Source organism: Fistularia commersonii, chromosome 33 (genome assembly GCF_037954325.1).
Source record: "Fistularia commersonii isolate RoL2024-O1a breed Wild chromosome 33, RoL_Fcom_v1.0, whole genome shotgun sequence".
NCBI lineage: Eukaryota > Metazoa > Chordata > Actinopteri > Syngnathiformes > Fistulariidae > Fistularia > Fistularia commersonii.
In genome coordinates, this window is record NC_141316.1 from 11,222,804 (window position 1) to 11,291,758 (window position 68,955).

Here is a 68,955-nt window from a genome sequence, read left to right on the forward strand (position 1 = left end):
CCTCTCCACCTTTGGACCCGCACCCAAGGGAGTCCTGAACCTCCTCTCCACCTTTGGACCCGCACCCAAAGGAGTCCTGGACATCCTCTCCACCTTTGGACCCGCACCCAAAGGAGTCCTGGACCTCCTCTCCACCTTTGGACCCGCACCCAAAGGAGTCCTGAACCTCCTCTCCACCTTTGGACCTGCACCCAAAGGAGTCCTACTTGTCTCTCACTCGCCCAAAAAAACCTAAAGCAACACATTTCTAGCACAAGAATATTTTCGGAACATCAGTGAGATGTTTGGTGTTTGTTGGAGAAAGAAGGGTTTCACACGTTCACTCGTCTCCTGGCTGAGAGGGAACGGATGGAGGAGCCCTGGCGTGTGTATGTGTGTGTGTGTGTGTGTGTGTGTGTGTGTGTGTGAGATCTTGCACATGTGATGTGTGGTCCTGTCCCGTGTTTTGACGGTTGTCTGCCTGCAGGTGTGCTGGGTGTGACTCAGTGTGGCTTGTGTCCAAACAGGAAGTAGGTTTGTGAAGGAGAGCCAGTGTGTGTTGCCGTCTGCACCTCCAATAAAACCGACTCTCACACTCCTTCTGCCTCCCGCTGTCTTCATTCTGCCGCTGTAGAATATTCTGTGAAGACTTGTGAAAGAGATGGCGCCACCATCAGGCCAAGCCTGCAGACATGTGATGCATCTGTTATAGCTTCAGATTCCTCAGGTCCGTTCGTGCTGGTTGTAGTTCCACTCCCGGCCACCAGGGGGCACTGCGAGGCCTGGAGGGCACGGAACCATCCGGGTCGTGAGCTGGTCGTCTGGAGAAGCTCTCGGCCTGCAGCGGTTCGCGTGTCGATGATGAAGACGTGTATCTTCTGGTGGAGGTGAGTGTCAGGAAGACCACGGGGCAGCTAGACACACTCCGGGACACACTGCGGGACACACTCCGCCTCCCTGCAGGGTCGGCTGGGGTTGACGTGTCAGCCAATCAGAGGGCAGGGGGCGGAGCCTCCAGGTGAGTCCTCCGGTCTCTTGATTTGATCCTCTTTGGTCAAACTTCTACTCAGGCCTGCAACGTTTGTCTCACTTCGAGAAGGACCTTCTCTTACTGGTTGATTGGAACCTACCTCTGTGTGTGTGTGTGTGTGTCTGTGAATATATCTGTATATGTGTGTGTTTGTATATGTGTGTGAATATGTCTGTGTATGTGTGCGTGAAAGAGTTTGTGTGTGTGTGTGTGTCTGTGAATATATCTGTATATATGTGTGTTTGTATATGTGTGTGAATACATCTGTGTATGTATGCATGGAAGAGTTTGTGTGTGTGTTTGTATATGTGTGTGAATATGTCTGTATATGTATGCATGGAAGAGTTTGTGTGTGTGTGTGTGTATGTGTGTGCATGTGTGTGTTTGTATATGTGTGAAAATGTCTGTATGTATGCATGGAAGAGTTTGTGTGTGTGTGTGTGTGTGTGTGTGTGTGTGTGTGTGTGCGTGTGTCTGTGAATATATCTGTATATGTGTGTGAATATGTCTGTATATATGTGTGTGTGTGTGTGTGTGTGTGTGTGTGTGTGTGTGTGTGTGCGCCCTGGAGTTAGTTTTCAGTTGTGCAGGAACATGATCTTGCAGGCGAGCAGAAAGCCGGCCTTCTGCCTCCAGCGGCTGGATGACACAAGGAGAGAGAGAGAGGCTTGGAGGGTTTCCTCTCCAGGACCTTGGACCTCCTGCACTGGAGGCTTCAGCTCCAGGACCTCAACCTGGAGGAGGTTACAGTCTGTACACAAAGCTCAACATGTCTCCAACTCTGCCTGGATGCCTGGAACACCTGGAGAAGATTCCGGATGCTTTGAACTCGTTTGTCTGGGCTTTTCATCGTTTTTCATCGGCCCCCATTTCACTGTCAGGCGAAGCTCGGAGACACCTTCTCATGGGACGGCGTGTCTTCATGACCGAATCCCTTCTTCAGGTCTTCTGTGGTAAAAACCAGACCCGTGAATCTGCTGCGCCGCGACACCTATGGAGGGAAAAGGGTTCGCGAGGCGACGCACTGCCGACCCCGCTGTCCGTGAGAGGCGACACATCCTTTGTAGAACGGAAGGCCGATCCAACAAGGACATGGGAGATGTTCTTTCAAGTCAGGAGGACCAAACATGCCAGAGGTGGACATGACCTGGGAGGGGCTGCGAGTCAAAGCCTGGACCTCATCAGAGAACCAGAGGCAAAGAGCCAGGCTGGAGGACGGACTCCCCAACACACACACACACACACACACACACACACACACACACACACACACAAACACACTCACCCTGCTCACAGACCAAGACTTTATCCTTCTCAGGTTCTGCCTCTGTTCCTCCACATGTGTAGATGCTGCTGTGGTTCTTCGTCCATTGATGGCTCTGTCTGTTTACCTTCACCTTCTTCTGCTCTCTGGACCTCCATGTTGCTGTGACTTAAAATGGTCTGAGCAGCAATAAATCTTCTTCCTAGGTTCTCTTTAGGTTCTCCGTTGTCCTCGCCTTGGTCCACAGGCCGTCAGCAGGTTGAGTGTCTGCAGGTGTGTCTTTTTTCCTTTGAAAAGTGTATTCTTCTCAATCTAAACCCCATGGTCAGACGCTGCAGACGCTGCAGACGCTGCAGACACTGAGGGAACAGGTGGAGCTTCAGGGTCTCGCTGGAAGACGTCTCTGCAGGAGGAGCTCAGGAGTCCCAGCAGGAGGCCTGGATTCCGAGAACACGGGCCTTCACACCTGAGCCACGCTGGACTCAATGGGTGGCTGGTTCATCACACACACACACACACACACACACACACACACACACACACACACACACACACACACACACACACACACACACACACACACACCATCACTGCGGCTTCTAGAGTCACACACATGGGCCATTTTGCTGTGGTACATTCACGTCCTGCCGTGTCATGGGAACTTTCATTGTCTATTTGTTTGCAGGGTCAGGACATGGAATCATATGCTGTGTGTGTGTGTGTGTGTGTGTGTGTGTGTGTGTGTGTGTGTGTGTGTGTGTGTGTGTGTGTGTGTGCGGGGCCTGGCTAATTCCTGGGCTGGTGTGTGTCCTCCTCCTCCTCCTGCAGTGTGAAGGTGAAGGTGTAGATTGAAGATGAGGAAAAAGATGTCGTGGGAGCAGGAAGCCAAACACACACACACAGACACGGCTTGGAATAAAAAGGCGTAATGAGGAAACAAGTCTGGGATGGGGAGAGGATCGACCTCTGAGGATGAAGACCAGGAGGTTTCCCTGCGAGAGCTTTGACCACACCGGAAGCAGCCGGAGAGCGGCAGGTGGCCGGAGAGGCTCTGAGCTCTGGCTCCACGGCCGTGAGGAGATCTTGCCGTCCTGACCTCTGACCTCTGACATGATGACGGAGGCCCGTCTTGTCTCCAGTCCTCCTCAGGGACACCGCCTCCCGGCTGAAGGTCAGAAGAATATGACGGTGACGGCGTGATACACCTGCCGACAGGGTTCAGATCAGCAGTTCGACCCGTTCCACCTTCAAGCGCAAGACAACCCAGGCGGTCCGAAACGTCGGGGCCGTTGAGGACTGCTGGATACAGGAAGAAGCATCTCAACAACCGAGGATCTGCAGGTTCAGGTGTCTGGGCGGTGGAGTTGGGCCGTCTCCGAGGTGCCCCCGCTGGTCTTCTAAAGGTCGGCAGGGACCGTCTGCAGCCCCCGAGCCTCGGGCGGGGAGGCGGTGGGACCGTGGTCGAGACCGGGAACCGCCGGAGGGTTCTCACTCTGAGGATCTGTCTAGAAGAGAAAGGCGTCGTGTTTTTGGGTGTCCTGGTCCGAAGTGAGTTCTAAAGCCTCTCCCAGCAGGACCCTCACCGGGGGCTCCTCCCGGTCTCATCCGCGGCGCCTCGACGCCCGCTTGTGTAACTATCAGAAGTATGACACACACGTCTGAATGCACCAGCATGAAAACAGTGGCGTGCAGCTCGGGTAACCATGGCGACGTTCCGCACTGAAAAATGAATCCACCTTTGTGTCGCTAAAATGCCGAAGTTACGCGGGCCGGGTCGGGGCGGGTCGGGGACAGGACGGGTAACTCCCGGCGTGGCGTTGACACAGAGGAGCGCGTTTAGCAAGAGACAGTCCTTCAAAATCAACATTTACCGGTTTTCTACGGCGTTTGCGGGCGAAGCTGCGCCAGAATCTAACCGGCACCCCGGTCTGCTAAATATAAAACGGGCGTAAGGCGGAGAGGCGGACGGCAGGAGACCCGCCAGGAAGCTGCAGGTCCACGTCTTCTGTTTAATGTCTGCTGGACCGGCCCGCCGTGTCGACCGCTCAGGTCTTTGCATCGGCTGCACGTCCTCCATTACCGGAGTCAAGTGTGTGTGTGCAGCACACATAAGGACGGATACAAGGAGCGAACTCACTGGGGCTCCGTGTGCGACCGAGGGAGTGTGCGCGGTGTGTGTCCGTCTGCACCGGAGTAAAGAGGAAATGGCGTATATCCGCCATTGTTGCCCCCCCCCTCCACCTCCACCCACCCCACAAAGAGGCTCAACAGTGACGTAGAGCTCCCGCTGCGAAAACACCAACACACACACACACACACACGCACACTCCAACTCGCACACGCATACTCGCACACACACACACGCACGGAAACGGCAGTGAGCGCGCAGGGAAGCCTCGGTCCCGGCGGCGGGGCGTGAAGCGGCTCGCCGGCACTAGTTTAGTGTTTGACAAGTGATCGTATTCCTCCGCTCGGCGGTGAGTGTCGGCCGCGCGCCAGGACCCGGATGGACTGTCATGGCCGCCGTCGCTGTGGTTCCACCGAGCGGAGAGGAAGCCGAGCGTCCCCGCTGACTGTTCCCGCCCGCCCGCGCCCTCCACCCGCCATGCCGGCCGTCGGCGGGCCGCCGGCCCAACTTCCGTCGAGTTCATAGTAAGAAACTAACCGTTTTCCCGAACTTTGACCGTGTTCGCGGGGGCGGGGGCTCTTCTCCGCGGACGGAACGCAAACTGGCCATTAAAACTCCGGGGACTCCGACCGCCGACCCCGGGCGGCGCGCCGCTCGGCCGCCGGGCGGCGCGGCCGCCGGGCGGCGGAGCTCCGGAGCTCCGGGGCTGCGGGGCTCCGGGGCTGCGGGTCCCGGCCGCGGACGCGTGTGTCCCCCCCGCACCGCCGCCATGGACGCCGCTTCCCGGCGCCCCAAACTTAGGGAGCAACTCCCCCGGAAAAGTGTCGGCGGAGGACCGGGGGGGGGGGTGGGGGCGGAGGTCCGCGGGCTCAGCGCCGGAACCCCGGAGCCCCGGAACCCGGCTCGGCTCGCCGGCGCCGGGGGGGCTGCCGGGGGCACCGGGCAACTTTTGCCGCCCCCTCCTGCCCGTCGCCCGGGGTCTCACCTGTCTGCAGACCCGGTGCTCCTCACCGTTCCCGTTCTCCAGAGCTGAGGAGGGGCCGCTCTTCTCCTCAGGTTCTGCAGGTCGGTCCAGGGACTCCTCAGCCCAGACTTTGGGTCGGGTCGGGTCGTCCCGGAGCCCGGAACCCGTGTTTCCTCCAGCAGGGGGTCCGGCCGGGACGGCCGAGCCCGGGTCCCGGAGCGGGTCGGCTCCGTAGGAGCGCCGCCTGATGAATGGGTCAGAGGATTGTCAGGGTTTCTTCTCACTGATCCTTCTGCTCCTCCTCGGTGGTGAGCTTCACGTCTGTGGATGGATGTCACCGTTCTTTGCTTAATTTCTAGAATTTTCCGTCCCGTCTTCTCCGGCGGATCCACGGCTCGGTGTCGTGTGACGAACCGCATCGGCGGTCCGGCTTTTTAAGTAGTCAAGAATGGATTGAGGAAAGTTACAGAAGTTCTCTGAAAGTCAGCGGGTTCACCTGAAGTTTCCTGGAGAACAGAATTCATGGAGGTCTTTTGGTTGTTTCTCGGATGCGATGCTAAGCGGCGACATGGGTGACGATGCTCCAGATGCGCACGCTCTTGGACACCTGTACCGTGGCAGATATCATAACATTACCCGGTATGTTCTTCACGCTGGCCGTCCTACCGGAGGCCCGACATTTGAACGCCTGCCGCTGAGCTGAGACGGTGAGGCCTGCAGCCACCGCTCTGCAGAAAATCCAACACGGGAGAAAATCAATCTGTTCTTCAGATTTTGGCTTCATGTGTCCACGATGTCTTCAGGGTTTCGGTTCCTTGTCCACGCGGCCCTCAGTGTGTCTGGAGGTCCACTGCAGGAACGTTTATCTACACCAAGGCGCAAGTACTTTCCATGTTGCTGTGGGGAATTCTTGTTTCTGGAGACATGTCATATTTCTTAGCTAATGACTGGGTGGAAGAGTGCCAAAGTCAGATGTTTATAAATCTTCCAAAGCCACTATGCGTGTGACAGTGTCGGCAGAAGGACCACCGGACCTTCTGAGCGCCATCCCAGAAGACGATGGCTTCAGATCCACATCTCTGCGCTAGGACGGGCTTCGTGTTTGCGACAGCGGCGTGCGCATGGACAGGTTTACCGAGAATCCAGGAACGTGTAGATGATCGGAGATCATCCGGCCGGAGGTCAGTGAAAGGAAAGGATGCGAATGAATCCGAGTATGGGATTTAGACTCGGACCTCCTCGGTACCAGTCCAGGCTGAACCCGTGACGCGGACGTGGGCTTGATGCCTCGGCCTCACCGGCAGCAGGTCCGAGGAGCCTCGTCCCACCGCGGTTTGAGGTCCAAGTGAGGAAGGTCCAGGACTAGTCAGCTCCCACTGGAGATGTCCTGCTGGATCGGGCCAGGTGAGGGGCGCCTCCCGCTCGGCCCGGCAGGTCCGGCGGCACCAGGCGTGCACACTCACTCCAGGTTTCATCGACGGGAGCGCACGTTCATGATTTAGGTATCTTTACTTTGCATTTCACACCATTCCAACTATTCCAACCTCCTCCTGTGGTTTGCTGGAATTTTAAAAGATCTGCCACAATGAGTGAACTGACAGAAAAGGTCGGATAGAGGGAAAACAATAACAATGTACAATATTTGTAAATGTGAGCCGTGCAAATAGTGGTTCGACGTCACCATTTCCCAACAATCTAAATGAATCTGTAACGTGACCTATAACGAACAGGTAGTTAGTAAAGGAAATGTGATTTCTTCAAACCCGCTAACCGTCACCCTGCAGGTTATTGTGAACCCCGTTAATTCTCACTGAGGCTTCGGATTGTTTCCTGCTTATTTGTGTGTGTTTGTCCAAGATCTTGGGAATCCATAGGATTGAAAGGGGACTCCTTTCCCGGTGGTGTCTTTCCTGGGCTTATCCAAACTCAGTCAAATTTAATGGATAATTAAAACCAACCACCATAGGTTGTGTATTGTTTAGCAGACCTGTCGGGTCAGGGTCTGCTGGATCCCAGGGTTTGGATGATGATGATGATGACGATGATGATGACGATGATAGCTCTTTTAAATGCAGTTATTCTGGCTATTTAGTTCCTTTTGAATTTTGTTCCTGTCACTTTGTTACTGTTGTTAATTACTTAAATCAAGATCTTTTTAGCCACGCGGAGCAAACACGGTAAATGATGACATTAATTATTGAAATATTATGGTAAAATGTAGTCATTCTGCATTCAATTTAACCTGCTTGTAAAACTAGTCTTTTTATTGACATCTGGCCTCCAGGCTGTTGTTATCTCGCGTGTATTTACTGCGGGGGTTCAGTTAGCCAGGTCTCATGAACGTTATGTGAGGCAGTTTTGAAACAGTCCTCTGTATTTGATCGGAGCCTCCCTTCTGTTGAACGAAGCTCAAAGGTAAAGCGGCTCAGACAAGCATCAGTAAAAACAAGGGTTTTAAGACAAAAGTCTGTTCAGCCGAACCTTCCGCAAAAGAGCTTCACGGAGGGAAGACGAGGCCCGAGACGCAGCGGGGAGTCGAGATAGAAGCCACCTGGAGGATCACTCTAGAAACAGGAGCATCTTCAGCCAACCTGCTGGGATGAGACCTGGCAGAACTGGAAGCCACTCGATGTGCAGAGAAGCCCAGGGTTTCTCCCAGGACTCTGAAGACCACCGGCAGATACTATGAAGTTATGATGCCTAAAGGAGGCTCTCACATCTCTCCAGTGGAAGCTGCTTTGTAACTTCCATTCAGGATGCTCTTTGTCATGGTGTCAATCATTTTGGATGTTCCTAGAATTAAAATGTGTGTCTAGACTGGGTGTGGATGCGTCTGGAAGCCCCAGAACAGCCTGTGGGTCGCACGTGTGACCTTTAGTTTCAGCAGCGCCGCTGAGCTGCTGCTGCTGCTGCTGCCGTTCAAACACTGAGATGTGTGTGTCCAGAGAAAACAAATCACGGCCCCGTCTCAGAAGAACCCGTGTCAGGGTCAGACAGGGGACTTGGGATGAGGTTTGACGGCACACGGCTGCGGGTTCAAGGACGCGTCAGAAGAAAGTGGGAACGTGGATCTCCTGAGCCTCCCCTTCTTGTAGCTGCTCTTTGATGAATGTGATGGTGGCAGCTGGAGATGGCTGACTTCTGGAAGGGAGTTCTCCTCTCAGCTCCTCCCCTTCCGAAGTGAACAGCGCTCTTGGAGTCCGGATGCCAGGATGGCCAGTCTTCACACGCTAATATCTCTTTCTCACAGACCATAATAAACATCCAAAATACTACTGCATGGACGACAGCAGGTCAGCTGAGAGGGAAGGAGGAGAAGGAGTTGTGTGAGGTGATGGTAGATCAGGTTTAATTCATTCTCTTTCATTCATTCATTGTTGTTTTCACTGTTCATTGCAGTGCAGGAAAGGTCAGCGCTGACCTCCAGTGGTGGCCTCACAAAGGGACAGAAGGTGCAGCTGCCTTCAGGCTCATCTGGTTCACCTGGGCAGCGGCCGGCAGGCGTGGCCGCAGGTTATCGTCCCGTCCCAGATTCGTAGGGGACGTTTCGCTTCCAGTGCAGGAAAAGGCCCTGAGTCCAGGCCCGCAGAACATGTGACGCTGCGGCCAGTCAGAGAGGTGGACTTCCTTGAACCAAGTGTCTGCCGTGGCAGCAGCATTTGTAGCGTCAGGGATGCCTTCGAACATCATTCCGGTTTTCATTTATTCAACACGGTTGACGTGAAATTGGCCATTACGAAGATCCCGGGAGAAGATGGTTACAACAGCAACCAGAAGAAGGCAAAGCCCTGCTAACTCGAGCCGGCCAGACAACCGGAGAGATGCTCTGGCAGGTGGAGATCCAGTCTAGACCCGAGTCCTGGTGCAGACGGCAGGCACGCGTTTGGCATTTGGAAGGTGCTTCCTCCTCGTCCTTTCCGTCCTCTTCATGAAGACTGCCGAAATACAGCCACGTGTCTCTTAATTGTCTTTTGCTAATTGAAACATTGCAGCTGTTACACCCGTTGATCCAGTCCACCCGTTGTCATGGTGATAAATGTGAGCCTTTGTGTAAAAGCTTAGAGTTTTTGTGGCGTATAATGTAATAACTTTGGGCCAGGAGGGAGGACGCGGCCCAGTCAAGCGCCGCGTGGAGTAGCGAGGCGCGCTGCGTTCAGCGTTTGGCTCCGCCTCTCCTCGGACGGATGACAAGCGGCACTCGGGTCTCGTTGTGAGCGGGCCAGTTTTCAAGCCGTACCGGCGTCAGATGGGTTCGAGTCAGTGGAACTCGAACGTGTTGGTTCATGAGTGTTTGACGTGCCTGTCGGAGCTCACAGCTCCCAGCGAACCGTCTCACGCATGCTGACGGACTCGTGCTCGTCCCCTGGAAGAAAGCTTAAGCAGCAAGGGTGGAATGCATTCATTTAATTTCCAATTGTAATTAACAAGTTGTGTAAAATCAAACAAGTACCAATATAAACACAGCAGGTGAACAGAATTGCAAGCACATCAGAAAGGCTTTTCAAATTCAAGGGATCTTTTGTGGTTTGGCGCTGAAATTCCTCTCACATTCATTACCCGAGTGTAACTTCATGTGACCAGCCGCTGACCAGCCGCTGACCAGCCGCTGACCAGCCGCTGACCAGCCGCTGACCAGCCGCTGAGAGTCTTGCGTGGGGCTCCTGTGAACCGAAGGTGTAGGTGGACCAGGTGTGGTGGTGGACCTGTCGGGTGAACCGTCCTGGCCTGAGACGGTGGCCTTCAGCTTGTGCAGTGCTTCTCAATCATTTTCTGTTAGACCCCCTAGCAAGAAGAAAACACCCCCCCGCCCGCCGCGACTATAAATAATATCATTGGTCTCTAAAATTGATATAAGTACACCTCTGCATAAAATTACATCCTTATTAACATTAAAGAAAACAAAAAAGAAAATATAGTTCAACTAACAACAAAGAATAACTCTATTGACATTGTTTTTGGTCTGTAACAGAAAAGGTTTTAAGTGAAGTTTCCTGGTCTCCCAGTGTCGTCCCAGTGAAGCCGAGCGCTACATGAGCTTCGTCATATTTCCTGGTCTTTGCTTCCGGGTGACTTTCTTTTGTCTCATTATCTTCGTCTCTCTCCGCCCTTCTTTTCATCCCTGTTAAAAAATGTTCATGTTGTCTGTTGACGGTTTGTTTACTGGACTTCATATTGGATCAAAACCCTGCACCATAGAGCTAATCCTCCTCTGACAGTGAGAGCTCCACTGCCAGCTACTGCAGTGGATGTGCAATTACACTTTATTCTAGTTGGGCAAAAAAAAAAAAGCTTGTTCCCCAGGATTTCATGCATAAGACATTTTGCCCCAAAACTACTTGTTTGTGGTTTTGTACGACATTATTCACGTTTCACTGTCGAAGGCAGGGGTGGCCAACCGGTCAGAGACCAGCAGTTTCAATTTGTTATCGCAAAGAGCCACGTTCTCCGAAAGGGGCCGCGCACCTTCCCCCCCCCCGCCCAGGTTTACTGGAAGTATCACAGGTCGACACGACGGTGACATAAACCGGCTCCTCCACAAGCCGGTCATCTAAAGCAGTGTTTCCCCACCGCTGTGCCGTGACAGATGGCTTTCACCTGATTCTCAGTGCAAATAATGTGTCTTGGTCCGCCTGTCTGTCTGTGGGCGGCGAGCAGCCACTGCATGCAGGACAGTTAATTGCTCTTCCACCAGATGGCAACAGGTAGCAAATGTATATTTGGTGGTGTGTCGTGTGATTTTTATGTAAAATGAGCGCTGTGGCTCAAACAAGGTTGGCATCAGTCAACACTGTGAGCACACAGTCTCACAAACACAATCTCTCAGGTCAGCTGAGTCTACAAACAAAAAATCTGATCATTCACCATAGCTTTTTTTTTTTTTTTTAATATAACTTTTTTTAGGACTTGTTTACTGATAAAATACTTTTTATCAGATTTCTAATGTCCTTGAAAAGCTTTTCTGAACTCTTTTTTTGTAAACAAGCAACCATGTTTTTGCTAAAATTTACATTCAGATATTCGTTTTTGCCATTTTTAAAATATTGACCATAGAGTGTCAGCCTTTTGTTATTCATTGGTTTATTAAACTCTGGCTGTACCTGTATTTTTTTTCCTAATAAATTAGGGGCGCCAACCATCAGTCTTAATGTAGCTCTCTTCTGACGTGGCGACGTATTCCTCATATTTTTCCAAGTGGAGCTCTTCCGTTCTGTTTTTCAACATGTATTACAATCATTTGTGGTTTCTCGGCTCTTTCCCCAAAAGGTAAAGTGTGTGAAAATGACACGCTTTTTCTTTTACTTCCTTTTGACGACCTCCCGGTGCTTCGTCATTTTTTTAAATAACTCCTTTTGTGCTGTAATTTTCATTTAGTGAACCGGAGTGGCGGCAAGGATTTTAAGGCTTGAATGCAGAATGCTGTGCCATCGCGTTCCCGCTCAGTTGGAAATGTCCGGTGTTCATCTTCCTATCTCCCTTTTGCTGTGCATTTCTTCGCTGTCATTTTGAGCGTAAACTTGACACGATACCTAACAATGAGATTTTCCTGCATGTGTGTGAGATGGAAATACCGGAGGAATCATCAATGCGAAATTTTGCATGTACGCAAGAGCTGGCCTGTTGTCCAGGCCTGGTCTAAGGTCTGAATCCTCTGGCCCCCTGACTTGTATCTTTGGGTGACAGGAGATGAGCTACTGTCAGTGTAACTGTGGTTTATGACGGTGGTTTTCAGCACTGCGCTCCCATCGCTCCTGCACATCCATCCGTGCCTCCACTGCAAGCACTGCAATTTGTCAAGTTATACCTTGCAAGTCTAGATTTGACTGGAAGCAGCAGAGGGACAGGAAGTCGCAGCTTGGCGTCCAGGGTAAACTTTGTAGACGTCTTTGTGGTGCTGGTGCTAATTAGGGATGGAGGTCAATGCTAGCAGTCAGTGTCAAGCGACGGAAAAACAGCAGCATGTCAATTAACGTTGTATCTGATGCCAGAGGTACTGAAAATGGCTGAAAATGGAAACCCAGAGTTCCCCTGAAGGACGCTGGTATGGGATGGTATTGTACCTGGACCCTGGATGGTCAGGACCTCCCAGGGATGGTCACTCATGAGCACCCGGTTATCATTTACCGGGAAAGGAAGGAGAGAAAAGCAGACCGAGCGGCAGCAAAACTCCAAGGACATTTTTCTAAACCCGAAGTCAACCCTGACAAGGTCTCTCATCTCAGAATCTTCTCTCAAAGGTGTGAGTTCCCCACTCTTGGCGGGTCTAAGGGCTTCCACCTTTGGACGGATCCGGGATGTTTCACTCTTGTTTCCTGCTTCAAACATGATTTCTCCCCATCTCATCCCACTTCTTCATTCTCTTGTTGTTTCTATTTAAATTGCAGAACCACCCCTCCATGGATGAGTGCCATGATGACTTCTTCCTTTCTCTAATGTATACGTGCAGGATGACATGGGTAAAGTGGAAACCGCTAAAGGGTTGCACACCCTGAGTTGATTGTGGGAAGGCGTCTCCGGCGGGCACGTAGCACCGTGTAAGATCTTCCCAGGATACCTTTGCTCGCCGTGTGTCGATCACAGTTCCATGTGAACGTAATTTGGGTGAAATATCTCGTGATGTTTCCGAACGGCATCCCCGCCGTGCTCGGCCCACGCTTACGACACACTCTGCTTCTTTTGCAGGAGTCCTTGCGCTGTCAACTATGGAAGACGACCTCAAGATACCTCATGATTCTGCAAAAACCTGCAACATATCGCTGATAGAGGATGAAAAAGAAAAGGTAAAAGACTTTGTCTACAAGCACTTCAGGGAGGTGGCAGATGGGTCGCTCTTCATCAATTCAGAGGAGTCGTCCATCAAAGAGCACGGGAGCGGCACCAGGAAGGACAAGCCCACTCTCAACAAAGCCCATTGCAAACTGCAGCAGCGGGCCATCTTCTCCGGGAAGATTCTGAGTTTCGGTTGCTCCGTGTGCAAAGACGATTCCACGTACAGTCCCAATGATCTTCTCAAGCATTTCCGAGCGTCCCACAAAGGAACGTTACCCACGTACCCGTGCGATCTGTGCGGGTTCGTGACAAATGAGTTCCCCGCTCTTCAGCGCCATCGGATCGAGCACAGGAACACGCTGGTCACATGTGAGCTATGCAACGATGGCGTTCAGTACTCGCTGCTCTTGCTAACCAGACACTACATCATGTGCCACAGTCTGAATGGACAGTTCCACTGCGACTGGTGCGAGTTTACAACCATGGACGCCGGCACGTTTGTGCAACACATCCATCATCACAACGAGAGCCCGTGGAAGTGTTCGAAATGCAGACACGTCAGCCTGAATGAGGAGGATCACCAAAGGCATATGAAAGCTCACGCGGGTGCGTTCACCTTCACCTGCCAGACGTGCGGATACGGCGCCATGAGGAGCGAACACCTCAAGAAACACATGACGGCTGTCCACAAGGACAAGTCCGAAAAAAGGAACTCACGGAAGTCCTCCTCCGACGACGGGGTCGCGTCAGCAAATGCGGCCGCCGGCGTCAAACTTTTGCTGAAGAAGAACTGCGAATTGCCAGAAGCTCAAAAGATGGCCAAACCAAACTGGTTACCAAATCAAAACGGCAAGCCGATGCAACCGGAGATCGTTCTGGAGGAGACCCACCACTTTGGCGAAGGGCCCGGGGCGAAAAAGGACAACAAATACCCGGGCCCGGGCTCTCACAACACAGAATCATCAGTGCCGGTGATGCTCCAGGAGTGCGAGAACTCCGTCGGCCCCGAAGCTCACACCAGCCCAAATGGACTGACCGTTCTGATGGTGAAGAACAAAATCTCCCTTCCCCCCAACTGCACCACCAAAGTCATGGGATTCAGGGTCGTCGATGGCAAAAAACATTTGGTTCTCAAAGTCATACCGACAGCAAAGCAAGACGTGGTCATTCAAAATCATTCCTTGTTTGAAGACCTGGACCCCTCAGCACAAATCTCCATATTGAATAAAAGCAAAGACCTATTGGAGAACGGGGACCTCTCAGACGGGAAGAGCTCCACGTCTCACAGCGGTGCTCTTTCTCCAGACGGCGGATGCAGACCGGTGGAAGATGACATTATGGCAGTAAAAGTCAAGATTGAGGAAGAGGAAACTTCCGTTTGCAGTCTCGACTCTACCCTTCATAGAGACGACGACGACGACGACGACGCCGGGGACCCAAGCGATTGCTCGGGCAACAGGTCATCGACTGCAGATTCGATGCATCCGGAGACAAGTGAGTCTTCAGACCAAATTCACCTCAACCAAACGGCCTTCCTCAAAACAAAGCAGTTTGACACTAACCCGCTGACACCTTGCTGTGACGCTCTTGGCTGCGGTGGCTCCCAAACTGCCGGAGCCTTTGCTGGAGACGTGGCAGATTTACCTTCAAACGGTGCTCAGGAAACACCGCTTTCCAAACCGCGGGACAGAAACGTCGCAGAGAGCTCGAGGTCGGCGCAGGAGCCCTCGGCGACCGACGAGGAAACAGAAACACCCGTCGAGCGGAATTGCGGGAATTTAACTCTCAATTCAGCGTCCAATTCTTCTCTTAGAACCTCCGAATATCTAGCCTGGATCAGAAGTGATTTGAAACACAAAACGAGTCAGCCAAATTATGAAAAGTGCAAAGAGAGCAGAGCGGGCTCTGAAAGCTGCACCCCCAACCAGGAGGTATTCGCTTTTCACAATTATTCCAAGGAAACCTTCGCCGCATCGCCGAACACTAATCAGACCGTCGACGGCAGCCTTGAGCTTCCGGCAGACAAAGATCGTGTCTGTAGGTCCTCCCAGTGTCGCTCCGCTCTGGCAGAGTCTCCCCAACAATTCCTAGATCGCGACCATGAAAACGACTCGGCTCGAGAGAAGAGTAAAGAGGCCGGGGAGCAATTGGCCGAAAGCGACAGCGACGAGAGTTCAAGTGCGAACTATCAGTCTGCTGAGGAGGAAAACCCAGAGTCCGTGCTACAGGACTTTAACATCATTAAAATTGAGGAGGAGAACATCCCGATATCAAGAAAACAGTTCGAAGTCAAGAGCGGCTCCACCTCTGTTGGCAGTTTTGTGGAAGAACATTCAGAAGAAATTATCACACAACAGCTGAACAGGGAGAGATTCGTACCCGGCGGCGCGAGCGGCGATTCCTCCAAACCGACGAAAACCACCCTGCGAATCCTACAGTTGCCCGAGGGCAAGCAGCCGGTACTCCTGAGGACGGCGGAGAACCGCTTTGCCTTGCCGATGCACGTCAAGACCACTCCGGGTTTCAAGCTAATAACCAATTCTGTAAATCCACAGATCAACGTGTCTTACATAAAGTCGGGCCTGGAGCTGTCAGGCAAACCATCCGGCGAAGCCCCCGCAGCAAACAGCACGAGGTTAGGACTGGGGGCAGCAGCCGGCGAGAAAGGGACAACACTCCTGTCTGCCCTCCAGTCGGGCGGCGGCGCTACTTCGAATCACTACCTGATCAACAGCCAGGGTTTGAAAGGGCCCGTTTTTCTTTCAAGCGCGGCGCACAACGCCACGGACAAAGCGGCAAAGTCGCAGCCAACTTGCTACCTGGTACAGAGATCCGTTCCGTCTTCTCAGACCCCGAGTGCTCCGGGTCTCCGGCTGCCGCTTCACTCCAGGCCAGTTCTGGCCATGCCCGTCAGCTCGGCGGACAAAGCCGGCGCCCTGCAGCCCGGCCGACAAGCGTTCCTGCTTCGGTACATCAGTCCGCCCAAGTCGAGCCTGCTCCTGAATAACCAAGACTCAAAGGTGGGCGCTCGGTGTAGCCAGAGCGGCGAAAGCACTGGAAACAAAGTCATTTTTAAACTGGTCACTTCTACTGGGAGCCTCCTCACCAGTGGCAGCACCCCTACCTCAAGCAGCCAGCCCTTGTTTTTGGCCACCAGACCTCCGACCCAGTGTTTCCTGGTCTCCTCGAACAAAGCCAATGCGACCGCCTCCAACAGCGTCAAGAAAATGATCACGGTGCACAACGCGGCGCAGAAATTGGTCAAAGAATCTAGCGGCTACCCCCCTCCGTTGACCGCCAAGCTCAAACCAAGTGAAACGGATAAGCCCGTTCTAGCCCCGAGGCCGATTCGACCTCCAAGCCAAAGGAAACGGCGCAGGAAACAGTTGTTCGATGAGCTTCCCATGACGGTGCATAAAGCCAGGCGGCTCTCCAATAAAGTACTGAACGAGAAAGACGCCGCCGTATTATGGAAGCCTGTAGCCAAAGACGTGGAAAGGACCCTGAGACTGGCTCCGTTTAGTTCTCTCCAGCAGGTCAAATGCCCACGGCGGCACCAACCCGTGGTGGTGCTCAACCACCCGGACGCCGACATTCCCGAGGTCGCCAACATCATGAAGGTGGTTCTCCGCTATAAGGGTGCTGTAACTAAGGTCTCTCTGTCCCAGAAAACAATCCAGGCTCTGTCTGAGCTCGGCGCCGGAGAGAAGAAGTCTTCGACCAAAGGTGCGGATCCCAGGCCCCGGCCGGTTCAGAGCTCCGTCCGAGAGCGATTCCTCCTGAAGATGAAACTGAGGAAAAAAAGCAGAAAAAAGTACGAGGTGGTGGGAACTCTGTCCGGCCGCGGGCCGGAGCCGGCGGCGTTCGACTGCTGGTTCTGCGGCCGGCTCTTCGACAACCAGGAGGTTTGGATCGGCCACGGCCAGCGCCATCTCATGGAGGCCACCCGAGACTGGAACAAACTCTTCTGAACCTTTTGTATCCCTCGTGGGCGGTTGACGCTCTGTCCCTCCGAAGGGCCGGAGGTGTGTATATTTTTAATGACCTTCCACTCTTTGTCCGGTCTCTCCTGTAAATAGTCTTTAGTGAATTAGAGATTATCTTTTCATAGGTGCGTATTCCGGTAAATTATGTACAGCGAGCATGATTGGTATCATGCATGCACAGGTCAAAGCGAACTGTGAAAATGGTACACTGTAACTGGGGTTGTGGGAGGAGCGCCGAGGACGGGATCCGCAGAGGTCGTATGCAGAGTCCGAGTCAATTGCTCAGGTAATTTCATATTAATCTGCTTTGTCATTTTGCTCCACTTTTGAAACGGTCGAGGCCTAGCGTGAGGCACTTTTGTATCTTTTATTATCCTGCATGCAAGGACAGATAACTATATTTGTACAGTTCTCAAGCTGGGACACATTGTTTGGCGCTCGTGGTGAAATTATGTTCTGGTCCAAAATAGAGATCTATTTTTTTTTTTTTTTTTGGGTTTTTAATGATCACGTCAGCGAGGGTGAACCCGTTTTCTCACCCGTCGTCGAAGACACTCGTACTTCACGGCGTCATCAAGTAGCACGTCTGTCACGGCAACCGGTCTATTATTTATTTCCTGTTCTGTCGGTTTCTCTTTATCCAATGAAACATCCGCGTGTTGAAGATCGACCCCGATCTTCTTCTTCTTCTTCGGAGCTCCTGTCGGCACCGGCGGCTCCTGTGCCGTCTCCATGAACCCCCTCGTTCTCCTGGTGTTTCTTTTGACCCGGCGTCTCCGTCGGCGGGGCGGTGGAGTTTGCTCGGGCTCTCTGGCAGCGGGAACTTCATCGCTCCTTCAGGAGTCCCATCAACCTCACTGAACATCTACGGCGTGACGACGCGTCTCCTGCAGAAAAGGCCTCGGCTTCTCGGGGTCTTCCGGAAACCCGCTGGGTAAACGTCAACTGGGAAACCGGCGAACGGCTCTGGGAGTTCCGGACGCGTGGAGGGGCAGGTGTCCACCCAGACCTTCTGCGGCTGAGAGGCCAGCGCATCTGACCAGGAGGACCTGGCTGCTCTTCCACGGTAGCGTGGAGCCACCTTGAGTCTGTCCGGGGAGCGCCGGACACCTTTCAGACCGAGATCTTCCTTCAGGGCCGCAGGAAGAGAAACGCGTCACACGTCGGCGTGAAGGTCAGGTCTTGTCACGTCTTCTAAAGCTCCTTAACGTTCCCCGGTCTGCAGGAATAGAAGCTATTCTGCAGATGAAGATGATGAAGAATGTCTGAATGAATCTGCTGAGTGACATCAGGAGAAAAAGTGTGTGTGTGTGTGTGTGTGTGTGTGTGTGTGTGTGTGTGTGTGTGTGTGTGTGTGTGTGTGTGTGTGTGTGTGTGTGTGTGTGTGTGTGTGTGTGTGTGTGTGTGTGTGTGTGTGTGTTGCCCCCCCCGACCCCCTCACGTGATATTTTAGCAAAGGACCTGTTGTTTTTAACCGTTAAATAGTTTCCAAGTTTCTGCTGTTTGGTTCTCACACTCGAGTCACTTTATCTGAGCTGGTTCCTCCTGTGAGGTCTGAGAAGCATCGAGACGTCTGAAGGTTTTTCTGCTCACGTTCAGATGACCTCCCGCGTTCCTCCTCCCTCTCTGGGAAAGGAAAGGGACAGTTATAATGAAATCTAGAAACATCTGAGCAGTTCCACGGTGTTGACCCTCTGTTGTTGAGGAGCAGAGCTTCTTCAGTCCTGCTGATCTGGAGACCCAGAGTCAGACGCCACCCTGACCCCCCACGGCCGACCACACTTCATCTTTTTGTTCTCCACCTCGTGGATGTTCTCCACGCGGTCCTAGATGTTTCCGCTCAGAGGCCGCGTGTTCCCGTCTGCTTCTGCAGAACATGTGCACGTCGGTGTTCTTCGACTCCGAGGCTCCACCACGCCTCGGCTCTCCTGCGGCCGACGGGCCGCTCTCCATATTTGAACCCTTCTGTGATCCATGACAACGGGTTTTGAATTTGGTAACGTGTTTCGATTCACGCCCTCTAATCACGTCTTGGCTCGGAGGACGGTGGCCGAGTTGGTGGAGGAGCGGAGGTCCTCTGGAGACCCCGAGTCAGAGCGGGCGTGGAGGTCCACCTGAGGTCTCTCTGGGTTCCTTATCGAACCGTGAGCAGAGGGTCTGGACGCCATCTTGTCTGGAGGAGCTCCTCCTCAGAGGCCTTCATCAGGAGACCCAGCAGCACCGTCCCGCCACGTCGTCTCCCGGTGTGTGTGTGTGTGTGTGTGTGTGTGTGTGTGTGTGTGTGTGCGCGTGTGTGTCTAAATAAGTAATCCTGTGAAGGTGCACACCTTTTAGATGCTTTTGTTTTGTTTTCTCTGAACTGAATGCAAAGTTGTGGTTGTTTTTGCCGGTGTTGTCAGCCAGACCTTCTCCAGACCTCCTCCAGACCCCCTGTGTGTCAGAAGGTTGTGGACGTCTGAGAGCCGGAGGAGAATAAAACTTTGTGTGGTCATTTTTAAAATTCCGGTAGGATCGCAGTGTCACATTTTGGTGGGTCCACACCCGGAGATGGCGACGTGAAGAACCCGGACCGTTGTCGTTCTGTCCTTCTTCTGGTGGTGGTCGTTCTTCTGCCCCGCCCTGGAATGCAGAAGCTCTGTGGTGCTGCTGAAGGTCACCTCCGCTCAGCAGACGTCCCACCAGGCCCGACGTCTCTGCCTCTCCTGGAGGTTTTCTCCGAAAGAGAAGCGCCGGTGTCACTCGACCCCACCTGAAGATCAGCCCGTGGTCTCCTGATCCCGACCCCGCGTGGACCTAAACCCCTGCTTACTGTCCTGCAGGCTCCTCGTTCCTCCTGCAAAGTGCCTGGAATGTCCTCAACGTGGACCACGTTCCTCTGTTTGACTTCATTTCTCTCTCCTAATAAATGTACATAGTTTATGAACGAGTGTCTGCCTGTTTGCTCTTCATCTCCAAGACCTCTGAGGAAGTACCTCAGCTGCACACCAAGGGGCAGCAGAGGAGCACCTCCACCCGTCTCCTCCTGCAGGCAGTCATGGAGGTCCAGGGGAGACGTCTGAGCTGCCGAGGGCCCAGATGAACCAAGAACCCTGAGCTCGTTCCTACTTACTCACCTGAACGGCTTTTGGGGGGGGGCACTGCTTTGCAATGTCTGTCCATCCATCCATCCGTCTGTCCATCCATCCATCCATCCGTCTGTCCATCCATCCATCCATCCGTCTGTCTGTCCATCCATCTGTCTGTCCATCCATCCATCATCCATCCATCCATCCATCCGTCCGTCTGTCCATCCATCATCCATCCATCCATCATCCATCCATCCATCCGTCTGTCCATCCATCCATCCATCCATCCATCATCCATCCATCCATCCGTCCGTCTGTCCATCCATCCATCCATCATCCATCCATCCATCATCCATCCATCATCCATCATCCATCCATCATCCATCCATCATCCATTCATCATCTCCACCAAGGGGCGGAGCCTTTGCTTGGATTAAGAAGTCATAATTATAATTTATCAATCCCTCCTGAGGAAATTCCTTCTCTACTATAAACCCATCATAGTCATGAGATGCTGTGTCTTAGTGTGAACATCAGGCTTCTCAGAAGAAGAACCTCATCTTCATCATGCAGTCATCAACCACAGACACACACACGCACAAACACACACAACTCATTCACACACTGACACGGCTGACAGGCAGAAAACACACTGATGCCTCTTTACCATTTATTTCTTCACATTGATAAAGTCTTAACAGCTGGATCTTAGTTTTCCACTGTGCGCGCACACACACACACACACACACACACACACACACACACAGATGTGATGAACCACCTCAGGAGAAAACTTATTTAAGTGACTGCAAGTGTGCATGCACGCACAAGTGCACACAAACAGCACACACACACTATAGGATTGGTGTGTGTGTGTGTCACTGGTACGTTCACGTCCTGCCCGTCTCACAGGAACTTCATTGTCCGTTTGTTTGGAGGGTCAGGATGCAGAATCATGCTTTGTGTGTGTGTGTGTGTGTGTGTGTGTGTGTGTGTGTGTGTGTGTGTGTGTGTGTGTGTGTGTGTGTGTTGTCACCATCACAGTTCTTCTTCCCTTCATCACATTCACAAGTTGCAGCTGGAAAATATCCAGAAGAAACACAGCACATGATCGGTCGACAGCAGAACTTTCGGGGCCGGTCGAACTCCTGGGACGGTGTGTGTCCTCCTCCTCCTGCAGTGTGAAGGTGAAGGCGGCTGTTCAGATAGAAGGTCAGGAGAAAGATGGAGGAACGGGAAGCGAGGCCCTCCGGCCTTCGCTGTCGATCACGAGCCAGGATGATGGATTGCCAAAGACCAGGTCTTGGATCTGCAGGACGGCACACAACTTTATCTTGGCAGGAGATGTTCACCAGGTCACCGCTAACTCCTTCCCTGCTGCTGAGGAGGACGGCTCTTCTCCACCCGCCGCTGGCAGAGCCTCACCCAGGTTTGCGCTCCAGATCTTTGCATCCCTTTGGTTGATGGAGTTGGGTCAGGAGGAGCTTCTTGGAAGTCAGCGTGGATGGTGGTGGTGGACCTCAGGACCAGAAGACCTCAGGATCTCAGGACCAGAGGACCAGAGTCCATTTTGATTGGGAGGAAAGCTGTCATTTGATGCATTTATTTGGACCTCTTTTCTGTGTATGTGTGTGTGTGTCAGTGTGTATGTTTCAGTGTGTGTGTGTGTGTGTGTGTGTGTGTGTGTGTGTGCTAGGTCAGGGTCGTCCAATCATTTGACACTGTCCCATTTTGTCATGCACCAAGGCTGAGTAGAAGCAGTGTGTATTTTGTCAGCTGATGTTTGGAGGAGAAGGTCCACCAGGCGCCTCCGTGTTTCTGCACCACCTTCTCGGCAGCGATCCTTGGATGACGTGCACGGATCCCCTCGTGAAGGTCGGCCGTTCCTGGTCTGCATCCGTCCATCTGTTGAAATGTTTGTGGGTCTCGTACCGTTCCCGTTGTTCCCTCCGGGCTTCTGCCTCAAACATCTGGCGTACGTTTACCGGGAGATGAAGGCGAGGTTTGCTAGAACGTCTTTTCCCGAACGACCCAAAGCTTCGGCAGGAACCTGGAGCTCGTGGTCGAACAGACGTTCCTTCTGGCGTCTCCGGCCCACGGATGCCGGAGGGAGCAGCGAGGAAGGCGCGAGAAACCGGACGGCGACGCCTTCTCTCCGGCTCGGCGAGGACTCCGGCACCGGCCCGTCCAGCCGACGGTCAGATCTTCATCCCGAGCTTGGCTTTCTGTTGGGAGCACACACACAGAGGAGATGAGGAGCCGTTTGAAGGAGACACCTGAGAAGATCTGAGCAGATCGCAAGGTCAAATGCTTCATGCTCCAGTTCTACATCAATTCTGGAAAGTGAAAATGCCCTTTTCACATCTAAGCGGGTTCTTATTTTCCACGTGGAGAACCCGAGGAGCAGACGAGGAGCAGACGAGGAGAACCCGAGGAGAACCCGAGGAGCAGACGAGGAGCAGATGAGGAGAACCCGAGGAGAACCCGAGGAGCAGACGAGGAGCAGATGAGGAGAACCTGGTCTGCCGTTTCATTCCTACACTTTCACCAGCCGCTGACTGGAGCCAAGGGTTTTCTTCACAGTCGCTCGTGCTGCTTCTCATTCCCTCGGAAGTTCACGAGAACTCCTGCCTCCTCGCAAGGCAGGTTTCGCAGATCGAGAAGACAATGACGATGACGATGAAGATGAAGATAAAGATGAGGATGAAGATAAAGATGAGGATGATGAAGATGAAGATGAGAATGATTATGAGGATGAAGACGATGGCGAAGACGAAGATGAGGATGAAGATAAGATGACAATGAGAAAAAGAAGATGAAGATGAAGACGATGGTGAAGATGAAGATGAAGATGAAGATGACGATTAGGATGATGAAGGTAAGTTTGAGGATGACAAAGATGAAGATGAGAATGAAGATGAGAATGTCGAGGATGAGGATGATGAAGATGAGAATGATGAAAACGATGGCGAAGACGAAGGTGAGGATGAAGATGAAGAAAATTATTAAAATAAAGATGACAATGACAAAAAAGAAGATGAAGATGAAGACGATGGCTAAGATGAAGATCAGGATGAAGATGAGAATGTGAAAGATGAAGATGAAAATGAGGAAGATGAAGATGAGGATGAGGGCGATGAAGCTGAAAATGACAATGACAAAGATGAAAATGAAGATAAATATGAATTTGGGGAAGATGAAAATGAGGATGAAGATGAAGAAAATTATTAAAATAAAGATGACGATGACGAAAAAGAAGATGAAGATGAAGACGCTGGCGAAGATGAAGATAAGAATGAAGATGATGATTAGGATGATGAAGATGATGATTAGGATGATGAAGATGATGATGATTAGGATGAATATGAAGCTGAAGAGGACAATGACAGAAATGAAGAGGAAGCTAAAGATGACGATGAGGAGGATGACGATGATGATGAAGATTGAAATGAAGATGAAGATGAAGATAAAGATAAAGATGAGGATGAGGAAGATGAAGATGAAGATGAGGATGAAGATAAAGATGAAGATGAGGATGGGGAAGATGAAGATGGCTATAAAGTCGAAGATGAGGAGGACGAAGATGAAGATGAGGATGCAAGAAAGATGAAGATGAGAATGAAGATGAAGATAAAGATCAGGATGACAATGAGGACGAGGATGAGGATGAAGATCCTTTTCCAGCGGTAAACGGCTCCTGAGGTCTGACGGAGGTGAACTTACGATGCCTGTGGCATGTTTGGGTTTGACGCTGTAGGAGGACTTCTCCTTGGCCTGTCGGAAGCACTCTTCAGCTGCTTTCAACCTGAAGGACACACGATGGAGATCCTTGAGCCGGCAAAGAAGGTGACCTCTAAACGCCGCTTGGTGAGATCTTACCTCTCCTTCAGAATAGATTTGTTCTCCTTCTTCCACTGCTCCTTGAAGTCCGATGAAAACTCGTGCCAGATTGAGAAGAGGGTGTTGGGAGAAGCCTCCTTCTCCCCCGCCTTGGCCTTCACAGAGAAGAACACGACCAGGTCCTGGAACCTGACGGGAAACAGCAGGCAGCCTTCGACTCACTTCAAATCGACCCCACATTCAACCGGCCGCTTCGGCTCCAAGGTCTCCAATCAGGAGTCTCCATATTAGGACTTTATGGTCTCGGGCTGCGACCGGGACAGTCCGAGGTTCGTGTAGCGCGCGTGAAAACCGTGACTTCTTCCTCTAACTGAGCAGCCATCATCGGGTTCTCGAGAAGCCACGTGATGATCGTGAAGGAACCGAAGCTCGTTCACGACGCCTAGATGTTGCCGGGTCGTGTTCGAGGGCGCGGGCAGAACAAACCCAGGGGGCCCAGAAGACCACGCGCATGAACGTACGGGTGGAAAAGCTTGTAGAAATAAACACTTCGGTCTTCAGGAGAGCAGATGGATTGTGTTTCTGAGGAGTGTGTACATGAAGGCCATGATGCTGAAGACTTCATCCGAGAAACACACACACATTACTCATTGAAACTAGAGTCCTCTCCGACCAAGAGGAGCCTGAAGCTTCCACACATCCAGTGGACCACCGGCAGGAGCTGCTCTGCTCATCGACCCTCCCACAGTCCCACACTAGGTGACTCAGAAGTTGCACTTACAGTTTGTGGGTGCCGCTCAGGTGACCGTCCAGGGTCTCCAGTTCGTTCTTAGCTGTGAGAGAAGAGATGAATGAGTGCCGTCTGCTCTGCTGAGGTCTGAACTTCAGCTCTCGCAGGGCTGAAGACACCAGACACGGCCTGGTCTGTGTGTCCGTTTGTTACCTTGTAAAAGGAAAACCTCCATCTTGTCCTTGAAGGGCTGCAGCGTGTCCTCGTCCGACACCTTGCACACCTTCTCCACCTCAGAGGTACATGCTGACAAAAACATCCCAAGAAAGACACGTGTCACGGCCGTGGTCATGAAAGTGGTCGACGTGAATGAGAAGAATGGATGTTTTTTAACTTTGCATTAAGATGGTCGAAATGACTGATCAAAACCAGAGAGAGTGACGTGTGAACATCAACGCCTCGCTCACACACACAGATGCATCCTCTTACAGGGCCAGATAGAACGTATCGACAAGAGAGCTCCCCCATGGAGAATCAGAGCGGTGAAAAAGTCCTACATCCCTGGTGCATCAGATGAGTTTCAGTACCCGAAGGTCCACAGAGTCCATGTCTGATGTACGCCAGAGAAGCGTGTCTCACCCCTGAGGTCTTTCCTGAGTCGATTCGAGTCTTTCTGAAAGTCGTCGAACTTCATCTGTGAGGCCTGGAACAGATCGTGAGGCTCCGGCAGAGGATAGACGCAGGTCTCCTTGCCGGCATCCTGGTCACCAAGAGAAACAGGAAGGTCTCACCACACGCCGCATCAGATGTCAAACAGTCGGAATGAACCATAACGGGTCAGTTCGGTCCAGAAGAGCCGTGTGTTTATGGAATGTCTGTTTGTGAGGACTTACATCATCAAAGTGTCTGAGGTAGTACACAACAATGTAAGACAGAAGACTCTTCATGCTGTCCTGGAGGAGGAGGGGAGAAGATGTCCAGTCAGTGTCGTGCCTGGGCTTCTGCAAGCCATCCTGCTGCATCTACACCAACATTCTGTTTTGGCCCAAATACATGCACGTATCATTTGGTCCAAAAAGACAAGTGTCTCCTTTTCCCCTCTGGATCGTTTGACAAGAGAAGCACTAACAACCCGCAAACCTTAACCCTTTATTGTTTCAAAGGAAGAAACATTTTAAAAATGGTGGGAAACAAGTGTTAATGAACAACATGTCCTTGAAATATACAATTAACGACTAAAATTACAAATTGCTGTCCTCTGCCTCAGTTGAGGACACCTTAGACCAGGGGTGTCAAACATACGGCCCGAGGGCCGGAACCGGCCCACAAGGGGGTTCGACCGGGTCCGCAGGATAATTTGAAAGTGAAAAAACGCATAAACGACAGGAATTTATTTTTTTTATCAAATGCAATTCAAGACTTTTCCGCTAGGGGGCGCACTGTTTTGGTCAGAGTAGACGACAATCCGCATCACTGAGACGGACCAATCAGCAGACGGTATCAATGCACCACCTGCTGCTTGTTATGATGTTGTTTCCACCCTGTTCTCCACCTCCCGCTACGCCCTCATTAGCCAAAATGTTGTTATCAAAACAGAGAAAAGTAGTTAAAGAGTGTTAAATTTTCAAAGAAAATTTGACTACGTCCTATTTATTTACGGAGACGCACGGGAAACCTTTGTGCTTGGCGTGTTTGCAACAAGTTTCGTTATTTAAGGACTATAATATTCGGCGCCACAACGAGACTCATCAGAGCGAAAAATATGACAGCTTGCAAAGAAACTGAGAAGAGATAAGATCAACCAATCGCTGGCGGGTCTGAGGAAACAGCGTCCACTTTCACCCACAGATAAGAAATCAGCGAAGCAGCGGTAAAAGCCAGCGAGCTAATTGCTAGCAAATATGTGCAATTCAAAGTTAGTCACCACTTCACTATAAAGGAGTATGATGGAATTCTACTGTTCATGCAACTCCATACATTTTCAGTTTGTCTTGTAAGTGTTTGCATGTTTCATGGATGAAGTTTACACATTTACAGGTGAACACTTTCTTCCTTACACATTTAATAGCACTCTTTTTAGTTTGTAAGGTGTAGGCAGGGATTCAATTTAGATTTTATATACACATGTGGAAGTGGTTTAAAAATCCCTTTCTTTATAAGTCTCATTTAATCTTAAAGTGCATTACTATATTTTTCAATACCAATTACTTGTTAAAGTTTTGTGCCTTTGTACAATCAGTGGGATCGCATGATCATGTGATTGCAATGCAAACATGTGGATGATAAAAGTAAATTGCACTTTTGTTTAAGGAAATATGAGGTGTTTCATGAAATGTTTTAGAAAAAGATTGTTCATTAAATTCCAAGATTTTCCTAAAGTCCCTGTACTTCTTTACACCAAAACAGAGGAAAGACATGATATTTTGGTTATTTTTTGCTGAGTATGATATTATTTTAATGGTCCGGTCCACTTGACATCTACCCAGGCTGTATGTGGCCGCCATGAGAAATGAGTTTGACACCCCTGCCTTAGACCGAGGCCTCAGGGCCAGTCCAGTCCAGTCCAGTCCCCCTGGGGCCTCGTTCATACCTGTATGATGGTTGTTATCTTGTCAGTCAAAGAGACAGCAAGAGAATGACCTCTTATTGATGTTCAGCCCTTTTTCTATCAAAAATAATTACAGCTAAATGTATTCATCAAATCCCTCCTAGAAGCCATTTTCAATCCTCGTCTTCTTAAAAAATCACCGTCTGCCTGACTGACTCAAACCGGACATTGGACCTTCTGGCCTGGATTGAGCTCCATTACTCTGAGATGCTTTCACTCACGCTGCTCTTGACATCTTTGAGTTTGGGCAGGATGTCCAGGGAGAAGCCGTCCGCTTGGCCTCGGGTGCGATTTCCGCCATTCATGAAGTTACCAAAAGCCAGGACCAGACCGAGAACTTGCTTCACCCTGTCACTGTCCTGCAGCGCCTGCAAAAGATCACCATGTGATTTGTTGCTCGGTCCGGAAAAACAAGGAAGGACAGTCGAAGGGCAGCAGGAGAAATGAAAACTCCAGATGCTTTTAATGAGCCGAATCCGGACGAAGGCTCTGGTCAGCAAGAATGGGCTGCACTTTATCACCGGTCAACTGGTGTTTTTTTTTCTTCCTTGCGCCTTGGCCCTCCTGTCACTTTAAAAATCAAACGTTGTTGTTCATCGTTTTCTGTGACAAATTATTTATAGCCTTTTTTTTTGGATTTTACTCTTTGCGTCTTAGAGTAACGCTATCGCAGTGCTCTGTATTTAAGAATGTATGTCAGTATTGGTAGTTAACTAAACAAGTGTGTCTCTTTCTTCGATAATCGATGCAACGCCCGCTGGCCAAAGAACCTCCAGTTCAAGTTTTCTTTTCGACTGCCATCCTGCTGGACGTGGTACCTGGTGCCCCACCCAAAGATATGACCCCTTCATCATCTTACAACAGCCTGGCTCAGATGCCCCCAGAATCGTCTACTGGTGTGATCATCCTGGGCAATTCTTGACCGCTTTCCAAGTCCACCAGTTCATCTCACCCTCAAGCGGGTCCAGACGGCTTCCAGAATGAGGGGGACACAAAGTGTCGTGTAGGTGACTCACCTGGCAGACCCTCTCTAACGTGTCCAGTTTCCTCATTATTGAGGAAATGCACTCTGTGAAGCTGGACTGGAAGAGAATGCAGAACACTCTGCCTGAGAAGTTGGGGATGAGGGAGAGCTGGTAGAGAAACCTGCAAGATTAGATGATTCTTCTATCATCTCCAAACGTGCTCATGTCACCCCTAAAGAGTACACTTGTATCTTTGGTGGTGTGAAGGCGACTCACTGTTCAGGTTTGTCCAGAGGTTTGGCATTTTCCTTGTCTTTAGAGGACTTCACGTGCTTTTCGATCTTGTCCATCTCCTCCTGCTGTGCCCTCTGCAGGACAGACATGAGAAGACCCCCTTTGTTACATGGTGACAAACATCATACACTTCAACCCTGCAGGCAGCAACCCAGGCTGGTGTCTCTGATACATCAGGACCACACATAGAGACCCAGGAGTCTTCAGGACTGCATGGACCTTTGCGAACCTCCAACAGGTCATAGGCGAACTGATTACCAATTGACATGGACCTGATGGAGAGGATGGTCCTTCAAACATCATCATGACTTGGGTGGTTATCAGTCAGGGCACAAACAACGTAACTGCTCCTGATTTAGCGACATCAGGACATCAGTGATGGTTTTGACAGCCTGTGCCAAATGAACTAACCTTTCCCTTAATGTGGGTAATAATGTTGGTGGCTCTGCGACCAGAAACACCTGCCAGCGCAGTCTGCAAAGTTATCTGAGTTTTCAACATGTGACCTGGGTTGTCCTTGACCGGAGGAGCCGACCTTCGCCCGCCTGATCCATCACAGATTTTCCTCTTCGGCAGATCAAGAATCTACTCGAATGTACTGCCCTTGCTGACCATAGAGCGAGAGGATCTGAGGCAAAGAGCCACCCGACCCATGTGAGGGATCGGGGGCCACCAAGTTAACCCGAAGTTACTAAGTCATCCTCGGTTGTTACGATTGTCCAGATTTACTGAAGCAACCAAAGCACGCGGACCCCAGGAGGTTGTTTATGTGGCCTGTGTGAAAATGCTTCTCCTCATTAGCGTCATACTCTTTCTTGCTTTATGTCTGGGAAGGAGTCATTGAGCGGCTCCCAAAGCCGTTCCCACAATCTGCTTGGCTCTGGGAGGTGGGAGATGTTTCATGTCAGACGGCCCAGCAGCAGCGAGTGACGCCGGCTGACGGCACAAAGTCTACTCATTAGAGCGTCTCTGCTCAGTCGCTGTGCTTCGCTTACATTTTCATAGAGGGCTTGCAGGGTCTCCAGGTCCACAATCGAGTTGTCTAAGTTCAAGACGGCTGAAATGAAGAGAAGAGTTGAATTAGTGCTGTTACGTTAGGGATTTGAAGAGATCATTCAACCATGCACCGTCTTCAGCACAAAGTAGAGAACGAATCGAGCTCACAGCACTTTGTGAGTTGCTAATATTGACAAAAATGACTATCTGTGCCTCTTATTTTGAAAGCCGGGGTCAGATTCATACAGAAAGTGTTTGTTCTGATTTGAATATTCAAGTCATACCACTGTTGCAGGGAAGAGAAGAGAAGAGAAGAGAAGAGAAAAGAAGAGAAGAGAAGAGAAGAGAAGAGAAGAGAAGAGAAGAGAAGAGAAGAGAAAAGAAGAGAAGAGAAGAGAAGAGAAGAGAAGAGAAGAGAAGAGAAGAGAAGAGAAGAGAAGAGAAGAATATCAGGTGGTTGTGAAGACATCTCCCAGCTTGATCTCCAAACACCAGAGAAGAGGAGAGCGAAGAGGAGAGCCAATGGCCTTTTGGACAAAATCAGGAAGGGAACCTCCTTCCTGATTCCTCCTTCCCCGAGCAGGACACAGTTTCAAACCTTCAGGTGACGCCTGGTATCTGTGGAACTGAGCCCAGTGCCGTTCCTCTGTGTTGGGGTACTGGACATGTATTTTTGGTGGGGTGATGGCAAAGATCACCAGAGTTCCATCGGAAGCAAACCGAGACCCGTCTTGTCAAGAGGGCCTGTGTTCTTTCTCTGATCTTTGGTCCGCACCAAAGTCCGTTTGAGTGTTCCACCTGCCCCGCAGGACTATCCCAGAAAGTGCACCAAGGTTTGTTCCAAGTCGCCCAAACAGCCCTGCTGTGAATGTGACCAAAGTCTGAACTGATTGTCAAGAATGCGCTCCTTACTTGGAACAGAGAGACAAGCTCACCGTGCTGGATGTCCTTCATGTCGAGGTGCAGGGAGGACATGAGGATTCCCACCGCCTGAGAGCGCTTGTTGTTCAGGAGCTTCACAACCTGAGGAGACATAGAGGTCAGCTTGTATGACGCTTTACAAAGGATGCATCTGGAATTGGGACATGGTGAGACTCGAAAATGTGTCATACAAACTAGGTGTGAAGAATAAGCACACACAGGAACAAACAAATAGTTTCATGTTTTGATCAAACTGAACAGCTATAACTAACCCTAAGCTAGCTGTGCTAACCCCAAAATTTAGCACTGTGCTGAAAATCAACATTACTCGATTGTGTCAAGAATTTTCCCCGAAAACAATTTGTCAAGTGTTACTTTGTGATTTTGATGAAAACAACTCTACACCACCGAACCCCAAGTCATCTGACGGTGCATCTGGGCCACATGAGGAATCTAGAATTTAGAAACTGTAAGAGTTTCAGGTTTTTGTTGTACATTATTTAACATTTATTTCAGCGTTCAGTTAGTTCAGTTATTAGCAGCTGCAGGATCTAACTCTAGCATGCTAACATGCCCGAAGCGAGAAAGTCGCCTGATCTTATACATGACTTAGTCCAGTTTCAAACATGAAAGTCTGATGCTGCCAAAAACCAGACCATTTGCTCGAGTCCTACAATGCCAGCAGGTTGAGCTCACGTCCACATCTGCACTCAAATATACTGTGACACTATATTGTGATGGTGGTTTTGTTGCCGATGAGAGCTTGACTTTGAGAGAAGATCAGGGACCAGCAGCTTCTAACAGACACCTGGAGTTCTTCTACCAAACAGGGATCTGATCTTACATCACACCCGGCGTGGTGCCTAGTGCTTCACTGCAAACTCAGCCCTCCACAGCCACAGTGATGATTAGGACTCCACAGACAAACTAAACTGTCACCATGACGTCTTTGTGACTAGTGTTTAAAAATAATCATTTATACTTTATAAATGCCTTTTGGGTAAACTCCTCTGCATTTAACCCATCATCATGGATGAACCATGAGCCGTTGGCTGCCGTCAACCAGCGCCGGGGAGCAGTTGGGGGTTCGGTGTCTTGCCCGACAACACTTCGACACACTAGGCGGAGGAGCCAAGGACGATCGCTCCACCTCCTGTAACATGCTGCAGTTTCACTTCCTTGCTGTTCTGGATTATTCTCAGTTCATGGAGGCTTATCTCCAAGGACCTCACATCAACACACTGACCTGTTTGGCCTTGGACTTGGTGATTGTATCTGAAAGCGGTTGCTTCTTCTCCTTCACAGCTTTTTTGGAAAACAATTCTACAAACTCCTCAAAGTCCACGTCAGGCTCTTCTATCGTGTCCCACACCAGCTGAGAAGACACCTCCCTGTGAAGCAACGAAGACGTCATGAAGATGGTGAACAGCTGAAAGTTTTGTACTTAAGCATACCGGTGCCGATGAGCAGCTGATGCTAAACGTGATCAAAAAATCCAAAAAAAAAAAGGAAGCACTGGCTAAATCTTGGCCGAAAGTGGTTGTTTTAGTGGTATAGTTACTTTTTAGCGTGCAGCTGGATTCGGGTCCAGTACAGGGGCTTCATGGGTCTAGGTGGCTCCACAACTGCCTTCCTGGGGGGTTTCTCCTGCGTCAGGCCCAGCGAGAAGAGGCCCAGCGGCAGGGGCGGCGGGAGGGAGCCAAGATTTCCCGGAAGAGGCGGAGGAACGCAAACAACTCCTGGGGGAGGCGGCGGTGGTGGTGGTGGTGGTCCACAGCCAGGAGGAGGTGGTGGAACCCCCATGCCTGGTAATGGAGGAGGCGGAGGAGGAGCGGGAGGCGGAAGACCACCAGAGAGGGCAGGAGGGGGTATCGGAGCAAAGCTGCCAGGGAGAGGAGGTGGCGGTGGAGGAACTGGTGGCATTGACCCTCCTGGTAAGGGTGGAGGAGGTGGAGGAGGAGGTGGTGCAGACCCTCCTGGTAAGGGTGGAGGAGGTGGTGGAGGAGGTGGAGGTGCAGACCCTCCTGGTAAGGGTGGAGGAGGTGGTGGAGGAGGTGGCACTGACCCTCCTGGTAAGGGTGGAGGTGGAGGAGGGGGAAGGGGTGCCACTGCCTTTGATGGTGGAGGTTGGTGGGCAGAAACATCAGGTAGTGGCTGCTGCTGGCACGAACACTGGAACTGGTCTGGACCGGGTGGAGACTGCAGAGAGCTCGTGGTTCCACCCATCTCACTGCAAGGCACTTGGAACTTGAAGCTGTCCTCCATGGGGGAGGTCTGCACCGACTTGGCCTCCAGGCAGCCCAGGGTGAGGGCTCCCTCGGTCTGCAGGTGGGCATCACACACCACCCTCAGCAGACCCTCCTCTCCTCCACACTCCTTGTCTGTGGTGGTGGTGGTGGTGGTGGTGGTGGGTTTCATACTGTCCCTGTCGAGGAGAGGGGGCTGGCGTTCCAGCTCGGCAATCTTCGTCCTGAGGTCTTCAATGGTTTGTTCGAGTTGCTGGATGACGTTGACGTGCTTTTCCTTCAGTTTGGCCGTCTTGAGGAGACATTCCTCCTGCCGGAGACAGTGGGGTGGAAGGAAATCAGGGAATTAATAATTTTCTTTATTTTCTAAATGTCTCTCAAGTCAAGTGCCTGCGGATGCTCCAAGGTTTATGGTCCAGGACTTCTCTGGTGCGCTCAAGGAGTTTTAGGACAAAGGTGCCGCTGACCCAATGCCCCGCCCTCCCAGGGACTTTTAAACATACAAAGCAGTGTATCTTTTTTTTATTTGGTCATTTGGCCATCATTTGGTGATGGACGTTGTGGTGAGTCCTGCTGAGCTCCCTCTTTGGACCCTCAGCCTCCCTGCTCTGGAGCAGACTGGGGAAGTCACTTTGACAAAAGCAAACAAACAAAGCTAAACAACAAACCGCAGTCTAATGACATGACCGGAACCATGGAGGACATTCAGCCACCTTTGATTTGGTCGTGTTCAAAGGAGTTGTCACAGCAACATCTCTTTACCTGACAGTCTTGACTCTCCTTCAGCTGCTGCATGGAATCCAAACTGGCTTCGTGATGCTCTGGACGGACGGACAGAGACAGAACTTCAGATCACTGCTGAACCTCTGCAGACCCTCGTCACAGGACGAGGGTACAAACCAATACGTTCTACTGTACAAAAATAGGAGAAATGACAGGCATGGAAGTCAGTGTCTTATTAGTGACGTCCTTGCGGATTCATCCAAACTGAGAAGTAAACCTCATCTCATGGAACTTTCCTCAGAAAGACTCATTTCAGTCTCTGAGCATTCTTTTGTCAGAACCAACACAGCAGAGCCGTTGCTTGAGAACAGAGTGAACAAACACCAGGAGGCCTCAGAATGACTGTCACGGTTTGAGGGTCAAAATAGTTCTTGCAAAATACTTCTTAGAGACAAGATGGACAGAGGAGTTTCTGAAGGACCAACAAACCCTGAATGACAACCCTCGATTCCACCGCCCAGAAGGATCAGGAAATGAAAACAATCGTGGACAAATGTGGACATGTTCATATGTTCCTATGAGCACCTGTTTTGACATTGCTGATTGACAAGATTACTCACGAACTTCACCAAACATGGTTTGCCCTTTTTACTGTAACTTAAACCACCGTGAGAAGTGTCATTTGAGGAAAATCCAACAGTAGGGGAGGTTAGCTTAGCTTAACTAAGGTTAGCATTGTCTCTGCGTCACATGAGGTGTGGTTGGACAGAATGCTCAGCCAACCATGTCTGAAAGTCGACACCATCTTTAACCAAGTTCTCCAGGGCTTTTTCCAACTTGTCCTGTGGGCTGTGTCATGTTAGCAAACAGGGCCTTTGTCTGCATTCATTCTGAAGTGAGGACAACCTTGCATCTTCTTGGAGACCAAGCTGACTGAAGAATATATCTGGCTCAGACACAAACTACAACCCTAGTTTGAACAGGGGTTTGCGGGTGTCGCTGTGTGCTTGCAAAGAAATGGAAGCTTCCAGTCCACAAATCAGTAGATTACCTTTGGTGACTATGTCATGAGCTGAGACCGTGGGTAGTGTCATGGTGGGAAGAAGTACCATCCTGGTATAAATGGAAAAGGCGGCATTGCATGTTGAAAAACGATGCCAAGAGAGGTGACGATGCTGTTTTGAGAGTCGCCAGTCAGCAGCTTCCTAAAATCCCTGTATTTAACTCTGACCCCGGCCAGGATTCAGGCAACAAGCGGCATACATGCAGTAACTGCCATCTAACCTAACAAGCAGCATACATGCAGTAACTGCCATCTAACCTCTCCAATCATGTGGAAAATGTATGTTGAGTTACTGAGGACTACGATTTCAGCCGTTGACGATTTGGTTGAGACATCAGAAGCCGGCAGATGACGGGCTAAGATTGGAAACAGGCCTGCATCTGAAGAGCCATGCGCTACACGTACGCCATGTCAAACAATGCAGATCTTTGCCCGAGGCTTGACGACACCGGCGGTCCGCAAGTGATCTCGGCCATCGAGTCAGCACAAAAACAGGCCACGGAGGGAAGCCGGCTCACCTTGATTGTCCTCTAAATGGCCAGAATCGGACGATTTAGCGAGAAAGACCAGGAAGGCAAACAAAGACAGGAGGTCCGTCAGCTCACCTGGACACTGAGAAGGATGTTTGCAAGCTGTGTGTTCGTGATGTTCCTACCAGCATCGGCGTTTCTGAGGCCAAGCCTGCTGTCCGCCCCCTGCCGGGCCGCAGGCCAGGAGTCCTTGAGCTGCCCTGGTGGCTTTGGCTCAGGAGGATCCAGGGAGAGGGGGGGCTGGTTGACGGCGGCCCATGTGTACAGCTGGTCGTGCTGAGGAAAGATAAATCACATCATGTTAAGCGAAGCTGTGCGAAAAAGAACAAAACAGGAGGGATGGGATGCTGCCCAGGGTTGGGGTGAGTATCTGTCTTTTCCCTGAAGCATGAAAACCAGGGAAAAGGACCGTTCCTCCAAATCTACGTGAGATTCACGCTCACGTTTAGTGATGTGACCACCGTCCTTCAGTCACATGTTCTCTACCGGCCATCATCCTAAACTCATCCATTAATCGTGATTCTACAAATGAAGATTGATGGAAATAAAGACGGCAAAGTTGAATCTTTCATTAATAACTGCTACGATCCAGAAGCTGACGAGTGTACGTACGTCGAACTTGGTGGACGTGTTGACGGGTGTGTGGGTGCTGCTGTCTCCAAGCTGCTCTCTGAAGCAGTCTGAGAATGGCAGCAGGAGACCCATGGCCAAGATCCTGGAGCACAACCTCTCAGCCTCTTCGGGCTCCTCCTGCTGCTGTTGCTGCAGGAACAGTTTCTCCAGGAGGGTTCGACCTGGAAATACACAAACCAGAAGCATCCCTTGGACCACTTCACCCGGGAAGAAACTTCAAGATGCAAAACAGAAAGTATGTTTCATCACAAAGCTGATGACTGGATTATCAAACAGGGGTGCTCAGGCAGAAGAGGCCTGCTGGCAGCATCGTACAGATGGGAAACACCCCGGCGACGTGTTCATGGGAAAGAAGGACAGGTGGAGTGAGACCAGAAAAGAAGAAGCTTTGGCAGAGAGGACAAGTCACATATCGACCGGGGAGGAAACTTTCTGTTTCAGATGTACTTCGAGGAGCAGACTGATGATCGGCCTGTAAAAGAATTAGGAGTAAACATGATTACAGCTGAGCTTAGCAACCCATTCCAGTGGGAAGAAAAGAACACAAATCCAGGCTGACAATCGCAGAGGAGCCACCAAGAGAAATTCTTTCTGTGGCCCATCATCATGATCTGGTCCACATCTGGACTGAGGTTTAAAGCGGCAAATCTCATCGTTCTACGTCAACTAAAATCCTCTGTGGAAAGCCACGAGTTCATACTTGGTCTGATGGCAACTCCTACGTTTCGCTGGTCACGGGACACCTCTGGAGATGTCGGGCTCTGGATGGCTCCATCTTCTGTGTCGCCGCTCGCTCGAACGGGGTTTGTTCAAATTCAGATGCTGCACAGAGTTGTTTGACGTCAGAGAAGCAGAAACCGTCCGACCCACAAGAGACAGATCGGTTTCTGTTGTTCTGCGAAGTCATCGGTGATGGTTCAGGGTACGAACAGATGAAACAGAGGAGCCCTGAGAAAACCCATTGTTGACACCGACTCCATCATCTACTCTTGGATGAAGGTCAAGGGAAATTACAGACGGTTGAAGTGATGGATCGCAACGAGTGGACGCGCTGTTAACCCGCAGGTGAAACAGACGAAAACAAACGATCTTCACCGCCATAAAAATCAAACCATCACCTGTGAAAACGTCCTGGAAGCCACAGGTGGAAAGCTGCCCACAGGAGGATCTTCTGGTGGCACAGATGGGTTGGCTGCCGCCTCCTCTGCAACCCACCAGGTATTCCCTTGGATCTTCACATCTTCCTCCTTCTTCCTCCCGACTCCTCATCCTCCTCTCCAGCTCCTCCGTCCAGTCGGCCGAGCGACTCAGAGAATCCGCCAGGCTCCTGGACCGCTGGCGCCGGACCTGCTGACCGTCGGCCATCATCCTACCAACACAAGGATTTACTGCAGTTCACCGAAGCTCCAGAAACAGAAGGGTTTCCCGGGTCGTCCCCTCAGACCTCCACGCTCCGGTTTAACCGTGATGGAAGGCAGCTCATGGGTTACTGATGCAACAGAAACCATCACTGACGGTGATGGAGCGCATCTCTGAGACACGCTGGCTTTGCAACCAACTGATGGAAATGAGGAGGAGGGAGGAGAGAGGAACACCTGAGAATCTACCCAGAACTTGTGGAATCTACTCAGTGCCAGTCAGGTAGAAGGACACCGACCATGGCTGACCAGCTATGTACTAAAATAGGAATGTAGAGAAAGGAAAGGAAAGGAAAGGAAAGGACAAACAAAAGAAAAGAAAAGTTTTTCATTCTGTGTCTGAGATGTTCTCGGCCCCCCATGTCGGTCAGTTGTCGTCAAAACAAACCAAAACAAAGAAGGAAAAGAAGAGAAAATATGAAATAAGACGGAAGGAAAACCATAAACGAGATAAGGTAAATAAAGCAGAGCGGCTCAGATGTCTCCACCGGGAACCTCGGAGGTCCTCGGTCGGTCATCTGACGCTCTGTCGGTGTGAGGAGACGTGGAGACGTGGACCACGGTACCTGTGGAGGTGGTGCTGGGCCCTGCGGGGGGACAGGGGGCTGTGGGACGGGGACAGGGCCGGGGAGTGTCCCGGGGAGCTCAGCTGGCGGGTGGTGGTCTTGATGTAGGAGGGGAAGATGGGAGGGTAGGGTTTGACGGCCGGGCTGGAGGAGGAGGAGGAGGAGGAGGACCGGTTGGACCTGAGGAGGTGTTTGGCCAGCGCGGGGCTCTCCTGGGGGGCCGGGGGGGCGGAGCGGGGGGGCTCGGACACGGCGCTCAGGCAGTCCTCCAGGGACTCGGCGCTGACGCCCAGACCCCCGTGGTCCTCACCTTCAAAGGCGGAGCTCAGGCCCTCCAGGGTCTCCGGGCTCCTGCTGTCGGGAGGGGGGGAGACGTCCCGCCGCCCCCCCGCGCACCCCGCTTTCACACCCCCGGCCGTGGGACGGGGGAAGTGGTTACCGCTGGTCGTCATAGCGACCGGGGGCGTCACCAGCCCCCCGACGGTAGTCATGGCAATGGCGGTCGGCGGGGGCCGCCGCTCCTTTGTGCCCGAGGGAGCACAAAGAGGGGGCCGGGTCCCGTCCTCGCTCGACCCCTTCGCCTCCTCCGCCTCCACCTCCAGGAAGGACAGCGCGTCGGACCCCAGCTCCAGCTCGGGGGTCAGTTCCAGCCCCGGCTCCGGGTCCGGCTCCGGCTCCGGCCCCGGCCCCGGCTCCGGCTCCGGCTTCCGATCCGGCACCGGCTCCTCAGGGGGAGTCGTCTTCGGCCCTCCGGGACTCGGCTCCCTCCTCCCGTCTCCTCCCTCCCGGACCTCCTCCCCCTCCTGGGCCTCCACGATGGAGTCCACCGCCCCGTGCTGCTGGTGCTGCAGCCGGATGGCCAGCTGGATGTCCGCGAGCAGGTCCTCGTGGTCGGCGGCCGAGTGGAAGCTGTAGATATCGGTGTCGGAGCCGGAGCTGGCCCCCCTGTGCCCGACATCCTCGGCGGGGGAGGTTGCGGCGGTGGAAGCCTTCCTCTCCTTCTCCTTCTCCTCTCCCCTCCTGGCCTGGGAATGCTGCTCCGGTTTGTTTTTCTTCTCGGGAAGCACGGCCTCGTTGTCCGAGGTCTCCAGCTCATCCGCGGAGAGCTCCGGTGTTTTGGCGCCGGGCAGTTCATCGCTCGGCGCCGCCAACACATCTTCCTTGGAGCCGCCGTCTCCTCGCGCCTTCAGATTCCCCTTCCTCTTCCGGATGGAGAACACCGACTTGGACTCGGATTTGCTTTTCTTCTTGCCTGCTCCTGTGCTGTGCGACCCTCCTCCTCCTCCTCCTCCTCCTCCTCCATGCTTCCCGTGGAGTTTCTTTCCTCCCCTCTTTGTGGCGTCCCCTCCTCCCTCTCTCCATCCCTCGTCCAGTGAAGGGTAGCTTCCGTTGCCAGATGCTGCCGCAGCCTTCCTCTGCTTCGCCTCCTGGTTGCCCATGTTGCTGCAGAGCCGACCCTCAGCTCTCAGGTCATGGCGGGGGGGCGGGGGGGCGAGGGGGGGTGGGGCGGCTAATCTGCGGAGGCTGGCCTGACGGAGGAGGAGGCTAGCTCTCTTTTTCTAATCTCTGTTGTGAGATGATTTCCGCTCCGCTTTCCGGTGACGGAGGCTCTGATGTCGACACGTCGCTCGGCGGCCCCTCCTTCCCGCCCCTCCCCCCTCCATCTGCTGAAGGGAGGGACGTCTGCAGCTTCTGCCCGCTGAGGCTGAAACCTGCAGGTGGACTGATGGAGAAGGGATGGAGATACGGGGAACAGGCCGGCGGTGCTCAGGGGAACGGAGATGATGTTGCAAACCGTCCCCCCTCCCCCAGGATTGGCCCGGCAGGAAATCACACGGTTCCTCACTACGTTTCCCATGATTCCCAGCTGCTCCCGCCCTTAAAGGCCCCTGCGCTTCGCTCGTCTCCTTCCGAAGGACAACTCTGGGAAAAACGACAGGAAATAAAAAGGATAAAAACACTTTGTTTCGCAGCGCTCCGAGCGCACATTTCTGCTTTTGCAATAGGTATTTATTTGATTTGCAAACACACGTGCACAAAGAGAACACCGAGCACGGACGTGATCTCAGACCCCGGAGGCGAGTTCGTAGGACACGTGCGCTCCACTTCACCCTGCTGAGACGCAGCTGCGTTTACAGACGCCATTCATCGGCACACGAAAACACGCCGGGCTTCATTTTCTTTATTTTTCATCCGTTCATTCATAAGATGCATGTCTGCAGCGACACCGAGCTGCTACGTGCACGTGAACCAGGAGAAATAATAGTGATGTTACACAACGGAAAACAAACAGGCTGACAGACGGACCAAAATGTACGTGCACTTCTCGTAAATGAAACTTTTGAGGGCATTTTCTTTGGTGAGGCTCATTGAAAGCGCACAAGACATCGCCATGGTAACATCCAGGCAAACGCTGAGTTGGGTGACATCACAGTGAGATCACCATGGCGACACACACCAGGTCCTGATGAAAGGACAATATCGGACGAGAGCTCCTGGGTGGCAGTGTTGAGCTGCTGTTTCCCTCAACCTGGGCTGAGAAGGAGTTTGCAATGTGGAGTGTGTGCATGTGTGCGTGTGTGCATGTGTGCGTGTGTGCGTGTGTGTGTGCGTGCGTGTGTGAGAGAGACTTTCAGCTTTCAAGTTCGGTTTGCAATCAAACTCATTATTCTGCACAGTTTTCAAGAAGATGTAGCGTATTTTCAGGACTATAAGGCGAACATAAAAGTCTTAGATTTTCTTCAAATGTGCAGCCCTACCGTGCAGCGCGCCCTGTGTGTGATGTTGTTGTAAGGTAGACGTAGTGGAGAACATCATGAGAACGTTACAGGTGGAAGGGTGGGCGTGGATTGTATATAAAAGAACGGGTATGTGCGTTATGCAGGACATTGTTGTTTTAACAACCCTGAAAATAGCAAAGAGACACCTTAATGAAGCAGAGTTTAAACTGAAGGCCATCGGCTGCGCGGAGGAACATGGAAATCGAGCAGCCGTGAGAGAATTTAAGATCAATGAATCTTAGATGGTTCGCAGGTGGAGGAAGCTGGAAAAAGAGCTCCGACAGGTCAAGAAGACGCAGCTGAGTTTCCGCGGTCATGAGGCGAGGCGGCGCGAGTTGGAGGAAAGACTCGAGCGACGGATCATCGAGCAAAGAACGAGTGGAAGCGTTTCGGCGGTCACCGTTCGACTAAAAGCAGTAATGCTGGCAGAAGAAATGAAAATTGAACATTTCTAAGGAGGTCCGACTTGGTGCTTTCGTTTCATGAAACTGTGGCATTTTTCCATCCGGACCAGGACTACAGTAGCGCAGCAACTTCCAGCCGATTATAATGAAAAGCTGTAGTAGAGGACACCGTGGGAACGATAAAGGGGGAAGGGTGGGCGTGGATTGTATATAAAACCTGCGCCCTGTAATCAGATGCACCTTAAGTGAGTGTTAAATACAGTAATAGCACACAAAACTGGGACTTTGCCTTTTAGAACGGTGCGCCTTAGGATCGTGAAAATACGGTAAAAAGAAATGAAAAGGCGTTCGACGGCTCCTGTTAGGAAGAGGCGCTCCGGCACCTGCTGGGATGATGGGACCATCAAGCCACCAGCAGACCGCCATCAGATGACCAGCAGACCGCCATCAGATGACCAGCCGACCGCCAGCAATCCCAGAGAGCCTGAATGGCCTTCAGAAGAAGCCGTGCTGCCCGGGCTGAAGCGGTGCAGAGGGTGATTCTTGCAATGTGCTCTATCTCAAAGGTGGAAAGGGGAACGGTTGGCAGATGGTCTCGTGACTCCGGCCCTCAAAGGGCAGCGGCAATAACAAACATTGGAATAAAGTTCAGCCCGGCCCTCCGGACTCTGTGGTTGAACATTTACGGAGTGATGGGCTTCACCTCAGACATCCAGCACAATGTTAGGCAACAAGCTTCTCTTTTGATATTTAAAGTAGAACGTGTATCCAATGTCCCACAAAGCAAACCGGGGAAAAGACAGAAAAAGTTGTTTGTGCCTTGGCTTTTGGGCAGCAGAGGGTGTAAAACCCCAAGGTTCCAGAATGAAGGAACTTGTAAATATACATGGGTTGATGTCTGGCCAGGAAAACATTGGATTTACTTTGAAATTCTGATTTTACATAAATGATTGGATGTTAGTTGAATGGATATAAAACTGTGTGTTTTATAATCATGATGTTAAAGTCCCTGATGAGCGGAAGGCGAGCGACGCGAGGGTTGGCCGTTATTCCCCTGGTGACCGGCGGCTGTCCAGATGCCACGGACGCCTCTGACAGGAAGCTACTCGGGAGGCGGCCCCGGGTTCGGGTCTGACGGGTTCGAAGCGGAGGCTCGACCGAGTCGGAACTGCAGAAAAGGCTCCTCCGAGCGTCGATTGTTCCCACGCTCACCCTTGTTTGGGTGCTTTACACCTGGTCTTTCCGCCGGAAAGCCACAGCTTTCTGCTGATGGAAATGAGGCTTGTTTTTCTTCTGGTTCCACTGGCACATCAAGATGTCCCTGAAGGTGGTGCGGAAGGTCTTGTTGCACAGGGCGTAGCACATGGGGTTCACGGTACTGTTGACGTAGCAGAGCCAGTAGCCCAGAGCCCACAGAGTCTCAGGGATGCAATCCTGGCAGAAGGTGTTGACCAGCACCATGATGTTGTACGGCAGCCACGTGGTGATGAAGGCAAACAAGATGGCGCTGAGAGTCCGCGCCGCTTTCTTCTCGTTCGCCTTCTTTTCATTCTTGCGCTTATTGATCTTTGCTTTGGAGGCAAAGCGCTTGGCCGACGCCGCGTCGTTCATGGGGATTGGTGCGAGCGGCAGGTCGCCGGGCGACGGGAAGCGGTAGGACTTGGACCCTCTCTGACTGTCTTTGGACGGAGTCGAGTGCTTGTCCCTGCTTGACTTTGCTCTTTTTGAACCTTCGCCATCTGGAAGAAGAGGCAAACGGACAGATTAGCTAACTATTAACGTTGCAATATGAAATTTAGAGGTGCAGCGCTGAATTGGAGCGACTCGGGCAGGACAAGACCGGACAGAGGGAGGATTTTATTTCATACAAAAGTCTGATCTGGATGTCGACTATGGTTGTGGAATCCCAAGCTCATGCCAATTGTGTTGCACAGGGCGTTGGGGATCAGCAGCCAGTCTTTGTAGAAGCAGCCGTTCATTAACCCTCTCATCACGAACAATTTAGAGTCTTCAGTTTACCTACTAACTGTTTTTAGATGGTGGGAATAGAACTGAAACAGGGAGAGAACCCAAGCAGGCAGCTGGAGAACGCAGAAAGAACCCAAGCAGTCATTGGGTTAGAATCTGGAACTTTCTTTCTTGAAGGTCTGACCACTGACGCCATCTGGTAAATCTGTTATTTCCCATGAAAGTCGGCCACAGGAGGAAGCCGGTGCTACTGTGGTGAGAAGGATCTGTTGTTGAGGGATCTGGTCTCCCGGATGATTTGGGGAGACCAGAGACCATCATCAATCAGGCCTCGCGGTCGCGTTTACGGACAAAATTAAGCAAATTTTTGCAGACCATCACATCCTTCATCTTATGCAAAACCCATTTCGTTGCAATGGCGTGTCGCACCTGTAGGAAGGCGAGAGGAATTGGAGCCATCAACTTCCTCCACTGAGCCTGTCTGGTCCCCGACCTCGTCGTTGTTCAAACTCTCACAGCTGCTTTGCTCGGCTAAAGTGGTGGTTGTGGAGTTGACAGACCTCTTGGAAGCATGGCGACCGGGCAGCAGCGATGAGAACTGGTCCAGAATCGTGCCCCATCTCCCCCTGGTCCCCGTTCCTCCAGGTACGCAGGGGTCATTGTTTTCCGCGGCCAAATGATTTGATTCGCGGCTGCTGCAGTTTTTGCCGCCGACCACGACCGATGAATCTTTCGTGTTTCCTCTCGCTCCCTCGTCTGCAGCCTTTCTGCTGCCTTGGTTCTGACCCTGGCTGTTGCCTGACCCCGATCCCTTGAGACCCTGCACATCTTTGGCACGCTTCTCTGTCTCCTGATAGATCTTCCAAAAGAGGAAAGCCATGATTGTCACCGGCAAGTAGAACGCCGCAATGGCAGTGCAAAATGTGATGATGGGCTCAGACAGAAACTGGATGTAGCACTCGTTGGCCTGGACTGTCCGCTTGCCCACAATATATTGCCAAAACAGGATGGCCGGGGCCCACAGGATGAAGGAGATGGACCAGGCTAAGCAGATCATTGTCATAGCGCGCTTGGTTGTTCGTTTGGCACGGTAGGTCAAAGGTCTGGTCACGGAGAAGTACCTGAAAGGAAGGGAAAGATGCGCGCATTTTCAGACTAACCTTCTTCTGGACGTTACGGTTGACCCTTTGGGTAAAAACACAAGTAACTCCTTTTGCCTTACCTGTCGAAGCTGATGACGAGCAGGTTCATCACCGAGGCGTTACTAGCCACGTAATCTATCGCGAGCCACAGGTCACAGATCAGCGGCCCCAGAGCCCACTGGTCCATGATGATGTAGGTCGTGTACAAGTTCATGGACAGCGTGCCAATAGTCAGGTCTGCAAAGGCAAGGCTCAGCAGGTAGTAGTTGTTCACCGTCTTCAATGCCTTGTTCACCTTAAAGGACACCAGGACCAGGATGTTGCCAACGACAGTGACGAGCGACAGCGATCCAGTGAGGAAGACGATGATGATGACCTTCGGCAGATGTAATAGGACGGCAGTTAAAATCTAAATCTGAGATTCTTGGATTCTGTGGTTTCATGAAAAAAAAAAACAAAGTCAACTGAATGCGGTGACACAACGATCAAGGACTTTGGAGTCCGAGGTCAGAGAAAGATGGTTCCAGGCTGAGATCGGATCGACTGCCGACGTTGTCTTTCTAGGTTTCTTGTGTTGTGAGTCCCCATGCGTGGCCCCGTGATTGACAGCTGATGGCTCCAATTAAATATGTGCCCCTCTCGCAGCTGAGATTAGCTGAGGATAAAAAGACATTCATCCCTTCATGCTGACCGGGAGTTACGAAGTCTCCGACTCCAGCCCGGAGGTCCAGCGTGGGAAAAAAAAAAGGAAGAAAGTTAATTGTGGCAGATTTCCACTTCTGAAAAGACGGACTGGACTGGTCATGTCACGTCTGGTCACAATTTGGGAAAAGTGAAATTAAACAAAACGTGCAGACACAGAAAAGTACTCTAAACAGCGCCACCTATGGACATGGCCACTGCGATGGAGTAATAAGGATCAATCACCCTGCTGCCGGTTACCATGGTTACCAACTTGGCTGCTAACGGTCATGGAACAGGCTACCATCCGATGGTCGTTCTCTGACATTCATTCCTGTCCTGCCATCTTTGGAAGGACACAAGCCGAACGTCACTGAGGGATGGACCGGCAGGAAACTGATGACGCACCTCAGATCTGCTTGAAACGCTAAACACGGGCAGTCCGACCGTCAAACCCACTTTTCCTGACCACTCATTCATTCGGAAGGCAAAGCGTGTGTGTTTTGTGTTTTGAAGACAGTAACTGGTGTAGAAGTGCTTTTTTAAAAGAAAAAAAAAAAAACCAACATGTTATCTAAAACCTGCAGCTGGAATGTTAGTGTAGTCTTTGAATACTACAACTCCTAAAGTCATTCACTTGAATAAGCACAAGATCTCAGGTACTTCCTCACATACTTCATCATGGAAAGAAGCGGAACGCTACATAAGGCAGTTTTAATCGCTCTCAACGGAGGCGAAGCTTATTTTTGTTCAGCAAACGTCAGTGAGCACAGCAAATGAGCCATGAACTCTCAGGAGGGCTTTGCAGAACTTGGACGGGTTCTAAGAACCGGGGAACTTGACGAGGAACCCTCAGCGCTGCTCAGATTCTTCTGAATTGCTGTTTTCCCATTAACCCTTGTGTGGTGTTCACTTTTGTGTGTGTGTGTGTGCCAACAGACCTGAACACCACACAAGGGTCAAGTTAAATTTTCCTATTACCTCTATCTGGACAATGTGCTGCCCGAGCATCATGAAGGACCTTTTTCGGTCCCTTAGGAAGGAGAGATACACCCTGCAGCTGCTTCAGGGCCTGACCGACTGAGATGTTCCTCAGTATTTCCTGCAGTTCCTCACACTAAAGTTGGGTTTTTGCACCAAAGATATCACAGAGCTGCTCTGTCACCAGACCTGGACTATCACAAGCCCTCAACCTACTTGTTCTGGTCCTGGTTTGACAGGCAGGTGTGAAAACACCATGAAAGTAGCCCACGGTGGCTTCTCCCCGCTGATGTTGACAGGTGTCACAGGGACGGTGCAGAGCCTCCAGAACAGTAGACGCGAGAATACATCGAACCTGATGTTTTGGGGGTATCGGTCAGGGCTGAGCCTTACCTGCCAGACGGTATGGCCTCCCAGTGGGTCAAACTCCTCAGCTGCCGGGGTCCAGGTCAGGTTACCCGGGGACTCGGTGAAGTTTCCTCCAATCCACGAGACGTTCCGATTCCAGCCTCCAACCCCATCAGGTGAAACCCCCGGGTGAGGATCGCCTAAGGATGGAGGGGAACGCGGCACAAACAGCCTTTCACGTTCTAAGCAAAACAAAACCTTCAGGTCTAATTATACCTCCCTGGGGATGGTTTCAAATCAATCTGACTCGGGCGAGGACCGGGACGGTCCTCCCTCACGTCCAATGGTTTCCCAATTTTGCTTCCTTCGAGCTGCCGTCTCACTTTCACACTCGAATGTTCTCCGTGAGAACCGAGCCTGTGGTTGATCTCGCGCTCTTGCGTTCAGTGAACGATAACCTGTGAGAGGAACCTGACTGCCGCTCTGACTGATGGCCGGCTCATGGCACCTAATTTCACATTTTCCTCTTTTCTTGCTTTTCTTGAAACTACAGCTAAAACATGCGGTTTGTTAATGTTGTTGGAGAGGAAGCTGCAGGAGCTTCTTCCTCTCAAACTCCACCACCGGCTTGTAAAAGGAACAAATCAAGCATGTAAGACTCCCGGCTGTGCAGGTGGACGGCAGCGGAGGCAGCAGTCCCAAAATACACACTGTACCCAGAGAGGCAGGGTGCAGCTGCTCTGGTGGGTCTGCAGGATTTCTGCTGAAAATGTGGACAAGGTCAAAGCTGGAGGTCACGTTCATGGTGACCAGTGGATGTCTGCAAGAGAGAGGAGAACACGTGTTAGCGATCCATTTTTAGAAGATACTCTGGACCAAGTGTTGCCTGTACGCTTCAGTCCATCACATTTACAGGCCTAGGATGGGAAAGGGACGCGCTCTGGTGAAGGTGGACCGCCGTGTTTGTCTGCGGAGGAACGAGGAGGAGGTTCAACCCATTTGTGCTTCACAGCCTTTCATGGAGCAGGTCCGAAACCTCCTCCTCCATCTGATTCCTCAGCCGTCTGTGGCCACTCACGTCCCGCCGATACACCGATTACGTCGGCAGGTTTTTGACCAGATCGAATATTCAGCTTCACTGATTTGCAAACGATGAGGTGGATCAACTCGAGTCCCTGAAAAAGGGTTTTCAGTCACAACCCATGATCAAGATGTCTTCCTCATTCTGATCTGCATCAGGATTTGGAGGTTAAAATTATGATTCGGCTCCTGACTTGTTATAAAATCTGTTTTCTGAAGATGTTCCACCTTCAGCCCAGAGGCCTCTTCTGTTCAGAGCTGAAGACGTTGACAACTGTTGCCATGTCATGATAGGACAACGAGCACGGCGACCTTAGTGACTGAGAACTTCCACAAGGCATCACTTCCTGATGAAGAGAAATGTATCCCAGACATAGGATGTGCATTAACCGGACCGCCAGCTCAACGCTGAAGAAGCAGAACTTTGTCATTGTATCAATAACAAATGCCTGGACCACAGAGTCTCTGTCCGACCCTCAACTTGGTGATGAAGAGGCCGACGACAGCAGCGGAGTCCCCGTGAAGAGTTCCCGTAAGACCACAAGGAACCGGTCCAGGGGAGTTCAGTTCAGGGCATCTACTGCATCGCTAATTCTGGCATAGATTAGCATAGCCTGTAAAGAACAGATGACATACTAATACAGGCTGTACTAATTAAAGCCAGAACCATCAGGTCTCCTCAGTCAGCATCTTCTCCGGGTCTTCAGCCCTGACGGGTGACGCCGGCCGAGAGAAGGTTTGGACATGTTACGCACAAACGGCACAAACTGGAGCACAAAACCGAAGGAGCTGGATCATCTGGAGTCCCAGAGACGTTCAACTGTTCATCCTCTCATTCATTAATAGCCTTCGTGGACCTTCTCGCTGATTGTCTCTGCACCTGCTGCTCCTTGTATCTCAACCCTTCACCTGTCCGGCTGCCAGATCATCTTAGAGTCAATGCTTAAAGCACTTTCTTCATGACCTGGAGCTGAAGAAACAGGCTCTGAAGGTAATTTTGCCGTATTATTGTATCCTGACAGTTTTGAAAAGAAGAAGAAGAACCAGAACCATGTCTTTCAAACACACCTTCAGGAAGAACTTTACACCTTTGCAGCAGTTTGTGTGTCTCATAAATCTGCTGCCCCAGAGACGCTGACCTACAGTCCAAAGATCAGAATGAACTGAAGATAAATAAATTGATGAATTGGTGATTAATACATACCCCCCCCCCGCCTCATGCAAACGTATCCGTGCACGGGTTCGATAAGAAGCAGAAACAGCAGGACCTTCATCCTGGTTGTATCAGAGTACTCTTGACTAGGTCACGTGTGGTTTTTCCTTGAATAATCACATTTGTTTTTTAACACTTTGAAAAAGACCTCGGCCTCGTTCCTCCGTGGTCCGATCGCCTTCGGGCTCCCGAGCGGGAAGACGGATCACTCGTCTCACCCTCAGGATGCCGCCGCTGTCGAAATATTTAGGTGACGAGAACAGATCGCCTGGAGTCCCGGAGGTGGATTGGACATGAAATTGAGCAAACGTCACCAAACGTCGTCTGAAGATCCAGCTGGGTCTTTCTCTCCACAACATTTAAAGCAGCATTTAGGAGAACCGGATTTCAAACAGGCTGAGAACTCATCTGCTTTGTCCTCTTAAATGTCACAGCGGATGTTAGGATTCTAAGGAACCAGCAGAAGTCCTTACCGGCCCGCCGTGCTCCCGTCTCCACGGCGATATCCCGCCTGGAAGCTCAGCTCTTCCCCACCGCCACGTCCAGACCCCAGTGAGGCTCCGGCCGCCGGATCCTTGGGACTGAAGCCTGCGGCTCCGCCTCCGATCCACGTCTGCAGACCGGGCTCAGCGGGCCGTGAGAGGAAACCACCGCGTCCGACAGTTTGACCCGCAACCCCTCCAAGGACGAAAGCTCTGACAGCAGATGGTCTTCCATGAAACTTGCGTCGCCGTAACTCACCGGGCAGCTGGTTCCCTGCAGCCACTGCAGGATCAACCTTCAGAAACCTTTCAGTCCCGCATAAACTACAAGATCCTGGAGATGTTAGCCCGAAACAACCAGGGAGTCACTCTCAAACACAACTGAGCTGCTGAACAGAACAACAACACACACACACACACACACACACACACACACACACACACACACACACAAAGGCAGGTGTTGGGTTTGGGTTAAAAAGATTGGGTGAAGAATGAGGAGGCTCTCTGAAGGGGTTCTGCTCCTGACCTGCGGCAGTAAAGTCCAGGCTGGTTGTCTGCTGATGATCCACCATGGCAGAAGTCCGTCAGGGTGCAGAAGATGGAGAAGACCGACTACAATGGAGGAAGCCCCGACGCCCGTCGTGGTCGCCGCCATCGTGTCTGTCTCATGATGCTCGATGGGAAATCCAAACCCACTTCCAGAGGGAGCCCATGGAGGTGCGGAGGTCTGGAGAAGGACATCTCAGCAGCCTGGGACTTCATGCTGTTGAACTTGTGCTAAAATTCAGAGATGTTCCTCAGGAAGAAACAGCCATACGGAATAAAACGCATGTTTATCAAAAGTGACGTAAAGAGACAAAGGTAATATCGGCTTGTGGTCAACAGCTGCGGGTTCGACATCCCCTTCCCTGAAGGAAAGCTGCCTTCGGCTTCAGCCTTCACGTGCGTGCGTACGTGCATGTGTGAGATCATCATCAAGGGACCTCCTCTGTTGAGAAGCATATGTTGGCGTTCTTTTGCAGAGGTTCAGGAGAAGCTGGAGAGTGTTGAGTTGCAGCTCAGTATTTGTGTGGAGCATGAAGTGCACCTGCTGGGCCTCTCAGCTGTGTTCAGTCCGCTGACGCTCCAGTCTGCACATCTTGAAGGTGAGCGTGAGGAGCCGATGGTTTGGGAAATGTTTCTCATCCGTCACTTTGACATAGCCTGGTTTCTGCGGCTGGAATCTGAGACGGAACTGATTCTGCCTCCGTGGCCTTCAGCGCCCGTCCTGCTGCAGATACAGACCAGGAGACGTTGTTGTCCTCCTCCTCCTCCTTCACGGCTCAATAAGAGCCACCTCTCATCAGTGACCTCGCAAAGGTCATCTTTTCAAAATTGGATGTACAATGTGGATACAAATGCACCCCAGAAATCCCACTGATCACATCATCGATCATGGAATATAGATCGGTCCCGATCTTCTAGTCAAGTGACACGTTCTGCTTCCTTCCTGGAGTTCTTGATGCATCGGCTGTTCTGACTGAATGGACCAGATCTTCTGAAGCTGGAATCTTTTCCCCTTCCATGATCAAATCATCCATTGGGCACTTGGTCCTGAAGGACGCGACGGAAACACAAGGACCTCCTCTTCATAGCTCACCAGAGGAACCTCCTGGAGCCTGGGACGAGATGGCCGATGTCAATGGGAGAAACCTTCGTTCTGCTGGATGTCTTCTTCTGCTATCATCAGGTTCCTGCTGCTGCTCGATGCTTGATGTCTTTTTACATTTTATGATTATTACAACAACTGTTTTTCACAACAGGACCACACCGAAGCAGTGCTGCAGGCGGTGGTTTCCCACCGTGAATGTGCAGTGGTGTTTTATTTGGCTGAAAGTCAGGCCGGGGTTAGTGTTAGGGTTACTGTTAGGGTCAACCTGGTATCAGTTCAGCCTGGTTCAAGTTGCAGCTTCTCTAATAGTGCCGGCACCGGCCGGAAACTGGCCCGAGAGACGCCGGACCACAAGAAGTCATCAGATCTGGTGAACGAATTAAATGGAGAGCAGCGTCTCTTCAGCAGGACCAGGCTGAGTGCTTCCAGCCGCCGCTTCCGTGCAATTTAAAAACTTGTATCATGAGGGCTTTAGAACGCAAGCGACATCAACGAGTGCCGAGCAGATGATCGGAGCCGGACGAGTCGGAACTCCTCCTCGGACAGCTCTCGCCTCAGAGGGTGGAGGAGGCACGACTTTAGAGACGGGGTGGCGAGAAGACAGATGTTTGCGACCCAGACGGAGACAACATAACGAAGGCCTGGATCTCATCCTCCCTTCCGTCCATCTCGACACATAGATCATGCGCTGAGGAAAGGAATGGACCCAAAGCAACTGAATAAATACTTGGTTTTATTTCAGTTTGAGAAGAAATGGGAAGAGGAGGAAGAAGAAAAACAGGCTGAGGTTTGTTTGTGAGTCACGTTGGCCAGTCATCTCCACTGACTCCTCCAAGGGCTGTTGGCTAACAGCTGAGCTGCTATTGCTCGGATAAGAAACCAAATAATGCTTTGCTAATAAGATCATTAAACAGAGATGAAAGAGAGAAAAGCAGGCAAAATTTTCCTTTTCTTGTTTCTTTTTTGTCAAAGGAATGCAGTTGTGGCGAGGAAGAGTTACAATGAAGCTCACAACACTGATACAGAATTACATAAATCTCAGGTTTTCTTAAATATTCCTTTTAAACAATTTATGGGTGACATTGGTTTAGCCTTGGTTGTACTTTTCCATTAAACTGGTGTAATAAACATGCAACGGCATCGTCTCTTTTTTTTCTAGAATGTCTATATGAAAAAAGGAACAATCTTCTTGTATTGCATAAGATCATCACCAAAGAAAAGCATGAAGACAACTAGCAAATCCTTCTGGAGATGGTTCGTTGTGCACCGGACTGGATGACTGCAGTGTCAACAGAAATACAGGATGTCTCGGTGAGAATGGCTCAAAGTCTCATCTCATCCACAGCACTATAACTCCTTTGGTCTGGACTTGGTGCATCTTGATCTCCAGACACCAACCTTTGTGTGTCATGAAGTGTTTGCTGTGTAAACCTTTTGGAAACACAATGCTCGCGCATGTCTTACATCCTGGAATGCTGACTTGCGCTCAGGGGCGTAACAAAGATGAGCCACAACCAACACCAGTGTTACCTTACGGCTTCAGGTTGTTCTCTGGTGGCAGCACCAACACAATCAGAGGATGAGGAGAACAGCCTGGAGCCCTAAGTGACGGACACAAGGAGAGACCGGAGCCATGATCCTCCTGGAGCGACCGTCCTCCGGTGACGACCGTCCTCTGAAAGGACCGTCCTCCGGGAACGACAGTCGCTCCTGGAGCTACGTTCTCCAGGAGCGACTGTCCTCTGAACGGACGGTCGTCTGAGAATGACTGTCCACCTGGAGCGACGTCCTCGAGGAGCGACTGTCCCCTGAAAGGGCCGTCCTCCAGGAACGACCATTCTCTTGGAGCGACTTCCTCCCGGAGCGACCGTCCACCAGGAACGACCGTCCACCAGGAACGACGTCCTCCAAGAACGACTGGCCTCCAGGACCTGTCTCTGTTTAAGATCAGAGGTTTTCCTGGTTTGGATCGTTGTGGCCGAAATGGATGGGCGTCTGGGTGAAAGCCACCCTGGAACTGTTGTTACTATGAAACGAAAGGGAGGATTTCACACGGCCAGTAACAGTAACAATAACACCAATGATAATAATAATAATGATAGATTATTGTGTGCTGGAAACCCATTGGACTTGGTTACACTCCTGACTGCACCACAGAAAAGCTGCTCAGACCAAACCTCTTGCTGGTCCAATGAATTCCAATCTACCTTTCAGAATAAAATGGCCTCGAGCTGCAGGTTTTTCTGCCCTTGAAAAAGATGGCTACCCCCCCCACGTTGTCTTTCTCCTGTGTCTTACAACTTGCATAGGTCGTTCCCAGCATGGAAAGGCACTGTAGCTTCTCCCTTCTCTCATCCATCCATGACTGACAGCTTGATCTGATCTACATCATTATATTCTTCATCACCTTGAGCCGACGCCAGTTTTGCCTGCCGACTTGAACTTCCAGCCATCGGTCCCGAGGGTGCTTGCTACTCATGATTCTCAGTCACGGTATTGCTTTTGGAACACTTCACCTCTGGAGGGACATGTGAACCCTGCAGGCCGTAGTGATGCACTTTTAGCATTTAAACCCCAATCAGCTGCCGCCCGTTGGTTATTTCCACCCTGCAATACTGAGGTACGAGCGAGGTGATGCCTGCAGATAACGGCGCTCTGACCAGTGCTAGGCAGCATGAGGTGGGAGCTCTGGAGCCCTTAAAGGAAACATGAAAAGCAAGTCTGGTGATCAATCTTCTGAATAATGTAGATTTTCTCCTTATCTGTCAGTGAGCTACAGGTGCACAGCAGGGACCAGGACTGACCTCCAGCTTCCTGTCTCTGTTTGGACAAAAATGTCTGGTTGGAGATGTGAAGCTGATATTCTTGTTAACAACTTGATGCCTTTTCCCAGTCCTGCCTTTTTTAGGTAGATGGCATGAGATGGCCTGCGTTGATTCACATTCATGTTTCTAAACATCACTGGAATTATTAATTGCCCCGCTGGACGCCTGGACTACAATGGTCCCTCCTCACTTCCCCTTTGGTTCCCTCTGCTGTGGAACAGACCATTCCAGCTCATTCATACCCAACATTGAATACCAGTCCAGACACATTTATGTCCTTCCACCTCCAACCTACGTTCTGTTTATATTTGGCAATTTTGGATGCTTCCAGATACAGATGGTGAGAGAAGTGCGAGCAGAAACCCTGAGGGTGGTTTTGAATGTAAAATTCAGGAAAGGAGACCATGTTTGGAACTGGACAAACACACCCTGAAGGACATTGACCAGTGACCGAAGTAGGACTTGTCTGTCTTGTCTTGCTGGCCTTTTTAGTAACTGCTCAGTCAACTTTCCCAGGCCAATCATCTTACACCAAACTAGCGTGAACTGTGTATGAATGATCCTCAAGACTTTGGGTCCATCTCTTGCTGCCAGACCATGGACTGCAATAACGAAACGGTTGGTTTGCAAGAACCAGGACGAAGAAACACATTAACCAACCAGAAAGAAGTGTTTTCGGTCGCTCCTGCACCAGATGTAGAGGACGGATCACCGCCTTTTCTTTTGCCTCTGCCCTCTCAGAGGCTGCGGGCATTGGAGGAAAAAGAGCCGATCCAAACCAAAAAATAAAGAGAGAAGGTCGTGTAGATGTGCGGGGAAGAGTTCATGGAAATATGCAGATGACGCTGGTCGTTCCTTGTACCAGACCAGAGCTGAGCGCAACTCTCGTGTCCGTGGCGGTTGCTGCTAGCAAAGAGTGAATCTAAGAAAAACAATAATTCAGAGCAATCTAGGATGCCAATTCAGCCGCTGGTTTATTTAGTTCTGTAGCCTTTCAAACAAAAGACGTGGATGGTTGGCAAGCTGATGGAGGATTGTTTATGTCGATGCTTTAAGTTTCCAGGTCTCTCAGCTTAGCTGGAACGTCTGATCATGTTGCTAACCATGTGAACACGCAGTTAAAGAGCCCTTCACACACACTATTGGCATGTACAGGGTGTGGACACAATATAAACACCTGAGGACTCTACTCTAATTCAAACCAGCACAGTGGCCCCGTTTGTAAAAACCTAATCAAAAAAAAAGTTTTTGTTGTAACAGGCGTTGATTCAGCGCCATGGTCGTCGTGGAGACGATGGTATGACGTTTCGGTACCTTGTCCTCCTCTCACTACAGCACACTCCAAAGCAGCGTTGGACTGAATCAGCGCCTGGTTGCAACCAAAGCTGACTGTCTGATCTTCTGAAAGATAAGATTTATTGCAGAGCCGTGGTCCTGGATTACAGTAGTCGCAGTGTTTCCTTTGTGTCCACGCCATATACCTACATGCAACGTGCACTGAACACATAAAAGTCTCGTAAACGTCATCCGAACGTCCTCCTCACAAAAGTCTCAGAGGAAGAAACTCTTCCCGTCCACCCCTCCATCTTCGGGCGCCCCCCGTTTGTGTTTTTTTTTTGCTCGGTGCTGTGAACGTAGATCATGATGAAGCGGTTGTCGTCGTTCCGAGCCGAAGACGGTCACGCGCCTTCAGTCTCTTACGGCATACATTTGTCATGGAGGACATCTATATACAAAGCCTTAGAAGCATTCCCAACAAAGTGTTCTGGAATTGGCAAGTCCACCGGCTGGATGAGGAAGCGCTTGGATGAAGACTTCAGAGGTCTAGGTCTGACTGAGGGCCGGGCTCCTTGGACACGGTTTCTCTCAGGCTTAGAGTTGGAGCAGAGTGCAGAACCCATGGTTCGGGACAGTTGCAGGCTCATTAGAAGGAGGAGGGAGCTCAGAAGGAAGTCTTTGCTCCACGAAGGGATCAGTTGAGCTGATCCTCGTACTGTTTCCGGAAACAATCGCCGGCAGGAAAGAACTCCCAGCAGCGCTCCTGGTACATCTTCCAGACATAAGACTCCTTGGAGAGAGACAGATGAACACAAGGGTTTACCTTCACATTACGTCTGCATGAGCATGCATCAGCCTGTCCACTGGAGATGGTTTGGTTGTCAGAACCACCTGGCATGTCAGAGTCACTGTGAAGGATTGCAAAACCCCCAACCCCAGGAGTTACAAATCATGAACCTACAAGTCTGGAATGGAGAGCCTTTGGAGTGAGACGAGGAATGTCTTCAAAGAATTAAACCAAGTCTCAGTCCTACGCTAAGATCTCACTACAATAGACCAAAACCTGGACGACCGGGAACCTTCAGACGTGGATTCCACTACTCTCAGTTCCAGCGCTAGTACAGAGCGGTCCAGAAAAGGACTGGATTGTCTACTGAGTGCGAGTGGAGGCTGGCTGAGGAGACAAGCTTGATCGTAGGACCTGGAAAGATGTGTTTGGCACGTCATCTCTGATCGCTCGGAGGTCTGATCATTTACTTTCAAACTGGCGCAGGTGGCTGTGCCATGTGTACATGGTCTGGGGACTAAAAGGGATGGGGAAAGCTGTGAGGTACTAGGTTTACTATCTGCACCTGAACGGCCAAAGAACACGGCAGGTTCGACTCCGACAGACCGAAATCACTCGCCGCTGTGGCCTCTGAGCCCTGACTTGACAGAAACCTCCCCATGTCTCTGCTAATTTCATGGAGCTTTAGGAGGCATCTCCCCGGGAATGCTTTGGCAGCTGCTCCTCAGTCAGCCTTGTTTGGACTGTTGGGTCGGTGTGGTCTCTTCCAGCACCATGAGGGAAAGGTCTCTGATGTCTCCAAACTTTCTTATCCCCATTATCACTTTCATTCCCTCTTTTTTCTCTTCTTTAGCACCACGTTCACTTCAACTTGATCTTCTTAGAGTTTCATACAGTGTTAGTTAAACTGCAGGCATACGAGGTGAAGCCCTGAAGAGGCAAATCTGCTCCCCAGACACTCCAAACAACAAAGATCAGGGTAAACATAGTGGAAAGAAGCTGGATTACCTGGCCTGTGTGCTCTGTTTCATCTTTGTTGATGAGATACATCACAAAGAATCTGAAAGACACACACACACACACACACACACACACACACACACACACACACACACACACACACACACAAGTAAAACACACTGACTTTAACTATTAAATATCTTCACAACCTGAAACTGAAACAGCATACATTGTTTGATTTCCATCACTATGACCTCGGAGATCCACTGATCTTCCGATGAGCTGTTTTACACGGACTTCCATTGGAGAAATATGTGGAGACGCCTCAACAGGAGGACCAGGTCTACTGTGAATGGCCATTTGCAGATCCACCTTTTGTTCGATGCTCTTCTTTCTTCACACCGACAGTAGCTCAGACAGAGTCTCTGCAACCCTTAGCGTAGCGTCGCAAGTGGCCTGATGAGTGGAAGAATGAGTGGCCTTTGTGAAGGAACCCTGAGGAACATCATCAGGAGGCCGCTATGATTTAAAATGGTAAAGTTGATTATTGGCACCAAACACGACGTCCCTAGTTTGACACCCCAGTCTAACAGGGTGGGAGCAGAATCCACGTGGAGTCATCATCTAATCCCTTCCAGAAGTAAACGCACACTTCTCTGGATTAATGTCTTCTCTGAGGTCTGTTCCAGGAATAAGCTAAAAAAAACCCCACAGTTGATGGTTTTACCATATTGATGTCAGGTAGAAAACAAAAATCAGATAGAGATAATTGTCTTTCTGATGCCAATGAATGGCTGTAGTTTCCTAGTGCTCTTAAAATGGACCCAAACCAAACATTGGGTTCAATCAGCTGGTATCATGAAATTAACGGGCTGAAACGAGATCAACCACTGCAACTGGCAATTTTCTCATGGAAACACGGTAGAACCCAAATCAATGACTGTTCACTGACCGCAATCGAGGGAGAAATCTGGATTAGGTTAGACCTTCAACCCCGAATGCAACCCGGGGTCTGCACTCGGAAACAGACATGCCGGTTGGACGTATCAAAGCCCTCACTTGAGGTTTTGTTCTGGTCAGATCTCCTGAGGATGATTCGTTCATCGGGGGTTAACGGGTGACTGCGTGATGCTTCCTGATACTTCCTGATGTGCAATGTTCCCTCTAAGCCGCACAACTGTGCAATTGTGCACTGCTCGGACCCTCAGTGCACAAGAAAACCTATCCAGCGCAGTGAGCGCACTGCAAATGAATTAGATACATAACATTGTTTTCTGCATCATTTTGATGAGTAACTCAGAGAGTGACGGGTGTCCAGCCAACCGTACGATACGATGCAATCACACTACGCAGCCAATCACCGCATTGACAGTACTAGCGCAAGCGCTCTGCCCAAACACGCTATATCACAATAATAACGGTGTGGCGGAGTTAAGTGACGCTAATGCTAGCATGCTAACCCCTTATCGTGGCGAAACAAGCGGATGGCGAATGTGATTCGTCCACTCACCAAGCCAATGTGAAAAAGAAATGCGGTTCTTTAAAGTTGGAATGGCTGTCGGAGTACGCGCACATAGAAGAACAAGCGGTGACACTGGGTGAGATTTTTTCTTTTTCGAGTGAGAAATGTTCGCTCTGCAAAACATGCAGCAATGCTAAAGCAGTAAGCGAGTTTTCTGATTGAAAAATATGGACTAAATGGAAGCTCTGATCCCGGGGTGATACTGATGTTGCTCACAGTGGTCCTCAGTATGCTCTGCCAGGTTGACTGTATGCCCAGACGTATGAAATATTAGAGGGAACCTTGCAGGTGTGCGAGGTCTTGTCACTGATATTCCCAATTCAAACGTACATCCGGCTCCAACCGCAGCCAATAGAGAGATGACCACGTGTGAGCATCGTTACTTTGCAACTGTGGGTTGAAAGATGTCAGTGGAGCATCGGCTGGAGGGCTTAGAAGCTCAAAAGTACCAGAGTACACCCAGAGCTGAGCGAGTACCCTTCGCAATCTACAGTGTACTTTCATTTCCACTCTGATGAAGCTGCCTTCAGCACCAGCTCTGCTTTCTATCCAGTCCGAAGCACGGAGAAGTTTTGGGCGTTGAACCTGACGACTGCTGCAAAGGAGATGGTCTCCCTCATATCTGTACCCTCCAGGTTTCTGCAGACGCCTTTTATTGATGGATAATTGTGTCTCTCAAACATCACCAAAACAAATGACTGGCCACATAAGAGTTTCCTCTGCGCAACATTTGCCTCATTTCCCGTTTAGGACGCCTGTCCTGAAAGAGGCTCCACGGTTCTGACCGCAGACAGCAGCTGCTGCCACTGGTGGGCTGTCAGTCTTAGCATGAATGCTTTGCAGCTGCCTGGGTTCGGCGTGCCGCTGTCCTCGCACGGGGACGGCGAGTACTCACAGGTAGTTGGCCAGGTTGTGCTCCTGCAGAGTGTGCGTTTCAAAGCCGTGCGGGACCGTGTCAAAGTAGTCGTTGCCGATTCCACAGATGAAACATTTGGTCTGGAGACAGAATGTGGGACACTTCTGAATACAAGGCGAAATCACAGCCAAAGTCTTTAACCTCAAATGCTATCTGATCTTTGTCTCGATGTAGGGGTGAACATGTGTGCGCGCACATGTGTGTGTGTGTGTGTGTGTGAATGTGTGTGTGTGAATGTGTGTATGTGTGTGAATGTGTGTGAGTGTGTGTTCACCTCCATGTCTTCTTTCACTTGCTCCTGTTGATCCCTCAGCTCTCCAAAGGCATCAATGATTAAGCCTATGTGGATAGGAGAGGAAAGGGTAGAAGAGGTGAGTATTGTGGACCACAAAGTAGCAGAGATCAGTAAAAGTGAAGTGAGGAAGGCGTTGAAGAAGATGAAGAGTGGAAAGGCAGTTGTTCTTGATGATATACCTGTGGAGGTGTGGAAGTGTCTAGGAGAGTTTCTGGTAGGATTATTTAAGATTATTCAATTATTCTTAGAGAGTGAGAAGATGCACAAGAAATGGAGACAAAGTGTGATGGTGCCCATTTTTAAGAATACAGGAGATGTGTCGATTGTGGTAACTATGGAAGGATAATATTGATGAGCCATACAATGAAGTTATGGGAAAGAATCGAGGACCCTAGACAGAGAGCAGAAGTCTGCATTTGTGGGCAGCAGCAGTACGGCTTCATGCCTAGGAAGAGTACTACAGATGCAGTATTTGCTTTGAGAATGCTAACAGAGAAGTTCAGTGAAAGTAAGAGGGGAGCTGCATTTGGCCTTTGTAGACCTAGAAAAAGTACATGACAGGGTGCAAAGAGAAGAGCTCTGGTATTGTATGAGGACATCTGGAATGGGGGAGAAGTATGTTACACTGGTGCAGGACATGGACGCTTGCTGTGAGACAGCGGTGAGGTGTGGTGTCGGTGTGATAGAGAAGTTCAAGGTGGAACTCCATCAGGGATCAGTTCTGAGCCCCTTCTTGTTTGCAGTGGTAATGGACAGGCTGACAGATGAGGTTAGTAAGGAATCGCCATGGACCATGATGTTTGCAGATGACATTGTGATCTGTGGTGAGAGCAGGGAACAGATGGAAGAAAATCTAGAGGTGGAGGTATGCGCAGGAAAGGAGAGGAATGAAAGGGTTAGGGTTAGTTGCAGCAAGACAGAATATATGTGTGTGAATGAGAGGAACTCGGGTGGAACGGTGAGGCTACAGGGAGTGGAGATCAAGAAGCTGGAGGATTTCAGGTACTTAAGGTCAACAGTCCAGAGCGTAGGAGAGTGTGGAGAAGAGGTGAAGAGACAGGTCCAAGCAGGTTGGAACGGGTGGAAAAAAGGTATGAAGAGATAGAAGAACATCAGCCAGAAGGAAAGGAAAGGTGGAGGAGACACTGGTGAGACCAGTGATGATCTATGGACTAGAAACTGTTACAATGACCAAAAGACAGCAGGTAGAACGAGAGGTTGCAGAGATGAAGATGTTGAGGTTCTCTTTGGGAGTGACCAGGATGGAGAGGATCAGGAATGAGTCCATCAGAGGAATAGCACATGTTAGATGTTTTGGAGAGAAGGTCAGAGAAGCCAGACTGAGATGGTTGGGTCATGTACAGAGAAGGGATATATGTTGGTAGAAGGATGCTAGGGTTGCCAGGTAGGAGGTCTAGAAGATGAACGAAGAGAAGGTTGATTGACGTCGTGAGAGAAGATATGAAGGTAGTTGGTGTGAGAGAGGAGGATCCAGAGAATAGGGGTAGATGGAAGAGGTGGACTCCCTGTGGAGACCCTGAGGGAAAAAGCCCAAAGGATTTGAAGAAAAAGAAGTGTGTGTGTGTGTGTGTGTGTGTGTGTGTGTGTGTGTGTGTGTGTGTGCGCATGTCTCACCCTGGATGATGGCCAAGAGGATCACGATGACGAAGAAGAAGAAGGTGATGTCGAAGATGATGCGGTAGATCTCGTACTCGTCCCCCGCCGGGTCCTCGATCTGGTCTCCGATGCCGCCTCCCGCCCGCACGCCCACATACATGTGGAACATGTAGCACTGGAACACAAACCAGAGCCTCACCTGAAGCTCGGGCCGACAAGGTATTCATACTTTTACCTCGGCTCCATAACATGTCCTCTCAAGACCCGAGCTCTGTGGCCCCTGGTCTCAGGAACGGACTCGGTGTTCTCCTGCTCTGTTTGTGATCTGCAAGGGCCGTTCCAGCTGTCGCTGTGCTCGTTGGTCACACGTCAGCTTGGTTTGGAGGAGAACGGTAGCTTTTCTATTTGGTATGAAAGACAGCCTTCTCAAAATGGCCGTCAGATTGGGCGGCACAGTCCAGGGCCTCCTACGGGAACCACTGTGTTCCTGAGCACGATGAGAAGGAGACCCGAAGCTGCTCCACGCTTCCCCCCGGATCAGGTTCTGGAAGCCAAGAACCGGAAGCAAAGGGCTTTGGACCAGATGTTCAGGAGAAAGGGAGGCTGGTGTGTTGACAGCAAGACAAAGCATGATCAGCGATGTTCCTCTCCCAGAATAAACAGCACACTTAGGATGAAACCGTCTGTACATTTAGAACTCCTGTCTTCTGCACACGTCCTTCTCGGGACTGACACTTCATGACAGAGAGGAGATGCAGAAGAAGCTGCAGGAACTACTGAAGGAGCTGCACAAGGAGCCAGAGAGGAGCCTGCAGACGGGGCTACAGGAGGAGTTACTGGAGGTGCTCTAGAAGAAGCTGCTGAAGGCGTTTCAGAAGGAGTCACTGAAGGGGTACATGAAGGAGCTACAGGAGGAGCTGCAGAAGGAACCGTGTGCAGACAAACATCAAGTAAAGAAGGTGAAACGTGGGATCATCTGAGGAGAGACTGAGACCTCTGAACTTCTCCCAACATGTCATGCTGGTTGTTGATGGAGGGGATTTCTTCTCATAAAGGGAGGGGAGCTGCTGGAGGCAATGGTCCTTCATCATCCATCTCTCCATCCCACTAAGCCCCTGTCACCTTCCTCCAGAACCCTTAATAGGAATAAGTGCAGCTCCATGGAATGCTATGGGTGGCTGACTATAGGGGATTAGTGTGTGTGTGTGTGTGTGTGTTTATGTGAAATCTACGGGTGACAGAGAGCCCCCCTCCCACTTCCAGGAAATGCACACACACACACACACACACACACACACACACACACACACACACACACACACACACACACACACACCAGTTAGGAGCCCTTATATGGTATTTCTTTTCCGGTACTTGGCAGTAAGAGATGTCTGTTCTTCATTCTTCTCTTCAGTCCATCTTCAGTCCATCTTCAGTCCATCTCCTGTCCTTCCAGTCCAGGCCCAGCAACATCTCGCCTGCAGCCGCTGAAAGCCCACCTGGTCGCTTCGGCCTCCAGTGTCTGAAACTGGAGTTGGTGTCGAGCGCAAGTCGCGCAGCGCACAAAACAAAGCAGAAGGAAGGAGGACTTGAGACCTTCTGGAGAACCACGGTGAGGGACGGGAGCTTCCATTCCAGGCCAAACTGAGAGAGCATCAGACATTGTGTGTGTGTGTTGTTGTTTCAAGACCTGGACTGGCAATCTCTTTTTCAGTAAACAGGTGATGAAGATGAAGATGACCTCCTTCCTTCCAGCTTGCATGTGTGTGCTGGCTCCGCCCCCAAACTCATGATGTCATAGCAGCCATTTGAGGAGGCAATCATGGCCGATGAGATGACGGAGTGAGGACATCTCAGAGGAAGAGGAGCTGCAGCCTCACGGCTCTCCACGCCTTTCGGGGCAGTGGATCCAAAACAGAACTTGGGTGCAGACTGCAGTGACGAGAGGTCCAGCAGAAGCTTCTTGTCTTCACGACGCCATGATGTCACACCTTCATCATTTCTTGAATTCATGTCTTCACGCATTCATTCCTTCATGAGCGTCCAGGACCATCAGGTGTTCAGCCAGAGGTCCTCAGGATTCAGCCTGTAGGTCAAGATCTAACAACACTGTTGAAGCTGATCATCGCTGATGTTTTCAGGGCCATAAAGGATACCATTTATAGCTTTATAATATCTAAAATATAACATACAATGTATAAAGTATATCATATATAATATAACCCAATTCTTCCATGGCCTGTTTCTGTGGGTTCTCACAGAGATCAGTCGTTAATTTCAGGTGAAACTGAAACTATTTCAATATTGATTGCTCATCAATTGCTTGGATGTGAGGAACATCTGAAGGCACAGGTGAACATCTTCCAGGCAGGTGTGTGTCTGAGTATGGACCTTCACAAACATCTCCAGGGGGCCAGGGCTGCAGCAGCGGATGGATGGAAGGAAAAAGAAGCCCATGTGCGCGCACGTGCGCACACACACGCACACACGCGCACACACACACACACACACACACACACACACACACACACACACACAGCCGGAGGGCAGCAGCAGCAGAGGCCTGACCCCTGGCTTGCCTTCCATAAATGGAGATGGTCTTCCTTACTGACAGGCTCCATGCCATACTCACACTCACACTCACACTCACACACACACACACACACACACACACACACACACACACACACACACACACACACACACACACACACACATCTGGTTAGCACTATCAACCAGAGCCAAAGAGGAAACATGGCCTGATTCTGCTTTGAGGACAAAATAATGGAAACAAAATGAAACCAGGGTTGGAAAGATCACGCCTGGAGCCTGTGGTCCTCAGCATGATCTTTCCATCAAACCTCTACTTATGTCCATGCCTTCTTTATCTCTTCCTTCCAACCTTTTCTGCTGCTGGACCTCCCTTGCATTATCTGCCGTCTGTCCCCGGCACAGGAGGGTTTGTGTTGGATGATGACTGGATTAAACAGGCCACCTTGAGATGGAACCTCTGGTCATTGCCTTCAGGACAGAAGCCGGACTAAAGGCCAGGTGCTTGATGGGAAAAGATCATCTCTTCCTGCATCCTGAGATCCAAAGAGGAGCCGCCTGGCCCTTCTCCTGCCTGGCTCCCGTCTTACTTTCAGTTTCAGACGTCAAACACTCACGGTCAGCATGTCGTCGCACTTCATGTCCGGCAATTCTCCGTCCTCGCTCTTGTTGTAGAACTTCCGGAAGAAGTTGAAGGCCACCACGGTGTAGAGGTACACCACCACCGCCAGCAGGCCCACCGTCAGCACCAGCTGCCGGGGAGAACAGGGCAGGGTCATCCTCTCTATCTACCTTCGACAGAGGTTCAGGTCATACGCCTCTCCTTCATATAATCAGCTGGGACATGAAGACATGCAGCTTTTCATGACTGAAGAGAGCCGAGGGATGGCAGAGGAGCAGAAGGAGAGAGAAGATAGGCCGAGCACAGGGGGTCGAGTCCTCACCTGCTTGCCGTTGTGTGTGACGGAGGACAGGATGGTCCTGAGGGTCTTGAAGCCCATGGCGATGTCCAGCAGGTGGGCGGCGAAGAAGAAGTTGTTGTAGTGACCCAGGATAGACATGGTCATGTACCAGGCCAGGTACAGGAAGGACTGCAGGCCAGACACAGGGTCACGTCCACGACAGCGGCTCTGCATCCGGCCACACCGAGGCGCCACGCATGGCTCGCGCCGCATTACTTACGTTGTCCGTGAAGACCACGCCCAGCTTCCAGATCTGGTACTTCACGTCGATGGAGTTCAGCCTGGGGACGGATAAGAAGAAGGATCTGCAAGGGCTCCCGACCTCCACCTGCAGGCGGGCTCACAGCTCAGCCGCCTGACTCCTCGCAGGCAACAAGATGAACCTCGTACACGGAGCTGAAGGCCACTTGGGCCGTGGTTGAATGCGGAGGAGTGTTTTGAGAAGGCGAGGTCACAGCCACTATCCTAACAGTACTTCTTCTCGTTTTGTTCTACAGCAGCACATTCAACCCTCACAAACACACACACATGACATGAGAAGTACTTTTTTCAGGAAACCTTTCCAGAATTCTGGAAGCGGGAACTCACACCGCTGCCAGCGAGCCGTCTCTCCTGGGCTTCTTTTTCTTGTGAGCGTCGCTGAAATCGAGCGCCGCCTTGTCCATCCCCAGCAGCTCACTGATGCGGTCGTGGCCGTAGAATTCCCCATATTTATCCATCACCTGCAGGACATTTTCCACTGAGATGTTTGGTTTGTGTGGGAAAGAAGAGAGATGTCACAGAGGAACGTCCGCCAGCTCCACAGGAGCCTCTGAGATCTACTCTGCACAGGGAAGTGTCCTTCTGAATGCCGCAGAAGAAAACAGGACTCACGACGGTCCATCTACTTCGCTGTGGTGTAAATGTCTTAGATGAGCATTCGCCTCTGACCTTTTACTGTCACAGGCATGCTTGGTGTTTGTGTTCTACATTTGCAGCTTAGCTTTGACATGGTTCAGGTGCACCTACCTTCCTCTTCACAAACTTATCCCAGTAGTTGTTTGGAAAAGACCTGAAAGAAAACAAGAAAAATAAAGAGATGAGTTAACTGTCCACCATCCTGATCCACGTTTACATCACTGCCCTCAGTTTACCAGCATTTCATAGTTTCACAGGTCTCATTAAACACCGCAGAAGACAACCAGACAACAGGACCTGAGGAGCAACTACTCCGGTCCAGAAAGCGGCTCCTGGTCCACCGGCTCGATCAGAGAAAAGCCACGGAGGTGGCGTGACGGTCACGTGACCCCGTGCTGAGATGGAGAGGGTTTCATGATGAACGGTTTAGGACTAAGGACTGGGAACGTGTCTTTCCAGGTGGCATGAATGGTTGCCTCCTCCAGCAGTTACCCTGGTGAGGGGAGACGTCATTCATGCTTTCCTACGAGGCGGATGAGTGGGACTACAAATGCAGCAAGGTATTGCAGCACACTTTGAGCAGTCCTCTCAAGACACTGGGACCCCAGAGGAAGAAGAACCCATCAGGTGTTACCTTATTTTACGCACTTCAAGGCTTACTTAAATCCTTACACTTTTTCAAAAATTGTCCGTGTGCCTTATAATTCGGTGCACCTTGGGTATGAATTCTTGTTGTGCTTACTGACTGCAAAGCAATTTTGTATGGTGCACTGTGCTCGAACATCTGTCAAAATGATTTGCTGCGATTTTGGTAAGAGACGAAGCCGCTCCGCCTGATTGATTGATGGTCGGACCGTTCCAACTGACATCATTAAAGTTGGTCCTTGGTTGAATAAGAGTTGCAATGTCAAACAACTCCAAGTGCCGGAATACGTTGGTCCAACCTCACACTAACTTCAGGTAATGATAAACCAATCAGAGGACAGTAGGTAGTACACTTACTTCTGCCAATTTTTGTAACAGTGGTACGTGGTGCTGTGCTTCGACAGAATATTAATGTACATTGGTGTGTATGAGGACCCCAAAAATGGCACCTGTTGAGAGACATGCTTACACAGTGCAATTCAAACTCAAGGCTATCAGTCACGCAGGAGATGATGGGAATAGAGCAGCTGCCAAAGAATTCCACGTGAACAGATGAATGGTACAGAAGTGGAGGAAGCAAACAGGTAAACTGTGCCAAGTAAAGAAAACCAAACTGAGTTTCTGAGGGAAGAAAGCGAGGTGGCCACAGTTAGAGGACAAAATTGAACAGTGGGCTATTGAACAGAGACCTTCAGATAGGGACGTCTATACCGTCTCCATTCATAGCGCAGATCGACGAATTACAGGAGGTCCTTCTTGGTGTTTCGCTTCATGAAAAGGCGTCATTCCTTTGTCTACACAAGAACTACCATCTCGCAGCAACTGCCAAAGGATTACAAAGAAACGCCCGCCATCCTCTGCACCTACTGCAAGTAAAAGATCACTGAAAAAACATTCAGCCAGACCACATCACCAACATGGACGAGGTCCCCCTCACTTTTGACATTCCCGCCAACCCTACTGTCAAGACAACACAGACTGGTACGATATCTATATGCCCCATAGGGAACGAGATGTCATCTGTCATTGTAGTTCTCAGTTGCCGGGCGAATGGCCAGAAACTACCACCCATGGTCATTTTAAGAGGAAGACTTTGCCAGATGAAAAGTTTCCAGCCGGAGTCATTGGGATTTGGCCATCCCAAAGAGTTGGATGGACGAGGAGAAAATGGGAGAGTGACTGAGAGAAGTTTACGTCAAGAGACCGGATGGCTTTTTCCACAACATCTCCGTCCCTATTGATCCATCACGCCATGCGCACCCATCTCGTCAATACTGTTAAAAACCAAGTAAAGAAAACAAATTGGGGCTTGCTGTCATTCCGGGAGGATTAACCAAAGAAGTCAAACCGCTGGATATTGGCGCCAACAGGGCGGTCATAGTTAAATCATGAGCCGCTTGGGAGCATCGGATGACAGAAGAACACACCTTTACCAAGACAGGGCGGCAGCGCCGGGCGAGTTTCGCAACTAACTGTCGGCGGATGGCGGATGCCTGGGCTAAGCAATCTGTCCTGACGGTGGTTCGAAGCCGGCATCATCGCCGAACAGCCAAGTAACAGCAACAAGACTGAATCAGATAAAGACAGGAGGGAACCCGGCATGCTTGATGGCGAAGACGCCCAACTATTCAACTCGTACATTGAAGATGAGGGATTTGAGGAAGACGAACGATTCACAATGAGAGTGTATTTTTCTGTATTTGTTACAATTGACAATATTTGGAAATATTGTGAATGAGTTGAATAAAGTTGCACTAAACTGACTGCTTTGTCTGACTTTATATATTGTGTATTTTATCATGCACCTTATATGAGGAGTGCCTTAAGTATGAAAATAGACCTGTTTGTTGATATTATGCTTTATAAGCCGCAAATTGCGGTACTGTCGCTCAGATGTTGCTCCATCCCAAGATGTTGTTGGTCGGAGTGTTTGGACTCAAAGATCAACCGCTTGGATCCCTGAGGTTTCAGGGTCCGTGCAGATGTTTGAGTGCAGTCTGCTCCAGGCAGCTCCGTTCTTTCTGTTCATTTTCTCTGGAATTGAGATTTTTGTTCTAGTGTTGTGGAAGCGGGTCGTGGGTTTTCCCACGACTGGTCACCTGTCGCTCACAAGGCCACCGGCACCCAACCTTCATCCGTCACTGCTGGAGATAAAGTTCTACTCACTGCGTGTTGATGACCAAGCGGTCCCACTGGCCCTTGATGTCGTCCTCCGACGGTTGCTCTGTGATGTACAGTCCATCAAACTCCAGCTTCCGGGCCACCTCCTTTTCACGCTTAAAGATCACCAGCGGAACCTAACACACACACACACACAAGGGTGAAAAACGATTCCCAGAGGGATGCAGAGGCAAACTGGATTGTGACCCAAAGTGAGAGAAATGGCAGAGCAGAAGACTCAGCGACTCTGAGACCAAGGGCTGGTCGACACCACTGGGTTTGAAAGTCAGGCCAGGTCTTCAGGACAATGGTGAAGTTCTTAGACTAACTTTGTCAGAACAACGGTCGAAGAAGTAGTCAGAAAGCACATATTCTGCTGGATGGTCATGAAGAAGGTCAGGGGTCATAAAAAGGGTCCTGAGATTCTAACAAAGGTCATTTAAACATCTAACGACAACATGTGCTGGGTTTTGACTGACTCCTGCCTTTTGTCCACCGTCCTGAGGGGAAAACCAACAGTGCAGAGCCATAGATCTCCCTGACCGCATCCCTCAGATCGCTGTCTGTTTCAGCGTGATGACGATTAGCTTTGTAGATCAATGTGTCAAGTAGGTCTGAATCGCAGAACGTCATGGAATCTGGAGTGTGTTTGGTATGAATCATCATGCCTTGAGACAGTAGTAGCCAATGATGCAGAAGAAAGAGATGACGGTATGCAGGATGGCCAGGATGCGGAGCATGGGCTCCATGTATCCGCTGCTCTCCTCCAGCACGAACCGCACGGTCACAGGCTTCCTGGACTCGCCGGCCTCATCCAGCACCACCTCTTGGGACTCCAGCACCACCTCGCCGCCAACAGAGTCCCACTGAACGCCTCTGTCCACTGGGCTGCTGGAGATCATCACCTCGCGCTCCTCCACGACCGAGGAGGAAGTGGATACCTCGAGGAAACAATGGCAGCGAAAAGAATCGGCATCAGATGTAGACAGGAGCGACGGGACTGGATTCCTGCAGATTCATGCCAACCCTAGGCCGCAATCTTCCTGCAGGGGATGTTGGAAAGCAATGGAACATTGACAAACAGAGATACAA

At 50.8% G+C, this 68,955-nt stretch overlaps 5 protein-coding genes across 9 annotated transcripts in view; 2 read left to right on the forward strand and 3 right to left on the reverse strand.

Annotated features, from left to right (window-relative positions):
* adgra1a (adhesion G protein-coupled receptor A1a) overlaps positions 1-557 on the forward strand; it is a 15,193-nt gene extending 14,636 nt beyond the window's left edge. The window contains exon 6 of the mRNA XM_086140560.1: positions 1-557. This exon is cut by the window's left edge and continues 4,697 nt beyond it. The gene's annotated coding sequence lies outside the window, so the exon portion shown is untranslated.
* A 4,015-nt stretch (positions 558-4,572) lies between these two features.
* LOC147215092 (zinc finger protein 518A) lies at positions 4,573-20,037 on the forward strand. Of its 5 annotated transcripts, XM_086141078.1 has the most exons (5): positions 4,573-4,925; positions 13,046-17,157; positions 17,244-17,404; positions 17,784-18,292; positions 19,628-20,037. In XM_086141078.1, exon 2 carries the CDS (start codon positions 13,066-13,068, stop codon positions 17,101-17,103), a length of 4,038 nt encoding a protein of 1,345 aa, XP_085997204.1. In that variant the 5' UTR covers positions 4,573-4,925; positions 13,046-13,065; the 3' UTR covers positions 17,104-17,157; positions 17,244-17,404; positions 17,784-18,292; positions 19,628-20,037. The 5 variants fall into 5 exon arrangements, with proteins under 5 accessions (XP_085997204.1, XP_085997201.1, XP_085997203.1 ...); XM_086141075.1 differs by having other exon boundaries at positions 17,244-20,037; XM_086141077.1 differs by lacking the exon at positions 17,244-17,404 and having other exon boundaries at positions 17,784-20,037.
* An 809-nt stretch (positions 20,038-20,846) lies between these two features.
* Positions 20,847-39,161, reverse strand: LOC147215093 (formin-2-like). Its single transcript, XM_086140723.1, has 19 exons — positions 37,717-39,161; positions 36,851-37,101; positions 35,712-35,893; positions 35,225-35,375; positions 33,546-33,604; positions 32,099-33,093; positions 31,784-31,928; positions 30,552-30,639; positions 29,616-29,677; positions 28,603-28,694; positions 28,378-28,507; positions 27,583-27,729; positions 25,647-25,706; positions 25,393-25,513; positions 24,967-25,059; positions 24,805-24,856; positions 24,063-24,212; positions 23,907-23,988; positions 20,847-22,408 (listed from the first exon to the last, which is right to left on the reverse strand). Exons 1-19 carry the CDS (start codon positions 39,153-39,155, stop codon positions 22,382-22,384), a joined length of 4,326 nt encoding a protein of 1,441 aa, XP_085996849.1. The 5' UTR covers positions 39,156-39,161; the 3' UTR covers positions 20,847-22,381.
* Positions 39,162-41,285: 2,124 nt separating this feature from the next.
* LOC147215094 (muscarinic acetylcholine receptor M1-like) lies at positions 41,286-49,560 on the reverse strand. Its single transcript, XM_086140255.1, has 7 exons — positions 49,495-49,560; positions 48,787-48,926; positions 46,737-46,840; positions 46,066-46,220; positions 44,091-44,386; positions 43,298-43,989; positions 41,286-42,639 (listed from the first exon to the last, which is right to left on the reverse strand). Exons 1-7 carry the CDS (start codon positions 49,558-49,560, stop codon positions 42,128-42,130), a joined length of 1,965 nt encoding a protein of 654 aa, XP_085996381.1. The 3' UTR covers positions 41,286-42,127.
* Positions 49,561-54,228: 4,668 nt separating this feature from the next.
* Positions 54,229-68,955, reverse strand: part of ryr2a (ryanodine receptor 2a (cardiac)) — a 116,997-nt gene continuing 102,270 nt past the window's right edge. Inside the window, exons 104-115 of the mRNA XM_086140256.1 lie at positions 68,532-68,804; positions 67,870-68,000; positions 65,170-65,212; positions 64,750-64,883; positions 64,382-64,442; positions 64,144-64,290; positions 63,817-63,951; positions 60,668-60,824; positions 59,012-59,076; positions 58,717-58,817; positions 56,348-56,399; positions 54,229-55,342 (exon numbers count right to left, since the gene is read on the reverse strand). Coding sequence (XP_085996382.1) covers positions 55,247-55,342; positions 56,348-56,399; positions 58,717-58,817; positions 59,012-59,076; positions 60,668-60,824; positions 63,817-63,951; positions 64,144-64,290; positions 64,382-64,442; positions 64,750-64,883; positions 65,170-65,212; positions 67,870-68,000; positions 68,532-68,804 — 1,395 coding nt within the window. The 3' untranslated portion in view covers positions 54,229-55,246. The remainder of the gene's footprint in view (positions 55,343-56,347; positions 56,400-58,716; positions 58,818-59,011; positions 59,077-60,667; positions 60,825-63,816; positions 63,952-64,143; positions 64,291-64,381; positions 64,443-64,749; positions 64,884-65,169; positions 65,213-67,869; positions 68,001-68,531; positions 68,805-68,955) is intronic.

Excerpts from the sequence above, each read along its gene's own strand:
- LOC147215094 (XM_086140255.1), bottom strand. The coding sequence starts at position 49,560 with ATGAAGTCCCAGGCTGCTGAGATGTCCTTCTCCAGACCTCCGCACCTC. Across the intron at positions 46,221-46,736 it reads GCTGCACCCTGCCTCTCTGG|GCGATCCTCACCCGGGGGTT; the intron begins GTACAGTGTGTA and ends CTCCATCCTTAG. Across the intron at positions 42,640-43,297 it reads TTCCTCTCGCCTTCCTACAG|ATGGCGAAGGTTCAAAAAGA; the intron begins GTGCGACACGCC and ends CTCTTCTTCCAG.
- LOC147215093 (XM_086140723.1), bottom strand. The coding sequence starts at position 39,155 with ATGGGCAACCAGGAGGCGAAGCAGAGGAAGGCTGCGGCAGCATCTGGC. Across the intron at positions 25,514-25,646 it reads ACCTCAGACACTTTGATGAT|GATGCCGGCAAGGAGACCTG; the intron begins GTAAGTCCTCAC and ends CTTGGTGACCAG. Across the intron at positions 23,989-24,062 it reads AAATCTATTCTGAAGGAGAG|GTTGAAAGCAGCTGAAGAGT; the intron begins GTAAGATCTCAC and ends TGTGTCCTTCAG.
- LOC147215092 (XM_086141075.1), top strand. The coding sequence starts at position 13,066 with ATGGAAGACGACCTCAAGATACCTCATGATTCTGCAAAAACCTGCAAC.